We start from the raw sequence: 72,089 nt of genomic DNA, 5'->3' as shown, positions 1-72,089 counted from the left end.
TACCAATCAATGACCCAGCAGGACCAGGCCACCTGAGGCTGGATGGGTGGGGCCGACCCTTGGTTTCTACCTCTCACCACCTCCCTCCACCTAGCTCCTGTGCTCGTTTCCCAGCAAATCCTGCCGGAAGTAGGTTGGGGTGACCTGGAGTGGTCCCATGCATGGCTTATCTCTCCATCTTGAAACCTGGTCTTCCTTCTCTCGAGAACTGCACATGAGGAAAAGTTCTGGTTTGACCAGCAGCCTTTAGGTGCCCCTTGGAGGGATGAGGGAGCACAGTGGAAGGTCCACAAGTTGAGTGGTGCCTGTGGCCCAGACTGCACTCTGCCCTTGCCTGTGTGTCTCCAAGCTGCTCTCTTCCTCCTGGAAACCCATTTCTCCCACCCTTTCACCCCACCTGCACGTCTGGGGTCAGTGTTGTCCTCCCCATGATGGGTGGGGGGGGGGTGGAGGAGGTGGCTGGAGCACCTGCCTGCTGTCTTTCTTGGCTCTCTGCCTGGGTTTGCTGTGTGTTTGGCTCATCACACATGTCCAGTCTGTTGTTTCTGAACCCCACTTTGCCCTGACATGAGAAGATTCAAGTCCCCCCACAATCTGAACTTCTATTAAGCTGCCAATGAACTATCATTGCCTATGAACCAGCTTATATATTTGGCACAGGTTTTCTACTTGCTCAATGAGGTTTATCCTGGCTCCACGGATCCTAAAAATTCCATCTGTCCCATGTAGAGTGGCGCTCCTGACCCTGAGGTGCTCAGAAGCAAGGCTGTGCCTCTGTCCCGTGAGGTGCCCTGTGCACAGGGATGCAGCACGGTGGGGAAGGCTGGGAGAGGGAGATGGAGGGACGGGGAAGTGAAGGAGAAGGGCGCAGGGAGGCAGGGCTAGAGGGAGGGAGGAAGAGAGTTAGGAAAGGAGAGAGGGAAGGAGGGGGGGACAGGGGGAGGGAGGGTCAGAGGGAGGGAGGAAGCGAGGAAATGAGAAGGGAGGGAAGGGAAAAAGAAGGGAGGGAAAGAGGGGAAAAAATGGCAAGATGGATGCCAAGTACTTTCCAAATTTGGACACATGGGGTCAAAGAGCAGGCACATAACAGCGTTTATTAAATCACTGAAAAGAACAAGAAAATAATCCCTGCCTTCTAGTAGTTCCTGTTTGCATACAGTAAATAGCTGTACTGAACAATAACTCCACTATTCACATTCCTTCATTTTTGTCACTCTCAAATATGCCTGTGTACCTGTGGCGTACAGGCCCCGAGTATACGGTGGTGAATAAGGCAGGCAAACATCAGGGGTCCTATGGAATTTTCAATCTAAGGACAGACAAAATAAAAGAGTAAAATGTACCTTCCATTGTTAGGTGATGATAGTGCCAAGGGTTAAAAAAGCAAAGGAGGGGACAAGAAGTGATGGGGTGGTTCCAGTTTTAGGTGAAGTAGCGATCCTGGGTGGCTATCTGGAGCGTGTGGTGGAGGTGTATGTAGTGGAGATGCAGAGTGATGGAGGTGTGTGTGGGCGGATGGTGGAGGAGGTGTGTATAGTAAAGCTGTGTGTGGTGGAGGTATGTGTGATGGAGCTGTGCAGAGTGGAGAGGTGTGGTAGTGGAGGTGTTGTTTGTGGTACTGGGGTGCCCGTGCAACAAGCATCCTTCCTGGTGCCTCTGGTGGTGGTCCCATCCTGAATCAGTGACCTATGGCGCTGCCCATCCAAGCCTGAGATGAACCCGAGGCCGTTTTTCCCACCTTACTGCCTGCTGCTCCAGTGGTCAGTTTTCTCCCCGGGCTCGCCCCAGGCTCGTCCACCTTCAGGACACCTGGCCTGATGGGGTCCGTATTGATTTTAAGCCTTAGGACTGCCAGAGGGATCCTTTCAAATATGTCAGATAAGGGCCCACTCTGCTTGTCTCCTAACCCCATGCCTCTTCATTTTGATCAGCGGAAAAGCCGAGGGCCTACAGAGCCCTCCAAGTGCCCACCAAGCTCTGCCCCTATTACTCTTCAACTTGGTCCATACTCTTTTCCCCTTTTGCCTTCGGCTTCAAGCACACTGGCCTCCTGCAGGTCACTGAATAGCTCAGGCTGGCTCCAGCCTAATCCTTTGAATGAGCTGTTTTCTTTGCCTGGAATGGTCTTCCCTAGGTTTCTCAGTGACCCTCACCTTCTACAGTCTTTGCTTAAATGCTACCTTCCCAGTCATACCTTCTATGACCACACACCTGCCCCACTCTTCACCTGCCTCCTGCTTTATTTTCTCCGTAATACTTATCTTCTAATAGCCTATATATTTATAGTCTCCCTCTACAGAAAATGGAAACTCCACAAGGTCAGGGAATGCCATTTTGGTCACTGCTGTATCCCAGTTCTTGACCCATAGTAAGTGCTCAATAAATATCTGTTGAATGGGGAGCTCTAAATATTCATTAAATTTGAGACAGCAGAGTAGCTTTTTTTTTTTTTCAGAAACTTCAAGACAGAGGGAGCTGAGTTGTGGGGACCTTCCCATTTCTCAAGGACCTTCCCCACCTGGGACTCTCCTCCAGCAGGAGGCGGCACTGCAGTTGCTCCAGTTTGGCCCATCTATCTCTGGCCAGGCTGCTGGTGCCCCCTTGGAATTACCAAAACACAAGGTGTTCAGCATGCAGTGTCCCCCTTTCCCATCACAGGGCCCCCTCCTTGGAGCCCAGGCACTTGAGTATTTCTGGTCCTTAATTAGCAGTTCTGTTTGGCTAGGTGTGGGTGGTGAAGAGAGGGGGCAGTAGGTGGTTATATCTCTCAGGTGAGCAGGGCTAGTATTGTCTCCCCATTGTGTGCTTGAGTGTGGATGTAAGTCTACATTGCTAGAGGCAATTATTGTGTATTTTGTGTTGAATGAAGAGATGGCAGGCTCTGTCTGCGTGATGGTATGTGGAAGTGTATGTGGAGCCACTGTGGAGGTGATTATGTTTGTGGGTGTCTCATGTTTACACCCCGGGGGCCTGTGCCTCCCTTTAATCTCTAAGACTGTATGTGGGTCATGGGACATACACGAGTGCACAAGTATAGGATGCACCCCCCTAAATTCTGCTGTATGAGCCCAGAGTTTTGGAGATTTGTCTTGACCACAGAGAACTCCAGGCAAAGGAGAGTCGCTCCCTCTCCTTCTGTAACAGGGAAGAGACAAATCTGACTACATGTTGTATCTGTTTCTTTTACTAAAGGTTAAAACCTTTGCTTTCTGCTGCTTTTGTTCACTAAAAGGATACTGTCTATACATAATGGCCTGCCTCGGGGAACCCTGTTCCTCTGCCTGAATGTTAAACCAAAGTGCCTTTGTTCAGGGAAACATCCTAACCCCGTCCACCTGTGGATGGCTGCAAGAAAGAAGAAATTAACACATCCCCTCTGAGACTGGCCATTCCAGGGGACATTTGCAAAACTTAATGGCCTTTTTACTTTACTTCCTCATCTCCTCCCCTTCTCTGTTCTATAAAAGAAATTGGTATCCAAACCCCAATAAGATGGTTCTTTTGAGACATTAGTCTGCCATCCTCTCAGTCTGCCAGCTTTCTGAATAAAGTCGTATTCCTTGCCTCAACACCTCGTCTCTGATTTATTGGCCTGTCATGCCTCGAGCAGAGCGAGCTTGGACTCAGTAACAATCCCAACTTGTCTTTCTCTCTTTCTCATCATATAACATGCAGATGTATTCTATTTACAACTAACGTACGAAGATAAAAAGGTGGGAAATTAGCACATTAGGTGATTATTCAGTTTATCAGTTAGTTTATTTATTGTCTCTTGGACAAAGTAATTTAGATCAACACTTGTAAAATATTGCAACACCATTCAGTTTTGAAATCAATTTGAACTGAAGAGTCATAATCTTTTAATGAATGAATGACTGAATGGATTTATTTATTTTTATCTCATCACACTCACAGAAACACACTCACAGACACACTCAGAATGTTTTTTGAAATTGAGGTATAATTGACATATAACATTTTATTCATATCAGGCATACAACGTCATGATTCAATATTTGTATTATTGCAAAATGATCACCACAATAAGTCTAGTCAACATCCATCACCAAACATAGTTACACATTTTTTTTCTTGTGATGAGAACATTTAAGATCTACTCTTTTAGCAACTTTCAAATATACAATGCAGTATTGTTAACTACAGTCACTGTGTAGTGTTGTACATTACATCCTCATGACTTGTTTATCTTATAAGTGGAAGTTTGTACCTTTTGACCACCTTCACCCATTTTACCCACCCCTCACTGCTTGCCTCTGGCTACCACCAATCTGTACTTTGTACCTATGAATTCAGGTTTTTTTTTTTAAATTAATTTTTAAAGATTTTATATATATTCTCAGCTATCTTTTAAATAAAATAAAATGAAGTACAATTGAGTAGAAAATATTAGAGTGACCATCCTTAAAACTAAGTATTTTATATTTTATTTATTTATTTGTGGAACTTTTGTTTCAGTTAAAAATTTGGATGTAGTTGGGTATATAGGTACATCAATGGATAGGTACCTCTTGGGTACTGGGTAAAGATGTAAGTTATATTTCTTCTTTCACTGGGTGATGATAAAAAATTTGAAAGCTAGTGAGGCTATTCTAATATTCCTTAAGTATAATATATCCTAAATACACATATTTATGAAGAATATATATTGTGCCTCCATTAATCACTTTTGGAATTTGCAGTCTATTGGATGGGTCTCCTCTGACTAGTCTGTCTATGATAGGCCTTAGTCCGCTCCCAACTTACCCTGCACCTCCCTTGCCTCACATTTGTCACTTTGCGAGGCTGGTGGTCATCAGAGGCCCCCTTTACCCACCAGACTTCAGTGTTGGGGGATGAAGCAAACCCAGGTTTGGTATTTAGAGAATCTGGTATCAGAACAAGAGCTAAACCGAGATCCAGATAGATTTCATAGTGTCCTACATTTCCCAAAACCCAAAACTAAGCACCAACTGGGAAGTTTTCTCAGGCTAGTTGTTTATTGCTGAAATTGGATTCCAAATTTCTCTTATGACCAAACCTCTGTATGTTTTACTAAAGAATAGCAACACCGTCCCAATTTTATGGGAAGAACCTGACAACATAGCTTTCAAGGCCTTAAAGGAGAGTTTGATGATCTCACCTGTCCCTTAGGCAGCCCAATTATCAGATTCCCTTTTACCTTTTTGTCTTTGAAAAGGAAGGGAATGCCTTTGGAGTATTCATCCAACAATACGGGGACTACCAGCAACCTATAGGGTATTATAAGGCAGCAACTGGACCCAATGGCACAGGGATACCCCCCTTGCCTTAGTGCCATTACAGGTACAGCCATTTTGGTTAAGACCACTGAGAAAATCATTGTGGGATCCCCTTTAACCATTTTTATATCTCACGTAGTAGAAGCTCTCTAGAATCCTCATCACGGTCAACACTTCTCAGTCAGCTGCCTCACCTCCTGTGAAGTCCTTTTGTTAACGCTCTTTACGTAACTCTTTCATGTTCTAATATCCTTACCCATGCTACTCTCCTCCCTCCATCTGATGTCCCTCCTGACTGTTTAATGCTGATGGATCACTTTCTGATTCCTCATGATGATTTGCAGAAAATTTCTTTGAGTAACGCTGACTTCTCACTGTTCACTGATGGTTCCTATTTAAAAGGTGACAATGGTAAATATTGCGCTGGATATACAGTTGCAACTCCTTTTGATGTTGTTGAGGCAGCATCTTTACCATGGCTACTTCAGTCCAACAGGCTGAGTTAGAGGCTCTTACACAGGCTTGTACTTTAGTCAAGGACAAAACCGCCAATGTTATACTGATAGTAGACATGCTTTCTGTGTAGCTCATGATTTTGGAATGTTGTGAAAGCAGTGTGGCTTCCTTTCTTCCAGTGAAGATAAAATTTATAATGGTCCCCATGTTCAGGAATTATTAGATGCAATATTTTAACCTGCCACTTTATTATTAAGATTCTGGGGCATTCTAAACTTGACTTTCTGGAAGCTAAGGGAAATCACCTTGCTGACATTTTGGCAAGGAATGCTGCCCTTAAAGGGACCAACAGCAGCCAAACCTCTGTCATGGGCCAAAGGAATATTTTCCCAAATGATAACTTAGAAAAACTGGCTAGAGAAACTTAACAATTGGCCTCAGGAAGGAAAAAACAAGATTGGAAATTCAACAAAATTGTTGATTTGATAAAAAGAGAAAACTCTGGTTCAGACCACATAATAACCCCTTCCTACCAGATACTCTAAAATTCCCACTCCTCACCACTGTACATGCATTAAACCACTGGTCTACTGACAAAATGATAGCATTCATGAGTCAATGTTGGTGGGGAAAAATGAACAAGGCCACAAAAAAGTGCCTACCACACTGCCCCACTTACATAAAGTACAACCCAGGGAAGCCTATTCATACTGCTCCAGGACATTTTATTTTATTTATTTATTTTAAAAAACTTTTTTGATATGGACCATTTTTAAAGTCTTTATTGAATTTTGTTACAACATTGCTTCTGTTTTATGTTTTTTGGCCACGAGGCATGTGCGATCTTAGCTTCCTGATCAGGGATCAAACCTGCACCCCCTGCACTGGAAGTCGAAGTCTTAACCACTGGACCGCCAGGGAAGTACCTGATCCAGGACATCTTAATTGGCCCAATGGACAATTCAAGGTCTGACAAATGGATTTCATTCAACTTCCTTCATCTCATGGATATAAATATGTTTTAGTCATGGTCTGTGTGTTTTCACACTGGACTGAAGCTTTCTCTTGGAGACGACTGCCTCTTCTGTGGCTAAATTCCATCAGGAAAAAATTATCCTTACCTCGGAAACTCCTTTCAAACTTCATAGTGATTGAGGGGTAAAACCTAATTTGCTGGATAAGTGCTTTAACAAACGGTGCTATTTGGCAGGTTTTACAATTCCACTGTGCTTATTACCCTCAATCCTCTGGTTTAGTTGAATGCACTAATGGCATTATTAAAACTCAATCAGGGACTTCCCTGGTGGCGCAGTGGTTAAGAGTCCGCCTGCCAATGCAGGGGACACACGTTCGATCCCTGGTCCAGGAAGATCCCACGTGCCACGGAGCAACTAAGCCTGTGCGCCACAACTACAGAGCCTGTTCTCCACGAGCCACAGTTACTGAGCCCACATGCCAAAACTACTGAAGCCCATGTGCCTAGAGCCTCTGCTCCGCAACAAGGGAAGCTACTGCAATGAGAGACCCCTGCACCGCAACAAGGAGTGGCCCCTGCTCACCGCAACTAGAGAAAGCACACACGCGGCAACGAAAACCCAATGCAGCCAAAAATAAATAAATAAATAAATATATTTATAAAAAAGAAAAAAACTCAATCAGCAAAAATTCGTAGAGTCCCTCCAAATACCTTTGTCAAAAGCATTACCATTGGTCCTTCTAAATCTCAAGATCACTCTTTTTGTAACCCATAAACTCTCATCCTTTGAGATAGTCACAGGATGCCCCATGCACTTGGCTCCTGTTTCTTTTGACCCACAGATGATAAAAGGAGAGATACTTCAATATTGCAAAGATCTAATTGCTTCTATTAAAAATAACCATTCCTTGGTAGAGCAGTATTTTCACAGTGCGCTCTTGGGAGATGAAGGCCTTAAGCATCATACCTTGCAACCTAGATACTTCATATTGGAAAATTCACCTCCAGAAGAACTCTCTTTAACCTCACTGAAAAGACTCCTATCAGGTACTGCTAACCAACCTTGGGCTGCCAAACTCCAAGGAGTAGACTCTTAGATTCACATGATACAGCTAAAGAAAGTGTCAAACCTTGATTGGACCTGCACATCATCTGGTGACCTTAAAATAAAAATGTCCTTAAATTGAAGCAGATGACATCTGATGAGACAACTTTCCCAAGAATCTGGACCAGGAATGTTGGAAGTTTGTCACCAAACCTTTGATGATACATAACACTTCAGATGATCTTCAATGTCTATGATCTTGAACTTTAGGTAAAAAGTGCCTGAGACGTCTCTCTCCTACCTCTCTTTGTTACTTGAATGTGACCTTAATAGGTCTCCAATCTGTGCACTTTCTCTCCAGTGTGAGACACTATACCCAGGAAAGGTTTTCCTTGACATCGAGACAAAAAGTCGCTGAAACTAGAAAACCTGACTCTTGACCAGTTATGCTTTCAGAGCAAGATCTTGCTTCAAAGGAGGGAATATTAAAAAATTAATCATCAGAAACCTCAGTTAAAGAGAGTTGGGAGAGCAGAAGTGGGAGCTCTCAGACCTTGCAATGATAGCAGAGCCCAACGGGATGAAGAGACTCATTTTCTGGTAAGGACTCAGCCAACAAAAAGCCATGGACTCTTTGTTTACTATAGCCCTCCCAACTTCCTTTTTCCCCTCTATAAAAGCATTCTCCTTCCCTTGCTGTCCAGGAGACTTGCACGTGGTTGCAGACTCCGAATTGTAATTCTCTGCTGATCCCAAATAAACCCATCTTTGCTGGAGAAACATCTGGCAGTCTATTTATTTCAGGTCAACAAAGCTCACATTTGTTGTTGAAGCTCCAGCCCCTAGCCTGGTGTCTGGCTCGGAAGACTCATATGGGAAATGTTGAACTGAATTCCAAATCAAGAAGTGAAGATAGTTCTCCTCTGAGGTCTGCATTGCTAAGGCCTGAGGCATGTGGCAGAGGCTGGGTTTGGAAGGGAAGGTCTGGGGTCTGTTCTGGCCCTGCTGAGTTTTGGGTCCTCAGGACCATCAGTTTCTCCCCGACTTGCAGATGGCCACCTTCTTGCAGTGTCCTCACATGGTGGAGCAAGAGAGGGCTCTGGTTTCTTCCTCTTCTTCTTCTAAGGGCACTATTCCCATCAAGGGGACTCCTCTGTCACGATCTCGTCTAAACTTAACTACATTCTGAAGGGTCCACCTCCAAGCACCATCACATTGGGGGTTAGGGCTTCGACATATGAATTCGGCAGAGACACAAACTTTCAAGTAAATAACACCTCTTGTCTCTCCAGTCATCTTCATGAGTAAGCCCATTGACCCTTCTGTGTTCCGGAGGTCCCGGGGAGCAGAAGATACAGGGAGGGGTGGTGCTGGGCAGTGGAGAAGGGGAAAAATGAGGGCAGGGCCTGGCCTGGCTCAGGGAGAGGCAGAGCTGGCTCACAGCTGTGCAAGAGGCAAGTGAACTGGGTGCCCAAGGCTTTGGCTCCAGTGCGAGTAGTCACAGTGGTTGACCACTCCTTCTGAGCGAGGTTCTGTGCTTTACATACTGTAATTCATTTAACAGTACAGTGCTATTGCTTCCATTTTACAGATGATGAAAGCAAGGCTCAGAGACACCAAGTAACCTGCAAGGCCACACCACACAGCTAGAAACAGTGGAGAGAGCGCAGCCTGGTTCCTGGTCACTCTGTGTGTCATTCTGGCTCCCAGCATCAGTAGGAGTGTGTGAGGGAAGGAGATGACCCACAGTGACTCACAGGTCAGGGGCAGCTAACACTTTAGGGTGAGTTGTTGCCAGTCAAGGAGTCTCTGGGGTCCCCTTGGTTCTGGGGGAAGAAGAGGGTGAGGGAGGAGAGGCACCAGAGAGATGGGAAGGTGGACCAACCTGCTTACTCCTCATGTGGCTCCAGCAACAGCACCCTGAACCGTGGCAATTCTGGCAGCTGTACGCTCCTTGGCTGGGCCGCTTCCTTGATTTCCTGTTTGGTCAGTGTTATTTACCTCCAGACCTCAGACAGGAGAGGGCTGTTTTGCCCACTGTGTGCCCTGTGGGCCCTTCTCAGTGGCACCCAGGGCTTGTGTGGGTCTTCCCTGCTCCTTCTTCCTCACTCCTCCTACCTCTGCTGAAGAATGTTTGGGGCTTATGAGTCCCCAGCAGCACTGAGTCTGGAGATTCTGGGCAAGATGATTGCTAAGGTCCCTTTCCAGCTCTGCACTCTGTGCTCAGTCCTGTCACCCTCACTGCCTTCAATCCAGGGAGAATGATGGCCAGGCCACTCCTGCCCTGCCCAGAGCTTCATCCATGGGCCTTGGGCAACAGGCTTGTTTCTACACTTAGCTGAGAACTACTAAACTGGCATCGAATGTCTCCTATGCTTAATACTTTACCTTGACGTCCTGCTTCCTACTGACTTTTCTACTAATTTTTTCCCTTACTATTTACTTTTTAAATTACTTACTTTTTAAATCTAAATTTTAAAGTGTATTTTATTTTATTTTTTAATTTAAAATAATTTATTTTATTATGTATTAAAATGTCATGTTAAACTGGTGGAAACATAGATATGTCTTTTAAAAGCAATATCTTATTTCAGAGAATTTGATTAATTCAAAGAAGAGAATTTAAAACAATAATTCTACTAACCCTGAGATAACTACTATTAACATTTCAATATATTTTCAATGCTAATGTCTTTTCAGAATATGAGTTGCGTAGTATGTACAATATTGTATGCCCATTTTTCTACCTACCATTGTATTTTATTTTAAATTTTTTTATTGGAGTATGGTTGATTTACAAGGTTGTGTTAGTTTCTGCTGTAGAGCAAAGTGACTCAGTTATACATACACATATATCCACTTTTTTTAGATTCTATTCCCATATAAGTCATTACGGAATATTGAATAGAGTTCCCTGTGCTATTCAGTAGGTTCTTATTAATTATCTATTCTATATATAGTAGTGGGTATATGTCAATCCCAGGCTCCCAATTTATCCCTCCCCACTGGTAACCACAAGTTTGTTTTCTACATCTGTGACTCAACTTCTGTTTTGTAAATAGGTTCATTTGTACCATTTCTTTAAATTCCACATATAAGTGATATCATAAGGTATTTGTCTTTCTCTGTCTGGCTTACTTCACTCAGAATGACAATCTTTAGGTCCATCCATGTTGATGCAAATGGCATTATTTCATTCTTTTTTTATGGTTGAGTAATATTCCATCTATATTTGTACCACATAATCTTTACCCATTCCTCTACTGATGGAAATTTAGGTTGCTTCCATGTCCTGGCTACTGTAATAGTGCTGCAGTGAACATCGGGGTGCATGTATCCTTTTGAATTATGGTTTTCTCTGGATATATGCCCAGGAGTGGGATTGCTGGATCATATGGAAATTCTATTTTTAGTTTTTTGAGGAATCTCCATACTGTTCTCCATAGTGGTTATACCAATTTACATTCCCAACAACAGTGCAGGAGGGTTCCTTTTTCTCCACACCCTCTCCAGGATTTATTGTTTGTCGATTTTTTGATGATGGCCATTCTAACCTGTGTGAGGAGATAACTCATTGTAGTGTAGATTTGCATTTCTCTAATAATTAGTGATGTTGAGCATCTTTTCATGTGCCTCTTGGCCATCTGTATGTCTTCTTTGGAGAAATGTCTATTTAGATCTTCTGCCCATTTTATGATTGGGTTGTTTGTGTTTTTGATATTAAGCTGCATGAGCTGTTTGCATATTTTGGAGATTAATCCCTTGTCGGTTGCTTCATTTGCAAATATTTTCTCCCATTCTGTGAGTTTTCTTTTCGTTTTGTTGATGGTTTCCTTTGCTGTGCAAAAGCTTCTAAGTTTAATTATTTTTGTTTTTATTTTCATTACTCTCAGAGGTGGATCAAAAAAAAGATCTTACTTCAATTCATGTCAGAGAGTGTTCTGCCTATGTTTTCCTCTAAGAGTTTTATAGGGTCTGGCCTTACATTTAGGTCTTTAATCCATTTTGTGTTTATTTTTGTGTGTGGTGTTAGAGAATGTTCTAATTTCATTCTTTTACATGTAGCTGTCCAGTTATCCCAGCACCACTTATTGAAGAGGCTGTCTTTTCTCCATTGTATGTTCTTGCCCCCTTTATCAAAAATAAGGTGACCATATGTTCGTGGGTTTATCTCTAGGCTTTCTATCCTGTTCCATTGATCTATATTTCCCTTTTTGTGCCAGTACCATACTGTCTTGATTATTGTAGCCTTGTAGTATAGTCTGAAGTCCAGGAGCCTGATTCCTCCAGCTTCATTTTTCTTTCTCAAGCTTGCTTTGGTTATTCGGGGTCTTTTGTGTGTCCATACAAATTGTGAAATTTTTTGTTCTATTTTTGTGAAAAATGCCATTGGTAGTTTGATAGGGATTACACTGAATCTGTAGATTACTTTGGGTAGTACAGTCATTTTCACAATGTTGGTTCTTCCCATCCAAGAACATGGTATATCTCTCCATCTGTTTGTATCAACTTTAATTTCTTTCATCAGCGTCTTATAGTTTTCTGCATACAGGTCTTTTGTTTCCTTAGGTAGGTTTATTCCTAGGTATTTTTATTCTTTTTGTTGCAATGGTAAATGGGAGTGTTACCTTAATTTCTCTTTCAGATTGTTCATCATTAATGTATAGGAATGCAAGAGATTTCTGTGCATTAATTTTCTATCCTGCTACCTTACCAAATTCATTGATTAGCTCTAGTAGTTTTCTGGTAGCATCTTTAGGATTCTCTATGTATAGTATCATGTCATCTGCAAACAGTGACAGTTTTACTTCTTCTTTTCCGATTTGGATTCTTATTATTTCTTTTTCTTCTCTGATTGCTGCGGCTAAAACTTCTAAAACTATGTTGAATAATAGTGGTGAGAGAGGGCATCCTTGTATTGTTCCTGATCTTAGAGGAAATGGTTTCTGTTTTTCATCATTGAGAATGATGTTGGCTGTGGGTTTGTCATATATGGCCTTTATTATGTTGAGGTAAGTTCCCTCTATGCCTACATTCTGGAGGGTTTTTATCATAAATGGGTGTTGAATTTCATCAAAAGCTTTTTCTGCATCTATTGAGATGATCATATGGGTTTTCTCCTTCAATATGTTAGTATGGTGTATCACATTGATTGATTTGCGTATATTGAAGAATCCTTGCATTCCTTGGATAAACCCCACTTGATCATGGTGTATGATCCTTTTAATGTGCTGTTGGATTCTGTTTGCTAGTATTTTGTTGAGGATTTTTGCATCTATGTTCATCAGTGATATTGGCCTGTAGTTTTCTTTCTTTGTGACCTCTTTGTCTGGTTTTGGTATCAGGGTGATGGTGGCCTCGTAGAATGAGTTTGGGAGTGTTCCTCCCTCTGCTATATTTTGGAAGAGTTTGAGAAGGATAGGTGTTAACTCTTCTCTAAATGTTTGATAGAGTTTGCCTGTGAAGCCATCTGGCCCTGGGCTTTTGTTTGTTGGAAGATTTTTAACCACAGTTTCAATTTCAGTGCTTGTGATTGGCCTATTTATATTTTCTATTTCTTCCTGGTCTGTCTCAGAAGGTTGTGCTTTTCTAAGAATTTGTTCATTTCTTCCAGGTTGTCCATTTTATTGGCATAGAGTTGCTTGTAGTAATCTCTCATGATTCTTTGTATTTCTGCAGTGTCAGTTGTTACTTCTCCTTTTTCATTTCTAATTCTGTTGATTTGAGTCTTCTCCCTTTTTTTCTTGATGAGTCTGGCTGATGGTTTATTAATTTTGTTTATCTTCTCAAAAAACCAGCTTTTAGTTTTATTGATCTTTGCTATCATTTCCTTCATTTCTTTTTCATTTATTTCTGATGTGATCTTTATGATTTCTTTACTTCTGCTAACTTTGGGGTTTTTTTATTTTCCTTTCTCTAATTGCTTTAGGTGTAAGGTTAGGTTGTTTATTTGAGATGTTTCTTGTTTCTTGAGGTAGGATTGTATTGCTATAAACTTCCCTCTCAGAACTGCTTTTGCTGAATTCCATAAGTTTTGGGTCATCGCGTTTTCATTGTCATTTGTTTCTAGGTATTTTTTGATTTCCTCTATGATTTCTTCAGTGATCTCTTGATTATTTAGTAGTGTATTGTTTAGCCTCCATGTGTTTGTATTTTTTACAGATTTTTTCCTGCAATTGATATCTAGTCTCATAGTGTTGTGGTCGGAAAAGATACTTGATACGATTTCAATTTTCTTAGATTTACAAATGCTTGACTTGTGACCCAAGATATGATCTATCCTGGAGAATGTTCCATGAGCACTTGACAAGAAAGTGTAATCTGATGTTTTTGGATGGAATGTCTTATAAATATCAATTAAGTCCATCTTGTTTAATGTTTCATTTAAAGCTTGTGTTTCCTTATTTATTTTCATGTTAGATTATCTGTCCATTAGTGAGAGTGGGGTGTTAAAGTCCCCTACTATGATTGTGTTACTGTCAATTTCCCCTTTTATGGCTGTTAGCATTTACCTTATGTATTAAGGTGCTCCTATGTTGGGTTCATAAATATTTACAATTGTTATATCTTCTTCTTGGACTGATCCCTTGATCATTATGTAGTGTCCTTCTTTGTCTCTTGTAATAGTCTTTATTTTAAAGTCTATTTTGTGTCATATGAGAATTGTACTCCAGCTTCCTTTTGATTTCCATTTGCATGGAATATCTTTTTCCATCCCCTCACTTTCAGTCTGTACGTGTCCTTAGGTCTGAAGTGGGTCTCTTGTAGACAGCATATGTACAGGTCTTGTTTTTGTGTCCATTCAGCCAGTCTATGTCTTTTGGTTGGAGCATTTAATCCATTTACAATTAAGATAGTTATCGATATGTATGTTCCTATTACCATTTTCTTAATTGTTTTGCATTTGTTATTGTAAGTCTTTTCATTCTCTTGTGTTTCCTGACTACAGAAGTTCCTTTAGCCTTTGTTGTAGAGCTGGTTTGGTGCTTCTGAATTCTCTTAGCTTTTGCTTACCTGTAAAGGTTTTAATTTCGAATCTGAATGATATCCTTGCTGGGTAGAGTAATCTTGGTTGTAGGTTTTTCCCTTTCATCACTTTAAATATGTCCTGCCACTCCGTTCTGGCTTGCAGAGTTTCTGCTGAAAGATCAGCTGTTAACCTTATGGGGATTCCCTTGTGTGTTAATTGTTGCTTTTCCCTTGCTGCTTTTAATATTTTTTCTTTGTATTTAATGTTTGATAGTTTGATTAATATGTGTCTTGGCATGTTTCTCCTTGGATTTATCCTGTATGGGACTCTCTGCGCTTCCTGGACTTGATTGACTATTTCCTTACCCATATTAGGGAAAATTTCAACTATAATCTCTTCAAGTATTTTCTCAGTCCCTTTTTTTGTTTTTTCTCTTCTTCTTCTTGGACCCCTATAATTTGAATGCTGGTGTGTTTAATGTTGTTCCAGAGGTCTCTGAGACTGTCCTCAATTCTTCTCATTCTTTTTTCTTTATTCTGCTCTGTGGTAGTAATTTCCACTATTTTATCTTCCAGGTCATTCATTCGTTCTTCTCCCTCAGTTATTCTGCTATTGATTCCTTGTAGAGAATTTTTAATTTCATATGTTGTGTTGTTCATCATTGTTTGTTTGCGCTTTAGTTCTTCTAGGTCCTTGTTAAACATTTCTTGTATTTTCTCCATTGTATTTCCAAGATTTTGGATCATCTTTACTATCATTACTCTGAATTCTTTTTCAGGTAGACTGCCTATTTCTTCTTCATTTGTTTGGTCTGGTGGGTTTTTACCTCGCTTCTTCATCTGCTGTGTTTTCTTCTGCTTTCTCAGTTTGCTTAACTTACTGTGTTTTGGGTCTCTGTTTCACAGGTTGCAGGTTTGTAGTTCACGTTGTTTTTGGTTTCTGCCCCCAGTGGCTAAGGTTGGTTCAGTGGGTTGTGTAGGCTTCCTGGTGGAGGGGACTGGTGCCTGTGTTCTGATGGATGAGGCTGGATCTTGTCTTTCTGGTAGGCAGGACCACATCCAGTGGTGTGTTTTGGGGTGTCTGTGAACTTCATATGATTTTAGGCAACCTCTCTGCTAATGGGTGGGGTTGTGTTCCTGTCTTGCTAGTTGTTTGGCATAAGGTGTCCAGCACTGTAGCTTGCTGGTTGCTGAGTGGAGCTGGGTCTTAGCGTTGAGATGGAGATCTCTGGGAGAGCTTTTGCTGTTTGATATTACATGGGGCCAGGAAGTCTCTTGTGGACCAATGCCCTGAACTCGGCTCTCCCACCTCAGAGGCCCAGGCCTGACACCTGGCCAGAGCACCATGACACTGTCAGTCACATGGCCATGGCTGGAGATGGGTGGGAGGCATGGACTGTGGGCACTCGGGCCTGCCGGGGATGGGCACAGCCAGTGGCACAAGTTTGCAGGTCTGGCAGGCACATGTGTGGGACGGCGGGCTATGCTGGGCTGTCCTGGTCCACTCTTGACCCCACTGGAATTCCAGCCTGCCACCTTGTTACTGACCCACTCTACCTCTGTCCTCCCTCCTCTCTTTGCCCAGCTTCCAGTCCGGGTTCTACCATTGTAGTCACTCCCCTGGTGCGCACCCTTATGTCCTTGCCCCTCTCCTTGTGTCTTAATCACTTGGCAAGAAACCTTTGCTACTGTCCCTGTAACATTTATGTGGAAATCTGAGGCCAACACTTTCCTGGGCACAACAGCTTGCTGCTTCCCCACACCTCCATCCCAGCCATGCCCGTCTTTTCTATCACCAATTTTCTCCCAACTTGAGAGGTTCTAAACTTGGGATTCCAGTGGGTAGAATTCAGGGGCCCATGAATTTGGACGGGAAACAATTTACATCTTTATCTTCACTAAACTCTAGCTAAAATTGAGCATCTCTTTCCATTAACAATGGAGACAAGCAACTACAGTTGTATTAGCAGGACCTACTGTCACAAGTAAAAATCATAGATATTTTCATACCACGTTATGGTTGTTGCAGATATCTCAGAATGTCATTTATATTTATCACTAACTCAAAATGTTACTATATCTTGTTATTTAATGTGTTAATAAATAAGCACACATATTACTATAGCACAAATTAATTTTAGTATTTTGATAACAATTTCAACATAATTAGTTTCCTTTGTAACTCTATGTATTTTGTCTTATGTATTTAGAAACATTGTGAGGGGTACTTCCCTGGTGGTGTCCTTTTTGCAGGCTGCAGGTTCATTGTTCCCGTTTGTTTTGGTGTTTGTCCCAGTGGCTAAAGTTGGTTCACTGGGTTGTGTAGGCTTCCTGGTGGAGGGGACTGGTGCCTGTGTTCTGGTGGATGAGGCTGGATCTTGTGTTTCTGGTGGGCAGGACTGCTTTCTGTCTTGAGTTTTGGGGTGTCTGTGACCTTATTATGATTTTAGGCAGCCTCTCTGCTAAAGGGGGGGTTTGTGTTCCTGTCTTGCTAGTTGTTTGGCATAGGGTGTCCAGCACTGTAGCTTGCTGGTTGTTGAGTGGAGCTGGGTCTTAGTGTTGAGATGGAAATCACTGGGAGATCTTTTGCTGATTGATATTATGTGGAGCTGGGAGGTCTCTGATGGACCAATGTCCTGAACTTAGCTCTCCCACCTCAGAGGCACAGGCCTGACACCCAGCCAGAGCATGAAGATCCTGTCAGCCACAGGTCTCAGAAGAAAAGGGAGAAAAAAAGAAAGAAAGAAAAAAATAAAATAAAATAAAGTTATTAAAATAAAACATTTAAAAATTTTAAAAATAAAAAAATTGAAAAGTAATAAAAAAAAAGGAGAAAAATAGAAAGATAGAGAGCAACCAAACCAAAAAACAAATCCACCAATGATAATAAGTGCTAAAAACTATACTAAAAAAAAAAAAAAAAGGACAGAGAGAACCCTAGGACAAATGGTAAAAGCAAAGCTATACAGACAAAATCACACAAAGAAGCATTCGCATACACACAAAAAGAGAAAAAGGAAAAAAAATATATATATCTATATATAAAAAAAAGAAGAGAGTAAACTAAATCAATATACAAATCTACCAATGATAATAAACTCTAAATACTATACTCAGATAAACATAAAACCAGAAACAAATTAGATGCAGAAAGGAAACCCCAAGCCTACAGTTGCTCCCAAAGTCCACTGCCTCAAGTTTGGGATGATTCGTTGTCTATTCAGGTATTCCACAGATGCAGGGTACATCAAGTTGATTGTGGAGATTTAGTCCGCTGCTCCTGAGGCTGCTGGGAGAGATTTCCCTTTCTCTTCTTTGTTCGCACAGCTCCTGGGGTTCAGCTTTGGATTTGGCCCTGCCTCTGCCTGTAGGTTCCTGAGGGCGTCTGTTCTTAGCTCAGACAGGATGGGGTTAAAGTAGCAGCTGATTACAGGGCTCTGATTTACTCAGGCCGGGGGGAGGGAGGGGTACAGAATGCAGGGCAAGCCTGTGGCAACAGAGGCCAGCATGACGTTGCAGCAGCTTGAGGCGCGCTGTGTGTTCTCCTGGGAAGTTGTCCCTGGATCACAGGACCCTGGCAGTGGCGGGCTGCACAGGCTCCCGGGAGGGGAGGTGTGGATAGTGACCTGAGCTTGCACACAGGCTTCTTGGTGGCTGCATCGGCAGCCTTAGCATTTCATGTCCATCTCTGGTGTCCGCGCTGATAGCCATGCTTGCGCCCGTCTCTGGAGCTTGTTTAGACGATGCTCTGAATCCCCTCTCCTCGTGCACCCAGAAACGATGGTTTCTTGCCTCTTAGGCAGGCCCAGACTTTTTCCCGGACTCCCTCCCGGCTAGCTATGGCACACTAGCCCCCTTCAGGCTGTGTTCACGCAGCCAACTTCAGTCCTCTCCCTGGGATCTGACCTCCGAAGCTGGAGCCTCAGCTCCCAGCCCCCACCTGCCCCAGCAGGTGAGCAGACAAGACTCTCAGGCTGGTGAGTGCTGGTCGGCACTGATTCTCTGTGCGGAAATCTCTCCACTTTGTCATCTGCACCCCTATTGCTGCACTCTCATCCATAGCTCCGAAGTTTCCACTCCGCCACTCCCCGTCTCCACCAGTGAAGTGGCTTCCTAGTGTGTGGAAATTTTTCCTCCTTCACAGGTCCCTCCCAGAGGTGCAGGTCCTGTCCCTCTTCTTTCGTCTTTCTTTTTTCTTTTGCCCTATCCAAGTATGTGGGGAGTTTTGTGCCTTTTGGGAAGTCTGAGATCTTCTGCCAGCGTTCAGTAGGTTCTCTATAGGAGTTGTTCCACATGTAGATGTATTTCTGATGTATTTGTGGGGAGGAAGGTAATCTCCATGTCTTACTCCTCTGCCATCTTGACGGTCTCCTCCCTTATGATGAGTTTTAATCCGTTGCAGTTATTATTGTTATTGAAGTTCAAATTGTCCCATCCTTGGCTGGTGGGATTCCTTTCAAGTTGACCTTTAAGTACTTTAGTCATAACCCTTGCAGTTCTGCTAGATTCCTGGCTATCTGGTATGACAAGATGTTCTAGGCTTATTTTGTATATTTCTGTGCCAGACCTGGAATCAGTCATTTGTCCAAGTCTCCTTGGTTTCTTCAACAGGTAAATGGTATTTCAAAACCATAATCTGTTCTGGGGGCTAGGAATAGTCAATACTACCAGGTCGGTTATTATTGGGTTGGGCAAAAGCTTCGTTCGTTTTTCTGTAAGATGGCTCTAGTAGCACTTAGTTGTCTTTAACTTCATTTGAAAAATTTTGTTAGATTGTACTGTGACAGCTGTCATATCAGTGTGCATTAAAAAAAAAAAACTTACCAAAATTGGTGAATTTTTGTATAGCCATTTTAATATTGAAGATGGAAGAAAAAAAGCAACATTTTTAGTATATTATACTTTATTATTTCAAGAAAGGTAAAAGCACAACTGAAATGCAAAAAAAGATTTGTGCAGTGTATGGAGAATGTGCTGTGACTGATCGAACGTATCAAAAGTAGTTTGCAACGTTTTGTGCTGGAGATTTCTCACTGGATGATGCTCCATGGTCGGGTAGACTAGTTGAAGTTGATAGCAATCAAATCGAGACATTAATTGAGAACAATTGACATTATACCATGTGGGAGATAGCTGACATACTCAAAATATCCAAATCAAGCATTGAAAATCATTGCACCAGCTTGGTTATGTTAATTGCTTTGATGTTTGGGTTCCACATAAGTTAAGCGAAAAAAACCTTGGCCATATTTCTGCATGAGATTCTCTACTGAAACGTAACAAAAACGTTCTGTTTTTAAAACAAATTGTGATGGGCGATGAAAAGTGGATACTGTACAATAATGTGAAATGGAAGAGATTGTGGGGCAAGAAAAATGAACAATCACCAAGTATACCAAAGGCTGTTCTCTATCCAAAGAAGGTGATGTTGTGTATATGGTGGGATTGGAAGGGAGTCCTCTATTATGGGCTCTTTCCAGAAAACCAAACAATTAATTCCAAGAAGTACTGCTTCCAAGTAGACCAACAGAAAGCAGCACTTGACGAAAAGCGTCTGGAATTAGTCAACAGAAATCGCATAATCTTCCATCAGGATAACACAAGACCGCATTTTTTTGATAACAAGTCAAAAACTGTTACAGCTTGGCTGGGAAGTTCTGATTCGTCTGGCATATTCAGCAGACATTGCACTTTTGGATTTCCATTTATTTCAGTCTTTACAAAATCCTCTTAATGGAAAAAAATTCAATTCCCTGGAAGACTGTAAAAGGCACCTGGAACGGTTCTTTGCTCAAAAAGATAAACAGTTTTGGGAAGACAGAATTATGAAGCTGCCTGGAAAATGGCAGAAGGTAGTGGAACAAAACGGTGAATACGTTGTTCAGTAAAGTTCTTGGTGAAAATGAAAAATTGTCTTTTATTTTTACTTAAAAACCAAAGGAACCTTTTGGCCAACTCAATATCTCTAAGCCTTTTCACTGGACAGAACTGAAACATTAGACACTTCATAAATTCATACTTACAAATTAAATTCAGGTCCACAGATCTTTAAAACTAAATCTCTTCTATATTACATTTTTATATCATTTCTTAAACACTGAGAATCCTGGCTCTCAAGGAAATAGGGAATAATAGAATTATCATATTTTATTATTATTTGTTTGCTTTTCCCCATATCACATACACAGCAGTTTCAGCAAAAGTAATGCTAATAATACCACCAACTTTATAATTACTGAAAATAGATTAACATTTTTTGTTGCACTTGTTCTGTCCATTCTCTCTCCATTTAAAATATGTTTGTACTATATTTGCATGATTGGACCATACAGACAACTGCAAACTATATTCTTTGTCTTTCAACCTTCACTTAGCATTAGTTGTACAAGTAACTGTACATTTAATGCTCACCTCTAGTCTTTATGTCAATTTCTCTTGTCATTTTCTTTGCCTGAAGCCCATTCTCTAGCACAGCAGTCCCCAAACTTTTTGGCAACAGGGACTGGTTTTGTGCAAGATAATTTTTCCACGGACCCGGGGGGAGGGGGGATGGTTCAGGTGGTAATGCGAGCGATGGGGAGTGATGGGGAGTGGCAGATGAAGCTTCACTGCTGATCACCTCCTGCCGTGCAGCTTGGTTCCTAACAGGCCTCTGACTGGTTCTGGTCGGCAGCCTGGGGGTTGGGGACCCCTGCTCTAGCAGATACGTACAAAAGGGCTCATAGGAACAATCTTCTTTGAGCTTTTGCATGGTAATAACAGTTTGTCTATTCCCTTTTGTCACAATATATATCAGTTTTGCTGGTCAGAAAATCATTGACCCACATTTTCTTTCCTTGAGTATCTTAATGTGAACTTTTTTGGCATGAGTATTGCTGTCCAAAAGTTTGATGATAGTCTAATTTGTTTCCCTTTCATTTCACTTGCTTTTTTTACCTACACACCAAGTTGATTTATTTTCTTTTTCTCTCAGGTCCAACAATTTTACTAGTGTGTATCTTGGTATCACTCATTCTAGGCTGATATACTTAGATTTATGCTGTATTCTTTCAAATGTAGGTTCAAATCTTTTTTGCTTCTTTCTTGAAAGTTTCTTGAATTATAGTGTTCAGAATTTGTTCTGTTACTTTGCTTTATTTTTCTTTATCATGTACTCCTATTGTGCATATTGTGGATTTTCCTTACTATGTTAAATTTTTTTAAAAAAACTATTTATTTATTTATTTATTTTTGGCTGTGTTGGGTCTTCGTTTCTGTGTGAGGGCTTTCTCTAGTTGCGGTGAGTGGGGGTCACTCTTCATCGTGGTGCACGGCCTCTCACTATCGCGGCCTCTCTTGTTGCGGAGCACAGGCTCCAGACGCGCAGGCTCAGTAGTTGTGGCTCGTGGGCCTAGTTGCTCTGCGGCATGTGGTATCTTCCCAGACCAGGGCTCGAACCCATGTCCCCTGCATTAGCAGGCAGATTCTCAACCACTGCACCACCAGGGAAGCCCCCTTGAATACTTTCTTAATTTCTTTTAGTTTTTTTTGAACTGTGTCATTGACATGTCTTTCTGGCATGTTTCCATTGTTGTAGAGATTTTATTCCACTCTTATTCTCTTTTTTTTCTTATAATAGCATTGTATGGAATGTTGTAACCAAGCAGGACTCTATGGGGCCTTTCTGGGACAGACGGCCCCGGCCCCCACCCCCACCCTGTCCCCTGCATCTTGTCTGTAGAAAAACTTTAGCCTCCTAGGTCTTCCCTAGTTCCAAAGAACAAATTTTATCAGAGAAGTGAGAAAATGCAGAAACAAAGGAAAACAGTCAAGCAAGACAAAATAATAATAGTTTAGCCATTAAACTAAGGATCTTTATTTCCTTCTCAGGGGCCAAAGATAATATTCTGAGCCATATCCTTGAGCTATTTTGCAGATACTGAAACCCCCACCAGGTGGAAGAAGCTAACTACATGCCGACCACAAGCACATAGACTCCAGACTGCTTTGAACCAGAAGGTTGATGATGTTGACTCCTGATTACCTCACCAGCAACCAATCAGAAAAATGTCTGTGAGCTGATCACACACCCCACAACCCTCTCCCTCACCCTGTCTTTAAAAACACAACCCTCGACCCTCTTCCTCACCCTGTCTTTAAAAACCTTTCCCTGAAAACCATCAGGCAGTTCAGGTCTTTTGAGCATTAGCTGTCCATACTCCTTGCATGGCCTTGCAATAAACGCTGCACTTCCCGTCACCACAAACTGGTGTCAGTAGATTGGCTTTACTGTGAATGGGTGAGTGGACTCAAATTTGGTTTGGTAACAATTTGACCTTGATTTTTTTCTTTTGTTCATTTCCCTGTGAAATTAGGAGATATGGTTCAGTATAGTTTTCAAATTTCATGGAGCTCCCTCTTCTATTGCTTCTGTGAAGTGTTCTAAAAAGTGGTGGCTTGCTCTCTCACATTTCCTGCTCTACTCCTGCTCTTTCAGAGCACAGTCATTATTGGATTGGGCAAAACCCCTTCCAGTTTCATCTGCTGTTCTCAGATTGGCCTGCTGAACTTTCCAGTAATACCTATTGGCAATTTTGTTGTTTTCCTGTTTTCAGGTTGCCAGATATCCTTTTGTTTTCCTTTGCTTCCCCCACACAGACCCCAATAACATGCCAGTGTTGTGACCCAGGATTTTGTCCTCACCCCACTGGTACTTTGGGTTCATAGGGATACCTTGTCACTTAATTTTGTTATAAATAATGTTAATGAGATCTTGCTATCTAGTTGCTCTGGTTGTTTCTATGAGGAGACTTGAGTAGAGTAAAAAGTCTATCATCAATACCAACTTCCCATAATCCTTGACTAAACTTTTAAATGCAAAAAAGGGGAGAGGGAGTTGTAAAAGTATTAGTTAAAAATACAGGTGAAATTATTTCATAATCTTGAGGTGCAGAAGGTCTTTCTAAGCATAGTATTAACCAAACATTAAAGAAACCCAAAAGAAAAAATATGTATTTGACTACATAAAAATTAGGTATCTGTGTACAGAATCCAGCATAAACAAAAGACAAATTTTGGGGGCAAAAACAGGAGCAAATGTGCAGTTCATGACAAAAGAATACTATTCTTAACATGTGTGCACTTACAAATTAATTTTAAAAATTAACTCCCAATTCATAAGAAAGAAGATGAACAAGAAATTACAAAAAACATAAATTAAGGTGACAATCATTTTAAGAGTATGGGATTTGCAAAGTTTTTAAAAAAAGAATTGGCATAACGTTCCTGGAGGGCAATTTGGTAATGTATATGTAAAACCCTTAAAAACACACACACACACACACACACACATGCATTCCCTCCTACCCAGCAATAATACTTTTAAGAATTTATCCTGGGGAAATAATCACTCAAGTGTTGCAAAGATGTGTAAAGGAGGTTAATGGAAGCATTGTATTTATATAAGAAATGTTGAAAAAATCTAAATGTGGTTCATTCATTGAGGGATTTGTTAAACAAATCATTGTTAATTGAAATAATGTGATACTTCTCAGTCATTCCAAAGATGATGTAGGGGTAGATTTATTGACCTTGAGAGGAATCAATGATATACTGAGTGAAAAGCCAAAAAATTTAAAACAGTCATCATAATGTGGTAATACAAAGACATTATTTGTTTAAAATATAAGCATGTGTTAATGTGTAGGAAAATTCTGGTCGGTTACTATCAGAAATGTCCACTGGTTTCCTGGGGCAAGGTGGGCTGCCTACTGGAGGGGTGCCTTGCCTGAATGAATGTGTATTGTACTTACTATCTGAAAAAATATTCCATTGAAAATTTACAAGGCCACCTTCTCTAATTATGGGGCCCGACTTATCCACCCCCTTCCTAAACTCATATTTGTAGCCTACAGTCTCTACCACACAATTTAAGACTTAATTATATGCCTTAGTCATGTGTTATTCACTAATGACTTCATGAATGTTTCTCAAGCCTTGCCTACCTTCAGTGCAAGCTCCTCAAGACTGAAGATTATTTTTCTGCTTTTTTTGCTTTGGAGGCAGTATAATAACTGTTGATGGAAATAAGTAGTCCATTAAAGGACTAGAAAAGAGTTTTATTTGAGCCAAGCTGAGGACAATAGCCTGGGAGATACACATTCAAGAAGCATTTGAATTGTGTTCCACCTGACTACAAAATAGGGGAGGCTTAGGAAGGTAAAATCCACAAAATTTCATAAGCTGTTTGTCAAGAGTTAGGATTGGCGCTGGCAAGAAGTAAGGGTACTTGTTAAGCAAGGATTGGTTGGGGTCCAAAAGGGTTGCAAGGGGAGACCTTGATACCAAGAGTTTGCAGCTGGCAGTGGCTAGAGGATATTATTTTGAGAATGGCTGATGGTACCTTTGGGTCTGATACAGTTCAGAAAATTCAAGTTCTCAGTGATGCAGGAACATATCTGAAACCATATCCACAATGGCTGCCCTGTTCCATTTTGGATGCCTGAACCACAGTTACTCCATTTTGATTTTTAAATACGTTATTTTCTTTAATGGTTAAAGCAGATGTACAATGCATGTTTGACAGGCCATAAGACAGGCTGTTTTAATTAGCATAAAGTTAAAGTTAAATCATGTATAAGCCAGAATGACTTCCTCAAGCCTCAATATGTGAAAATTTCTTCCATCATAATCAAACACCATTTCTGGAAAGGTTAAACACAACTTTACATGTCTACTACAGTCCCTTAAAAATGTGGTCCGAGGGATAGTCAGCTCCTATTTACAGGTGAAAATTTGGAGAGGTCCAGGCCACTTACGCTCACTCTTAGGTACCTGTGATGGGCATAACAATGGTCCCCCCAAAAGTCCATATTCTAATTCCCAGAACCTGTGAATGTTATGTAACATAGTAAAGGAGAATTAAGGTTGCACATGGAGTACATCAAACAGGGTTGCTAATCAACTCACTTTACAATAGAGAGATTATCCTAGATTATCTGGGTGGGCCCAGTGTAATCACAGGGGTCCTTAAATGTGAAGACAGAAGCAGAAGAGCAGCTCAGAGTGAAGTGACATGAAAAGGACTCAGCTCAACATTGATCCTTTGAAGACAGAGGAAGGGGCCATGAGCCAAGGAATGCAGACAGCTTCTAGAAGCTGGAAAAGCAGGGAAACATGTTGCCCCCAGAGTCTCCAAAGGAACACAGTCCTGCCAACACCTTGACTTTAGCCTAGCAAGACCTGTGTCAGACTTCTGATTTTCAGAACAGTAAGACCAAAAAATTGTATTGTTCTAAGCCACTAGATTTGTGTTAATTTGCTACAGCAGCAACAGAAAATGAATACAGCACCCGACAGATTTACCATCATTTGAATTCTCAAACCTAGTCTCAGTTCAGAAACAAACCCCCTTCACATTATTAGACTCGAGACTAATAAAGGGATCCCACCCCATTCCCCCATTTGGGGGTATGTGTGTGGGACTCCCAGAGAACGACAGTGCTTGACAAAGATAATCTCAGGAGTCCTGCTCATTCCCACCTTCACCCCCGTCTTTCTACACTGGAAGCTGATAAAAAGAGAGAAGAGTCAGGGATTGGTTCCCCAACTGCTCCTTTCCTAAATTCTGCATCCAGAGATCTCTCTTACACTCAGTGTGGTAACTGATATCTCTCAGATTGGTGACTCAGTTTATGTATTTATTTATTTTGGCCGCATGGTGTGGCTTGCGGGATCTTAGTTCCCCTACCAGGGATTGAACCTGGACCTGGGCCCACGACAGTGAAATCACTGAGTCCTAACCACTGGACCACCAGGGAACTCCTGGTGACTCAGTTTAAACCGAAGCAGAAAGAGTCCCATTTAAAAAAAAATTATGTTATTATTTATTTTATTTTTGGCTGTGTTGGGTCTTCATTGCTGCACCTGGGCTTTTCTCTAGTTGCGGGGAGCGGGGGCTACTCTTCACTGTGGTGCACGGGCTTGTCATTGAGGCGGCTTCTCTTGTTGTGGAGCATGGGCTCTAGGCGCGTGGGCTTCAGTAGTTGTGGCTTGCAGGCTCTAGAGCGCAGGCTCAGTAGTTGTGGCGCACGGGCTTAATTGCTCTGCAGCATGTGGGATCTTCCCGGACCAGGGCTCGAACCCGTGTCCCCTACATTGGCAGGCGGATTCTTAACCACTGCGTCACCAGGGAAACCCAAGAGTCCCATTTTAATATCCTGCTACACAATCAAATATATAGCAGTTGCTCAATAAACACATGCAGCCCTCGAGACTGGCCTATATATTAAATTTGATGTTAGAACAAAACTTCTTGTACAAAGTCCTTGCTGGGTGAGCGTTTTTCACAAGTTCTTCTTGTCAAGTCCCCATCAAGCTTGTGTTCTTAGCTACCTTGGAAATTGATCTCTTCCCAGCAAGCTTTCCTATCCTGGCATGGGTACATCAAAGTACAATGTGTCCCCTTTAATAATCTGTTTTAAGGTATTTTGTGCAAACAGTGGTTGTCAAAGGCTTTGCTGAGATTATCTCTGGTTTGCATCAACTTGGCCCACGTCCAAACTGGCAAAGTGATGAAGACAGAGCTCTCAGCTCATGTCATATGCCAGGTTTCTACAGGAATGCTTACAGTTTATCGGCATAAAGGTAGAAATTAGAGTTGTCAATAACATGCATGTATGAATTCTTATTATCAATGATATTATTATTATCAATATCATCAGCCTGATACTTGAGTGTATTTCCATTAATAGAAATAGTGTTGTCTATATCAATCCTAATGTGATCACCTAAATGAGCTCTAACCTCTGGGACTAATTACTCTCTTGTGCTGAGAAATGAGGGTGATTGTTGATTTGGTACCAAGGGATTCATTATTTTCAAGGCTCCTCCAGGGATTGTTTCTGCTCCATCTGAAAGTCTGATCTCTTTGAATTAAAATTACACAGACTCAGGTTTTGAACAAACAGTACAACTGAAAAATGTCTTCCCAGGTGTTGGAATGGGAAATGGGGGTTGGAGGATCTGGTTTCCACGTGTGGCTTGGGTCGCACAGCACGTGTGGCCTGAGCCTGGCCTTCTGGGGACAGGGAATGCTGGCGGGGGTCTAGGGATTACCATAATAAGTCCTCCTTAACCAGTGCCACGTGGGTCCTCCCTGGAGTGTTTAATAGGAAACTTTAAAAAAAATGGATGCTTACTTTTCTGTGCTAATGAAAGCAGTCAGCAGGGAACTTACGGTGGAAGAATCATACTTTCTCAAAGAGCAGGCTAATTAGAAAATCTCAAGAGGATAAAACCCTGTGGCTTGCTGGCAGCCAATTACTCAACATGGGTCATATTTATATGTTTATATGCATACATATATATATGTGTATGTGTGTATCCACACATAGACACATTTAGTATTTATTTAGAAAATTTTTGAGACTTACAGAAAAGTTACAAAACTAGTAAAAAGAGTATCCCTTTCACCCAGACTCTCCAATGCTAACCGTAGTACAGTTATCAAAACCAAGAAGTTAACTAAACTATAGGCTTTACTCACATTTCACGAGCTTCTTCACTAATGTCCAAGCAGATTTCGTATTGCATTTGATTGCCTTTGTCCTCTTATTAGTCTCTTTCCATGTCTGTTGGCTCCTCAGTCTTCTCTAACTTTGACACCTGTTAAGAGTACCACTAGGTTATCTTGTTGAATGGCTCTCAGTTTGGGTTTGTTGACTCTTTTCTCATTATTAGATGAGGTCATGCATTTTGGTCAAGAATGCCACAGAAGGGATGTTGTGTCCTTCTCAGAGCATTGTATCAGGGGATACCTGATGTCAGCGTCTGGTTAGTGACGATGTTAACCTTGATTAGCAAACACAAGTTTTGAGTTAAGAGATGGTGGGGGAACACACACCACAACAAGCAGAATGTTCCAGCCTGGGCAAGTGGCCAGCCATTGCTTTGGGAAGTAAGCATGTCCACTCACTGCCCTCAGGGGAACTTAAACCTGAAGAGGACTTCTATCCCTCAGGTCTGGGCTGTGCAAAATCACTATCCCTTCTTCAGGGGTTTAAAAAATGTGGCTGGCTTGATGGAAGGCACTGGCTTTGGCTTTGTCAATCCTATCCTCTAAGTTAGTGTTTCTCAAACACGTTTGACCATGACCTACAGTAATAGCAGTAGTAATAAGAATGATGAAAATTACAAAATAAAGGATACTTACTGAGTCAGACACAGTACTAAATGCTTTACATTTAATTTTTTAAATTCATTTCTTATGATAACCTTGAGGTAGTTACCATTATTTATTCTTAAAGAAATTGAGACCCAGTGAGATCAAGAAATTTGCCCAAGGTCACAAAGCTCCTAAGATGCAGGGCCAGGACTCAAGTCCAGGCCTCCAGGCCCTTGAGTCTGACCCTTCACCACATACCATGCTGCCTTCAACCAGCAAAAGGGCGGTAGGAGTAATACATGTCGTGAAAGGACCCAGCCCACTCATGTACACACACCCTCCCCACACCACACACACATTCTCACACACACTTACACAGTTACACACACAGTTACTCATACTCACACAGTTACATAACCGAAATAGAGGTTGTGCCGAATCTACCCCTACCAGGCTTGATGCCTGAATTTTTGTCTTGTCTTCCATTTTATTTTTAAAAATGCTGGACTTTGCTGATGACATTAATGGTTCTCTGAAGGATGGGGAAACCCTGCCTGCATCCCACTAGCCTGAGAGATGCTCACACTATCCTCTCCTCTATCTGTCAACCCCGGGGCCAGATAGCAGAGGGACCCAGAGGGTGAAGACAGTGTGGACTGGCTGTGACACAGATATTTCTGGGAAAATCTGTAATTATGAGTGTGGAATACGGGTTAAACTTTTTGAGTTTCCTCATGTAAATTTCAAAGATGTTTGGTTCAGTAACCTATCATCACTTTTGCTTAGTAAGAATTATGTGCTTTGATGGAAAGTACAGAGGATGGTCAAAGATACTTTTAAAAAACGTTTTGAAGAAAAGTCCAACCCCTTGTAGCCAAAGTCCTTATAGCCAATTTCTACTTTCCTAGGCAATGACCAACAAAATGAAAACTTCTAAGCCCTTCGTGAGGTCTATGCAGTAAAGAGTTGACTCAGCAGGTCTGAAGCTGCCAAACCCTGCACATTCCAAAGAAGGCTTTGCCTGGCTCATGAGAGGTAACTTATAAGGCCTTGGAATAACTTGTCTGATAAGAGTGTCTTTGTTTACCTGGAGCTTGGGCCACCTCAGATAGTCTATACCAACAACCTGACTTACGTTGGGGGCCTTGGGTCATGCAGTATCAGCTTGACCTCTGAAAGGGCTGGAGACTAAGGTCAGCCAGCAAAACTGACTCCCAGTAACAACCCTGAACACCAAGGCTCGGGTGAGCTTCCCTGGTTGATAATACTCTGTGTCGTCCTCACTGGAGAACTAAGCACTGTCTATACGACTCCACCAGGAGAAAACAACTGGAAGCCTGCTCCCGGCCTTTTCTGGACCCTGTATGTTTTACCCTTGCTGATTTTAATCTGTATCCTTTCACTGGAATAAACCATAACCACGAATGTAACAGCTTTTCTCAGTTCTGTGAGTCCTCCTATCGAAGCTGAGAGTGGTCTTGGGGACCCCCAGCAACAGGCTATTGTTTGGGAACTTAACAAACAGAAAGAAGCCAGAGGGGTGTGACTGTGGCTGGTATCCAGTTTTGCTCTGGCTTCACGGAGACCAGTGCCTCTCCTGCAGTGTTAGTTCTTTTTGGTGGTGAGTGGCCCCCATGCACGTGGAGGCCATGCTGTCAGCCCAGCTGAACACACACTGGGGTGACAAGGGGGTGAGTGTGGGCAGCGAGGGGTCTGCTGCTCAAGGGAGCGAAGCTGTGGCAAGACTGCCTTTGAGGATGTTGTGACTGAAGGACTCTGGCCCCGAGAAGGCAGCTGAGGGAGAGGCAGGAGCATAGGGCTGAGGACGGGGAAAGGCTCCTGTCTGTCTTTGGCGGATCAGGAAAAACAAAGTCAAGACTTGCTTTTTTCAGAACCCTGTTAATCAGTTCCCTAATTTAATTGGAAAAGTGCTTTTCTCATATCCCTCTGGGGGAGAAGGAGTTAAATTATAGGGAAACAAGCAAACTCCGAGATTAGGGAACTGCAGCCTGCGGCGCCTGGCTGCTAGTGGGGAGGTCCAAGTTCAGGGGCCCTGTTCTATTAAAAATGAATGATTGGGGCTTCCCTGGTGGTGCAGTGGTTGAGAGTCTGCCTGCCAATGCAGGGGACACGGGTTCGAGCCCTGGTCTGGGAAGATCCCACATGCCGCGGAGCAACTAGGCCTGTGAGCCACAATTACTGAGCCTGCGCGTCTGGAGCTTGTGCTCCGCAACAAGAGAGGCCGCGATAGTGAGAGGCCCGCGCACCGCGATGAAGAGTGGCCCCCACTTGCTGCAATTAGAGAAAGCCCTTGCACAGAAACGAAGACCCAACACAGCCATAAATAAATAAATAAAACTAAATTAAATTTAAAAAAAAAAAAAATGAATGATTGGAGAGTGACTCAGTGATGGTTGTCATACTGCGAGGAGATCAATGTGTTTCAGGAAGAATTCAACCCGAAGTTTCTGCTTTATCTCCACATAACAGAAACTTGAGTAGAATACAGAACCCTAAGCGCCTTCCCTGAGATTTGTCTGAATTGCCTGGGCTCCCAGGTCAGGTCAGGGAGGCCAGTGCCCTGTCCTCTCCAGCTTGGCAGCTGAGATCTGGCCTGCATGCCCTGGTAGGCATCGTGGCCAACTAAGGGACTGAAGTTTACTCAGCTCAGCCTCCCTGGTGGGGAGGACAGGTGGTCTGGAAGGGGCTCCACTCCCACCCTGCAATCCAATCCACTTACCCTCATGGCTGGTGCTCTCATTCAGGGTTGCAGCTTTCAGTACCATTTATATTCTGATTACCCCAGTGTATCTCTCTAGCTGGGAACACCACATGGGTCTATTGGGGTGTCTAATAGGCGCCTCACGCAGAATAGGTCAAACCGATCTCCTGATCTCTATCCATCTTGGCCCTGACCTCCCTATCTTCCCAGTCTTAACCAGCAGTAACCCCACACTTCTCCAGGGCGTCATTCTGGACTCCTCTCACACTCACATCAGTAAATTCCATCAGCTATACTTTCAACTTCACAGCACCTCCACTGCTCCCATCCTGGTTCCAACCACCATTCCCGGTCTGGATATCTCTGTAGCCTCCCAGCTTCTCTCCTTGCATTTGCTGGGCCCCCTTTTATCTATTGTCAACATGGAAGCTAGAGACCTCCTCTCTCAAGTCTTTACCTGAAGATAAGGGCATCACACACTATGGGTTGTAGGACACCAAATTAAATTAGAATTTTGGATAAAAAATACTTTTTAAAAAAAAGATATATATTTAAAAATCCAAGAAATGAGTTATTTATATTCATTGCAACTCTTTTCATGTGCTTATAGAAGACATGAAAAAGAATAATACACTCCTCTGTATGCCATGTTTCAGTGTCTTTCCTCACTTATATTTCTGTTAATACTATATACGTTTAATTTTGCATAGTATATGCTATATATTATCATACATAAGTATCATGGAATTAATACAATATAATATTAATGTAGCATTAATATAAGCATGTGCATTGCATTCCTGATATTGTATAATACATGTTATGTTTAATTGTGCATATATTTATCATCCCTGTGGATATTCTTTACCAAAAGTAATTCTTAACTTTACATAGGACATTAAATCCTTAATTGTACAGAGTACACCCAATCAATTCAATTGTCGTCAGCATGTATATCATGTTCAGTATCATCTCTTAACAAGCAAGTTCTAAGAAACCAACAACCTCGCGGTTAATGCCACTTTTATTGCCCTGGGCCCGTTAATAGCAGGAGATTGTAGCTTGACACAATATTTGGCATCTGGTTCTTTCTTCAGAGCCAAAACCCTGAAGTTAACTTTAATACTTTTTTCCAAAAATTTTTCTTTAAAACTTAGCCTAGGGCTTCCCTGGTGGCGCAGTGGTTGAGAATCCGCCTGCCAGTGCAGGGGACACGGGTTCGAGCCCTGGTCTGGGAGGATCCCACATGCCGCCGAGCAGCTAGGCCCGTGAGCCACAATTACTGAGCCTGCGCGTCTGGAGCCTGTGCTCCGCAGCAGGAGAGGCTGCGATAGTGAGAGGCCCGTGCACCGCGATGAGGAGTGGTCCCCACTTGCCACAACTGGAGAGAGCCCTCGCACAGAAACGAAGACCCAACACAGCCAAAAAATAAATAAATAAATAAATAATTAATTTAAAAAAAAAAAAAAAACTTAGCCTATTTCTCAATTAAAGACAATTTCAAAATTTGCATTTTTAGAAGAATTCTGCTTTAATGGGCTGATATTTTCCTATTCCTATGATGTAGGGTTTTTTTTCCTCTTTCTCACTCCAAATTTGAATTAAAAAAAAATTCAACTTTAAAAAATTATTAATGTAGCTTATTTTCAAGCAAGGCACTGAAAATGTCTAAATGGGGTCTGCAAACCTCTGTAAACATGTAGACTTGGCCTTGATTTTTTAATTAATTTTTGGTAAAATTACACGTGCTGGCATCCACATTGCAGGGAGAATGCTCTCTAGATTATAAAGAGCTGAAAGGAGCAGGCATGGGGCACACTGTTTATGTATCTCATTATTCCTTGCTCAATTCACCTTCATGGGTCACAGCCATAATAAGAATTAAGCAATAAATGAAAGTTTGAGTTATACTCAGCAGCATATATAAGAGTTGGTAAATTTCATGCTAGTCACTGTGGGCATATGATGAACTCAACAAAATTTGGCATAAAGTGTGTTTAAGAGAAACAAGAAATAGAGTTAAATTTTACCCAAAGCCATAAAAAAGCTCCAGCTGAAATAAAAATAAGCTACAAAACTGACTTTAACATTTTTAAATACATGAAAACTAAGACCCCATTATGCTGAGCCCTAAACCTAAACGACTCATAGAACACATTTTTTTTTTTTCTTTTTGCCATAATACTATGAGCAACAGCTTAAAACACAGAGGTGGGATGATGGATGTCCTTATAGGAGACAGAAAAGCAGAAGACACACAAAGACACATGTGAAGGGACTTCCCTGGGGGGTCCAGTGATTAAGACTCCGTGCTTGCACTGCAGGGGGCACGCAGGTTCAATCCCTGGTTGGGGAACTAACATCTTGCATGCTGTGTGTGTGGCAAAAAAAAAAAAAAAAAAAGAGACACATGTGAAGAAGAGACAGAGATTGGACAGATGCAGCCACAAGCCAAAAAACACCAAGGACATTCATCATTGGATTTAAGGTCCACCTTAATCCATGATGATTTCACTTTACCTTTATTACATCTGCAAAGACTCTTATTCCAAATAAGGTCATATTCTGAGGTTCTGGGTGGACATATCTTTTGAGGGGGCACCATTCAACTCACTACAAGGCTGATTAAAACCTCCAGTACCACAAGTAAAGAAACGGTTTCTTTATTAAAAAAAAAAAAATTCCTTCACTATACTCCAAGAAGGCAGTCCAGTGTGAAAATTAATAAAAGGGAACTTTACTGTATTAGAGTTGAGAGGCCACAAGGGGGAGCTCCACACATGTACCACTGAGTCAATACGAATCTTAGTAGGAAGAGACACATACTTTGCATCTCTGGCTGGAAATGACCCCACTTTACCACTGCCAGCATGAGAAAGAAAGATTTTTCTCCTTGCTTGGCAACAGCACAGCCAATGTGAAGTTGTCACAACTCAGACAATGAAAAACCACCATACTTCAGTGGACATTTTGTTTGTAACAGCCCCTCCCAACTTTCCCTTCTCCTCTATAAAACAGTTTCTTCTCCTTTGCTTTACAGGACTTGCAGGTGGTTCGCCATGATTGCATGTCCCAAATTGCAGTTCTTTGCTGCTCCCAAATAAACCCATTTTGCAGGTAAAATATTTGGCTGTTTTAAGGTAACACCAGTCAAGGAGAGAGCACCTGAGCCACTAGATGGGCTCACCTGGAGGACACTGTCACCCACTACTCCATCACTCTCCTCTTCTCTCTTTTCTCCACCTTCAGTCCATCTTTTCATGACTATCTTTTTCACTGTTTTTGTTCTACACTTATTTCTCCCCATATCTTAGATTCCCCCTTCCCCAAATCTCTATGATCCTAATAGCCCAAAATAGGGACCTGGTATTTCTGGTGGTTTGTATGCTGTTTATTCTGGAAGAGTGTTTGCTTCTTATTCTCAGATTCCTCCATCCTCTATTTGAGGTCATTCATGAATGAAGAGCCACAGTCTTCAGCACACGTATTGCTGTATGAATAGTGAAGTCCTTTCATACACCCTTTCTATTATCTGAGGAGGAAGGAATTGGGGAGCTAGAATGGAGGGGGAAGGCTCAGTGTAATCCCTCCCCAGGTTAAACTCTATGAATCAGCTAGGGGTTGTGAATATTCCCATTATTCATATGGGAGTGAGGAACCTAAATTCTGAGTGGAACAATCCAGTCATCCAAGCAAAATCTCAGATTTTTACTGCGCATTTTCTCCTTGGTCCAAGTCACCAAGGAGAAAATGGCTTAGGTCAGGATCCTAACCATTAATTAAGACAAAGGTGGGTATGAGCTGGATAGGTATTTCTTCATCTAGAAAAGACAAGCCAGTCAGTAACCTCCACTAATTTGCTAAACAAGGTCCCCAAAGAGTGAGGATTCCATATGCATGTAACACCAAACTCCTTACCTCCCACCAAACCTGCTCCTTCTGCCATCTTTCACTTGTCAGTCAATGGCAACGCTATTCTTCTACTTCTGAAGGCCAAAACCCTGAGTCTTCCCTGCCTCCTTTCTCTCATGTTCTACATCCAATCTATGAGCAAGCCCTATTGTGTCTCTACCTTCAAAATATATCCAGGATCCTACTACTTCTCTCTGCCTCCATTATTTGCACCTTGGTCCAAGTCACCATCATATCTGGTCTGAACCACTATAATAGCCTCCTGTCTGGCTCTTTGCTTCACCTCAAAGGGCACTTACAAAGGCTTCATCAGACTGCATTCCTCCTCTGCTAGAGCCCCAAGCACACACAGAGGCTGGCCACATACCTGGCACATGATTTATCACCTCTCCAACTTCATTGTTTTGACTCTCCTTGTTCACTCAGCACCAGCCATGCTGTTCCTCCAAAGTGCTGGGCTTGCTCCCACCTCAGGGCCTTTGAACATGCTGTTCTCCCTGTTTCAAGTATTTTCCTCCTTGAATTCTGCATGGCTTATTCTTCATATCTTTTGGCTTTTCCCTCAAATATAATTTTTTCAGGGAGACCTTCCATGACCACACTATTTAAACATTCCCCTTCCCTGATTTTTTTTTTTTTCTCCATAGAACTTTCCACTGGGCATACCATATATTTCACTTGTTTATTGTCTGTTTCTCTCACTGGAATGTAAGCAGTGACTGTCACAGAGTGGGCATCCAGTAGATGCTTGTTGAATGAATGAATGAATGGGATATAGGTTCTGGGGAACAAAGGAAGGTAGGAAACACTGCATTTATGTTACCTAAAATAGCACCCCACCCTCCCAGAGCTCATCTTCTACCCCCTTAACTTGCTTCATTTTTCTTCACAGCACCTATCACCTTTTGATACTATTTGTTTCTTGAGTGCCTCCTCTATTAAAAAGTGAGTCCCATGAGAACAAGAACTTTTTGTTCTCTGCTGTATCTGGTCTGCATGGCATCAATACGTATTTGTGGAAAAAGGAATGACAAACTTGAGTGTGCCCTTGGCTCCAGACTCTCACAAATGGGCATGATAACTTATTTTTCTGACCCAGGTAGTTTACACTTTACAGTGACCAAAACCCTTATGAGAAGTGCCAGGGTGGAGAAGCAAACACAAAACCTTCACTACGTGGCCGTCTTCTTGAATGTTTAGCACAGTTTGGTCCCAAGGATTTTTGTGTTTAGAAAAACCCTTGGATGCCAAGGCACCCTTTTCTGTAAAGTCACTTCCTATATACTTTATGGAGCAGAGTCTCAAAGTGTGTGTATGGGGAGGCGATGGGAGTGGCCCAGGCTGGAAGGGGGATTCCCCCGCCCCAATTTCGCCCCCCCCCACACCCCCACCCCGGCCGCGCGCAAGATACCTTGTCTGCAGACAATTTTAGTTGTTGTAACTGGTGGAGCAGGGGTGTGGTGTGCTACTGGCATCTAGTGGGTAGAGGCGAGGGATGCTCAAAATCCTAAAATCACGGCTGCCAGCTTTAGCAAATAAAAATACCTGTGGGTAGGGTCGCCAGATGAAATACATAACTCCAAGATTAATTTTAGAGTATATCTTTATCTGAAATTCAAATTTAACTTGGCGCCCTATATTTTATCAGGTGATCCTACCTGCAATACATGGGACAGGGCCCCACAACAAGGAATTATCCAGACCAAAAGTCCAGGGTGTGAGGTTGGTCCGGTAACGCAGATTGTTGGGCCTGGCCTCGGAGTTTCTGATTCGGTAGGTCTGGGGTGGAGCCCCAGGACTTGCATTTCTATCAAGATCCCAAGTGAAGCTGCCATTGGTCTGGAACTACATTGGAGAACCACCGACCTAGAAAGAAAAAAGACTTCGTGCCCTCGTGAGTAATAGCGAGGAAAGTGCCTAGGCTAGCATGTAAGTGAACAGGACGAGAAGGGGCTGCAAAAAGGGGCGGAAGATATTTCTGCCGTCCTGGGCCCTGCCTCAGAGGCACTTCTGCGTCCCCTCTAGGCGCCGCGGAGGCCCCAATGTCTCGATGGTCGCTCGAATCGGGGGCGTGTCCTGGGCAGGGGCGTGTCCTGGGCGGAGAGCAGAAGGCGGGCCGAGGCGAACCGAGCGCTCTCGTGCCGGACGTTGCGCGGCCGCGACGCCCGACGCCGGCGGGGCAGCGGCGCTGTGGGCTCCGCGCTGCCGGTGGTATCTGGCGGGAACCCACGAGGCTCCGGCCCGTTCGGCGCAGGTAGGCGTCGTCCCGCTTGCACCGCCGACTGGGCTCCTCTTGGATGTGGGAGCGGCGCGCCCTGGTGTTGCGTTTTCTCAACGGTGCCCGAGGCGTTGGCCCTCGCTGCCGCGGGCGGACGACGGGTAGGTGGGACCGGGACAGGGACAATGGACCTCCGGGCGCGCAGCTCAGAGGGCCGCACGGGGGCGCTCTCGCTGCGGGACGGGGAGGCTGGGCTGGGACCGGGGCGGACTCAACTGGGGCGGAGCGGGCTTGGGGGCGGGAGACTTTGGGCGAGGCCGGGCTATGGGCGGGACCGGGGCCTGCTAAACACAGGATGTACTAAGGGAGGAGTGGCTAGGACCCTTGGGCGGAATCGGGGGCGGGCCCGGGCTGGAGGCCGGACGGGCTGTGGGCGGAGCTGGGGCTGGGTCAGGCTGACGCGGGGCAGATTGGGGGCGGCGTGGGTGGACATCTGTGGGCGGGGTCGGGCGGGGTGGGTGGGGTGCGGCTCCCACGCCACGCCCCTTAGGGGGAGGGGCGGCTTCGCGCGGGGACGTGCTGGATGCAGGGCCTTTCTGGCATTTATAGTTTCTGCCTGCATCTGGGGTCGCCGACGTTGCATAGGGTCTTTCTTTTCCCCTTTTCCCCCCTTCTTGTTCGGTATTGAGATGGGTAGGAGAAGAAGGAGGAGGGCCCCGTTTCACAAAGGCCATTCCTGAGCTGTGGTACACCTGGCTTAACTTTGAGGCATTTACGTTTATAAAATGTCTTATTAAAAAAAATTTTTTTGAAGTAACTTAAGAATTTGAAAAAAGTTTTAAAACTAGTACAAAGAAGTCCCACATTCTAGTCACCTAGGTTCCCCAAATGTTAACATCTTATTTAACAGAACAATTAGCAAAACCAGGACACCTAACATCTACAGGCCTTATTCAGATTTTTTTTGCTCTTCTTGTCCATTTCCTTTTTGTGGCATAGGATCCAAGTCAGGATTTAGATGCATTTAGTTGTCGTGTCTCATTGGAAAAATTTATATTTTAAACAGTAGAAGCCCCCTTACCTCCAAGATCCTTCAGAGTGGCCCTTAGGACGGGACCACCAGATCTCAGATCAAAGAGGCTTTTCTTCTTGGATGCCAGGGCCAGTTGAGAACGTACAGCTGAGCCTTCGGGCAGCTTTGGCATAGGTGGTCCCCCTCTGTGCCTTGACCCATCTAGCCCTTGGCTGCTCAGCCTCTCCTAGTTCTCCTCCTACCTCTCAAGTCAACCTCCTCCCTCAGATCTCTGCAGATGCCCTCCTTGGCCAGCTTCTCTTTCAGTGTGGGCTTCCTCCCTTGCATGATCTCTTGTGGCTTCAAGGATTCTTGTGGCTTTGAGCATTCCATAAATCCTCAGAAAACTCACTTGTTTATCACTTCGGCCCAGGGCGTTTCTCTGTCTCAGACCCACAGGGATTGTGGCCTATCGCTACCTTTCTGGGTTATCTCAAAAGCATTTCCATCCCAATGTGCGCAAAACACAGCTCCAAGTCACCCACATCTAGTCCACCGTATCAATTGGGTCTCCACTGATAGACATTTCCTATGCAGAGTTTCAGAGAATCTTTGGGAGTGCATTTTGGTTAGGGTCAATCAAATATTAAGAGTTCCTAGTACTTTTTTAAATAGCTGTCTTAAAGCCAGAAAGTGAAGATGAAGATGAAGGCCTGCTACAGGATGAGGAGGATGCCCTGCAGTATGGCCATTTTCTTAGCAGCACAAGTTGTTCAGTTCAGCAAGTATTTATTGGGTGCCTGTTGCATGCCAGGAGCTGTGTTGGCTTCTGGGGATAGAGAGGTGAATAAATTCTGCACCTGCCCTGCCATCAGAGGGTATGTGGTGGGGTCATGTATTGTAATTGAGGTGAAATCTGTGATAGAGGAAGCCTCAACTTGGAAGAAGGAGGTTGCAGGATGTGAGTTGGCCTGAGCCTAGGTGGGAGAAGGCTGGGGACCCACCTGTTAGGGGCCTTGACCTATTTCCAGGGCTTGTGGGATTGTGACCTCGGGAAGTTCTCCCTAGGCTATGAAGATGGGCTGGTGTGGGAATGACTGGTTGGGGGCTGTCACTGAATGTTGGTGAGTGGATAAGGGTCAGCCTAGGGTACAGCAGAGGAAAAGGTGATGAGATGAGCTGCTGGGAGTGGTGTGACTGAAATGGTAACACAGGTCATACTCTCTGACCCAAAGCCAACCAGACATGGGGAAAAGTCAGAATGTTTGAATTTTATCAAAGTCACACTGAAGCACTCCTTAATCAAACATAGGATTTCTGTAGCAATATCTATCAATATCTATAGTAAGTAATAGAAATAGGTATTATAAAGAGCCTCAGATATTTTCAGGTTTTGCTGCCAGGCAGTTTGTTGCCCAAATTTTGAAATAATGTTCAGTTTTCACAACATTTTTGACTTTTGAGAATTGCAGGTGAAGTGTTGTGGATCTGAAAAAATAGCTACCACTTGTAGAGCCAGGCCTGTTGTGTGTGCTTCACAGGCATTGACTCTCATCCTCATAACACCCTACAAGGGTTGGTACCATGCAGATCCCGTTTTGTGGGTGAGGAGATGAGGGCATAGAGAAGGTAAGTGATTTGCCCACGGTCACACAGCTCGCCCCTGTTGGCTCCATAGTCCATATTCTTACCAGACTGCATACGTGTGAATGGGAGGTTGGGGAGTTGCAGGACCAAAGTCTTTCTCCCATACCTCAGACACCTGGCATCTGCAGCCAGGCTGTGTGAGTGCCAAGGAAGGTCAGAAGAGAAGGGAGGCAGGAGCCCTGGAGAGGTTGTGGTTACATACACAGATTCATTGAATGCCTGTGGGGACTCACTTCCTTGATGCCTGGAGCTTGTGGTCTGGTTGGGCAGTGAGCTCTTCTCACAAGCTGTAGAGGAAGTTAAGTGCACTGTCGGGTGGACCAGAGGAGGACATGGGTGATCAGAGGCACTGGGTTGACAAGCTGGGATGCAGACTAGCTGGGCTTTGAGAAAATTTAGGTAAATGATTTTATGAGGATTCTATAAGGAGATTCTTCATGAGAGACACAGACTGTTGAGTGTGGAGATGACTGTATTCTAATTTTCTTCCTCTAAGTGCAAAACATATATGTGCTCTGGAACACCACAGACATATGCCTTCTGCCTGCCACTTCCGTGTCACTGCAGACAGTGGTCTTCTCAAAGGACATTGAGTGGGTCAGCTTGATCATATTTGCTCAGGTGTGTGGGAGTGTCCCTGCGCCTTTGTGAGTGCATGTATAAGTGTGCAAAATTTGCATTCAAAAACATATAAGATGCATAGCAACAGTTTAAAGAGTCATGAAAGAACTTTGAACACTCCACTCAGTTTAAGAAATACAACCTTGTCGAAACCTTAGAAACCCCCTGTATGTCTGCCCCAATTGCATCTTTTCTCTTCAGAGGTAACTAGTATTCTGAAGTTCCTCTTAATCATTTCCTTGCTTTTCTTTATAGTTTTACGATGTGTATGTGTCTCCAGATAATATTTTAGTTTGGTTTAACTTTTTGATCCTTATAAAATGAAATCATGTAGCAAGTTTTCTTTTTCTTTTTTTTTTTTTTTTTTTTGTCTTTTATTTGAGATCCATTCAGTCGTGTGTGTGGCTAAAGTTCTTCACTCACTTTTCCTGTGGTATTGCACTGCATCCATTCTGTTGATGGCCGTTTGGGCTGTCTCTAGTTTTTGCTACTCTAAATAAACAATGCTGCAGTGGACATTCTTGTCCTGGTCTCCTGGCGCACAGATGAAGTAGTTCTCAAACAGGGGTGAGGGAGACGAGGTGAGATAGGGGTAAGGGAAGAAAGGGAGACACTTTTGGTTGTTATAACTGGGAGGTGGTGTGCTCCTGTCTCTAGTGGGTAGAGGCCAGGCACACTGCTAAACATACTACAATGCACAGGACAGCCTTCCCATCTCCTCCTGCTCTCCCACACACCAAAGAGTTGTCCGACCCCTAATGCGAGTGTCGAGGCTGAGAACCCCTGCTCTAGGGTAAATACCTGGGGTGGACTGCTGGGTGGGTGGATTTGTGCATGTTCAACTTTAGTAGATACTAGCATACCGTTTACACTCCTTTCAGCAGTATGTGGCCTCTTGCATTACTCATTGTCCTTTTCAACACTTGATAATCTCTGCCTTTAAAATTTTTGCCAACTTGGTGTCTGTGAAATGATATCTGATTGTGGTTTTAATTTCATTTCCTGAACAGTAATGAGATTGAGCATCTTTTCACGTCTGTCTTCTTTTTGTATTTCCTTTGAGAAGTGCCTCCTGATATCATTTTACCCATTTTCCTGTTGAGTTATTTGTGTTTTTCTTAATTGTGTCTGGGATTTCTTTATATATCCTAGATTATTCTTACCTCCTAGATGCTAATCCCTTATATTTGTTGCAGATAACTTCTCCCATTTTTGAGTTTGTTCTGATGGACTGAAAAGTTCTTAATTTAAATGTAGTAGAATTTATCAATCATTTTCTTTATGGTTAAATGCTTTTTGCTGGTTGGTTGGTTCCTGCCAGATCCCCAGGTGGGCAGGACTGCCTCTAGGACCACACTGGAGCAGTGCTGAAACCAAGTCTCAGTGCCACTTCAGGACCCACAGCTGGCACTAAGGTTGGCAGGCCTGCTGCCAGGGGCACAGATGGGTGTTGCTGGATCCCTGGGTGAGCAGGACTGAGAGCGGGGCTAGAGTCAGGTCACAGGGCTGCTTCAGGATCTGTAGTCTGGTCCAAGGATGGTAGGCCTGTTACCAGGGGTATATGGATGCATGATTCCTCCTGGGTCCCTTGTCAGATGGTTACAGGACCGTGACCAGGCAGGCCTGGATTTGAGTCTGTAGGGAGTTGGGGCTGCTTTCAGTTTGCTGGCAGAACCATGTGAGCTTGCCACCAGGTTGTGGGCCTGCCTTTTTAGAGCAGCTATCCTTGGTCTTGGGGTTCACTGGGGTTTTGCAACCTCCTATCTGGATCCCAAGGCTTTCACAAAGGCACTTTTGTCTGTGGTTGCCTGCCAAATCATTGTTTGTTTAGGGAGATGCATTCCTATTCCACCACCTTGCTAATGTCATTCCCTGTCTCCGTTTACGTAGGATAGGTCAAACATGTCAGTTCTGTTGTTCAAGTCTCAGTAATTTTGTCTGCTTGACCATCAGTTACTGAAAGAGGTGTGTTGAAATCTCTTACTGTTACGATAGATTTGTCAATTTCTATAATTCTATTAATTTTTACTGTATTTTGAAGTTATATTGTTAGATGCATAAAGTTTAAAATTATTATATCTTTCTGATGAGTCCCACCTTTTTTCCCTGTAAAGTTACCCTCATTTTCTCTGATAACGCTTGCTTTAAATTTTATTTGTTATTTTTAATTGTAAAAAACACATGAAATAAAATTTACCATCTTAACCACTTTTAAGTGTACATTTCAGTAGTGTTAAGTATATTCACATTGTTGTGCAGCTAATCTCCAGGACATTTTTATCTAACAAAACTGAGACTATACCCATTAAACATCAACTTCCCATTTTCCCCTCCACCCACTCCTGGTAACCACCATCCTCCTTTCTGTTTCTATGAATTTATATACTTTAGATACCTCATGTAAGTGGAATCATACAGTATTTGTCTTTTTGTGAGTGGATTATTTCACTTAGCATAATGTTCTCGTTACATCCATGTTGTAACATGTGACAAGATTTCCTTCCTTTTAAGGCTGAATAATGTTCTATTGTAGATACATACCACATCTTCTTTATCCATTCATCTGTAGGTGGACATGTGAGTTGCTTTCACCTCTTGGCTATTGTGAATAGTGCTGCTATGAACCTGGGTGTCTCTTTGAGACCCTGCTTTCAATTCTTTTGGTTAAATGCTCAGAAGTGGTATTGCTGGATCATATGGTAGTTCTGTTTTTAATTTTTTGAGGTACCAGCATACTGTTTTACATAGTGGCTGCACCATTTTATGTTCCCATTAGCAGTGCACAAGGGTTCCAATTTCTCCACATCCTTACCAACATTGGTTATTTTCTGTTTTTTTTTTTTTTTGATAGTGGTCATCCTAATGGGTATGAGGTGATAAATCATTATGGTATTGGTTTGCATTTCCCTAGTGATTAGTGATGTTGAGCATCTTTTTATATGCTTATTGGCCATTTGTATATCTTTAGAGAAATGACTGTTCATGTTTTTTGTCCACTTTTTAGTTCGTTTACTTTTTTTGTTGTTATTAAGATATAGGAGTTCTTTATATATTCTAGATATTAACTCCTTGTAAGATATAATTTGCAAATATTTTCTCCCATTCCATGTATTGCCTCTCTACTTTGTTGATTATATCCTTTGATGAAGTTTTAAGTTTGATGTAGTCCCATTTGTCTGTATTAGCTTTTGTTGCCTCTGCTTTTGGTGTCATATTCAAGAAATCATTGCCAAATCCAATGTCATGAATCTCTTCCCCTATGTTTTTTTCTAAGCGTTTTATTATTTTACCTCTTACATTTAGGTCTTTGGTATGTTTTGAGTTAATTTTTGTATATGATGCAAGGTAAGTGTTCAACTTTATCCTTGTGCACGATATCCAGTTTTTCCAACACCATTTGTTAGGGACTGTCCTTTCCCTACTGAGTGGTCTTAGCACCCTTTTTGAAAATTACCTGGCTGTATACATGACGGTTTATTTCTGGCTCTCTATTCTGATTCATTGATCTATATGTCTGTCTTTAATGCCAGTACCATACTGTTTTGATTTCTGTAGCTTTGTAATATGTATTGAAATGAGGAAGTGTAAGTCTTCCAACTTTGTTCTTTTTCAAAATTGTTTTGGCCATTGGAGTTCCTTGATATAACATGTGAATTTTTAGGTGGCTCTTTCTATTTGTGCCAAAAATGCCATTGGGATTTTGATAGAGATTGCACTGAATCTGTATATTACTTTGGGTAGTATTGACATACTGTCAACATTAAGTCTTCCAGTCTATGAACCTGAGATGTCTTTACATTTTTTGGTGTTTTTTAAAAGTGCTTTCATTAATTTTTTTTGTCAGTTTACAACTCTTTCACCTTTTTGGTTAGGATTGTTCCTAAATATTTTATTCTTTTCAATGCTGTGGTAAATGCAATTGTTTACTTAATTTCCACTTCATATTGTTCATTGTTAGTGTATAGAAATGCAACTAAAATGAATAGATTTTAGTGTGTTGATTTTGATTCCTACAACTTTGCTGAACTTGTTTATTAGTTCTAACAGGTTTTTTAAAAATCTTTAGGGATTTCTACATATAAGATCATGTCATCTGCAAACAGGTAATGCTATTTCTTCATTTCCAATTTGGATGCCTTTTATTTATTTATTTATTTTTCTTACCCAAAGGTTCTGGCTAGGACTTCTGGTATTATGTTGAGTAGAATGGCCAGAGTGGGCATTCTTATCTCGATCCTGTTGGTAGAGGAAACGTTTTCAGTATTTTACTATTTCATATGATGTTAGTTGTGATATTTTTTCATATATAGCCTTTGTTATGTTGAGATGGTTTCCTTCTATTCCTAGTTTATTAAGTGTTTTTATCATGAAACAGTGTTGAATCTTGTTAAATGCATTTTCTGCATCAATTAATATGAACATGTTTTATTTTACATGATTTTTACATGTTGAACTATTCTTGCATTCCAGAAATCCTACTTTGTTGTGTATAATCCTTTCAATGTGCTTTTGAATTCAGTTTGCTAGTATTTTATTGAGGATTTTTGTGTTCATATTTATCAAGGCTATTGGTCTTTAATTTTCTTCTAGTGTTTTTGTCTGGCTCTAGTATCAGGGTAAGGTTGGCTCAGTTATTATATTTTTCAGTTCTAGAATTCTGTTTGGTTCTTTTTTATAGTTTCTATCTCTTTGTTGATATTCTCATTTTGTTCATGCATTTCCTGATTTTGTTTAGTTGTATATCTGTGTTTTCTTATAGCTAATTGAATATCTTTAAGAAGTAGTTTTGAATTTTTCATTAAGAAATTCAGCAATCTGTTTTTCTTTAGGGTCCAGTCTGGAGTTTTATTTTGTTCCTTTGATTGGGCCATGTTTCCTTGTTTCTTTGTATACTTTGTAATCTGTTGCTGAGATTTGGCCATTTGACAAAACAATTTCCTGTCCCAGTCTTAATGGACTGGCTTCGTTTAGCAGAATACCTTCACCAATCAGCCCACCTGGAAGTTTGGGACCTCCCCATCCTTTTCTAGTGATGTATCTTCTCTGGACTTGTGTATGTACTTTTGAACTGTCTCAATTTCTCTACACTGCTTGTCCTTATTTCTTCTCAGGAGCTTGTAATTTCTTGCTCTCCCAGACATCTGCCTGCTGAACTGCAGAATCTCTGCAGCTACTGTGCTGTGGCACCTGCCTACATTTTCAGTGTCTTCCAAACTATGCCAACATACCTGTCAGTGCTCCAAGTCTGGTGAGACAGAAATTTGTCCCTCAGGCAGACCCCAGGCAAACCAGAACTAGGTTTTCTCCTGGTTGCACCTAACTACACTGAGGTGGGGGAGAAGCATGTGTGTGCAAAATGCCATGAACTTTTCGTACTCTTTTCAATGGAATCCCTTCTTGGTTTTCTGTTGGCTTTGGTTTTCCATTGGTCTCTGACCCCCGTTCCTGGGACAAGAGAACAAGAAAAATCAGGGGAAAGAATCAAGAGACTGGTCTTAGCAGGGTGGAAATTTTTATATGGTTATTAAGGAATAAGGTGAATTAAGCAAATATTGATGGGGTGAAAGAAAGGTGAAACAGAAAGGGGAGAGTCACAGGACTTGTCTCAGCAGGGTGGAAATCTTTAGATGGTTGTTCAGAAGTGGGATGAAGACCACCTAGAGGAGTGGGATAGGGAGGGTGGGAGGGAGGGAGACGCAAGAGGGAAGAGATATGGGGATATGTGTATATGTATAGCTGATTCACTTTGTTATAAAGCAGAAACTAACACACCATTGTAAAGCAATTATACTCCAATAAAGATGTTAATTAAAAAAAACAAAAACAAGTGGGATGAATAAAATGGACATTGATGGGGTTAAAACAAAGGTTTTAATACAGCAATACCAAAGACTGGGTGTTAGCCAAAGGGATCTCCTGCTGGTCCCCCAGCATGTAGGGGTCCCAGACAAGTCTGCTCTATTTATCCCAGTTTGGAGAAGTAAAAAGCCAGAAGGCAGAGACTACAATGAGAAACCTCGCCAGCAGTCACTTGGGGCAATGGTTAGGCAGATTAATCAAGTTGACAGTTGACAAAAGGGCCAGGGTACCTTGGCTCAACCCTTACTAGGGACCCAAAGCCTTTTGCACGTGAGTGGGTAAAATGGTCAGGGGGTTGATACAGGAGTCCTACGAACTGTGGTACCAAGACCTATTGGTGAAGCCCTGACACAGGCTACAGTTAGATTTAGAGAGTATAAAAGTGTGAGTTGTGAATTCCCTGGCAGTCAAGTGGTTAGGACATTGTGCTTTCACTGCCAAGGGCCTGGGTTCAGTCCCTGGTCAGGGAACTACGATCCCCACAAGCCGCGTGGCACAGCCAAAAAAAAAAGTGTAAGAGTTAATAAGATTGTGAAAGTTGAAATGTTTAAACAAGTTTTATGTAAAGAAGTTGTGTCTTCTTTACCTGAATGTTTTATGGGAATCAATATCGTGTTTGGCTGGGGAACACTTCCCCTACTTAATATTGTAAGACAAAACCTGTTGATGTGATCCTAATGGAGGCCACAGTTAGGGTTGATAGAATTAAGATTGAAGTTTGTAGAATTGTTGTTTGAACAGGCTTTATGTGAAGTGGTTGCGTCTCTTCTTTCTGATTGTATTATGGGGATGGACGTTGTATCTGGGGGATGTTTCCCCTACCTAATATTGTAAACAGAAGGCATGTAACTCTACCCTTTGAGCAATATTAATCGGACATGATAAGTTGGAACCAGTAAGGAGCATGGAATAGAAGTTGGATTGCTGGTAGGGACAAATTCTCTGTGTGATAGCCCGTGTGGAGCCTAGACTGCGGTTTATGACAAAGGCCTGTGAGTGCCTCCCAGCGATCACTACTGGGAATTTATACTAGACAATTTCCATTTGAGCGGCATTTACTATCTTGCCATTTGACATTATTAATTGAAGCTACCCCTATGACTGAAGGACATAAAATTATCTTAAAACCTGAAATACTCAATGTGTAGGATGATGTCAGAGAATCACTCTAATGGGGATGGCAGTGCCTGGAAGGATTTCATAATAAAATAGAAACAGTTTATACAGGATGATGCTGCCTGGGGAGTGCAAGGAGATACTCACGAGTAGGGGGCTTCTTTTTCTCTAGGACTGACTCTATAACTGTGTGAGGAGTTGCTGGATTCTTTTGTCACTTGGACAGTGCCCTATAAAGAACTCTCAACTGACCAACAAAGAGTTGCTTGGTTTGTGGATGGCATTTAGAAGGTGAATGGACAACATCCTATTTGGAAGGCCACCACTCTGATTGAAGAAGGTAAAACAAATCAGCTTGGTGGGCTGACGTGCATGCTGTTTTCCTAACAGTGATGGAAGAAGTGAACAATGGTGTAAGCCCCTATGTTTGGGTTTTGATTGATTCATGGATGCTGGCCAATAGACTGGCCATATGGTCAGGCAGGAGGACAATGGAAACCTGGCCTATTAAAGGGATGCCCTTGTGGGGCACAGGCTTGTGGAAATTTGAGGGGTGCATTAAAGTAGGACATGTCAGTGCCCATCAGGAGAACTCTTTTCCAGGTTTAGTAAGTGATTGGAATTAGCAAGCAGATACTCCTGTGTGCTCCCTTGAGATGGCCACCTGGGTCCATGAAATGTATGGACATAGGGGTCACTGCAGTAAAGTAAAGATGGGTTGAATTTCCTCATAGTCTTCTTGTACTCTCATGCACAAAATGCCAGTAAGAGAAGTTCTCTCTGTCAACGAGAGAGACAGAGATTGCACATGGCTATATGGTAGATTCCCTGGTGGGAAGGCTCTGATCATGGCTGGCATGTGAGACAATGCTGGTAGCCATGGGGGGCTACAAATGGGTCCTGACACTGGGAATAGACACTGACTCCGGACAGGGCTATGCCTGCCCAATGGTAGATGAAAATGCTCAGAATACTGTGAAAGAACTGGAACAGAAGATACTGCACCAATTTGGGTTGCTGACTGTCATTTCTTTACACCAAGGAACACATTTTACAATCGGTAGTGTCCAACAATGGGCACAGAAATATTCTCCTCTGACTACTAGTTTGATAGAGAATTGGAATGGGCATTTGAAGCATTGGTTGTCTAAAATGGAGGAAAATAAAGGCATGAAGGGCTGGCTTTACACACCTTCATGAGTGTCTACTCATAAAAAACGTGAGTGGGACTAGAAGAGTGTCCCCACTGGATAGATTCCTCTATTTTTCTGGTGGATCTAGGGAAGTAGGGGTGACAAAGGATGCTGATATGACTTACCTTCTTGCCAAAGGAGAAGGATGTTGGTATAATAACTATAGTTTTTTTTTCTCTCTCTTTTTTTTTCTTTTTCTTCCTCACATCACCTCAACTTTTTGTTTTTCTTACCTGATGGCAGTGGTCATGTGACCAGGGCTGCAAATACAAGTGCCCCAAAACAAGAATGATTCCTAGGCAAGAAACTATAACTATATTTTTAATTCCTAAGGGCCTGATGGGGCAGAATGTGCCTTCATCCCATCTGACAAGACTGAATGTAGCTATATTGCTTGGTGGTAAAGATAGCCCACTAGTTCTGTACCTGCATAACCTCACCCTCTCTAAATGGGAGTGGACTGAGGGAAGGCACTTGCTAGGCTAATACTGCTTTCTGCAACCTAGACCAGCACAATGGTTGAATCTAATGAACCTTCCAAAAATGGAAGAGTTTGGGTATAAGTGAAGAGAAGGAGGAATAGTAGCTAAGGGTAAGTAGTGAATAAATGTGTTATGTAAAAAGGTAAATTCAGTATTACATTAGTACCTCAAAAGAGCTCAGAGCAAGAGATGACATTGTTTCTTAGCTCAATTATGTCAGATGTCTGAAAGAGTGAAGCCATCTGTTTGCTGAAACCACTCCTTTTGGAACCTGATTTGATCGAATGAAAGACTGCAAACAGGAGTGGCCTAACCCTGGGAGACATCCTCATACAACAAAATGATGAACTGGAATGATTATTAATGATTGCATGGGGTTCTAGTAACGTGCCAGTATCTTTTGACTTGGGTATCATTTTGCTGTAAGGGGTCTGTGGCCAGAGCCCAGGGGGTGGGCCATGAGATAATAGAAAATATATATTGATCTCTGCCCCAGTTCCTGGAACAGAGCTCCTGAAATCCTTGTAATTTCCTATGTGATAAGAGCACTAGGAGCATCTTTTGTCCTAATATTTGGTTTTTGACCTGGGTTCCTGGCACAGGGCTTCTGAAACCCTTGTAATTTCCTGCGTGGTAGGAGTGTCCTTTGTTCTAATGAGGTGACTCTGGTTGGGTGCCTGGATGGCTCCTGGATGAGGGCTGGTCACCAGAAAGACCAAGCCATGATTGGAAGCTTGGAATTTTCAGCCCCACCCACTCCCCATTCTCTTGAGAAGGGAGAGAGTTGAAAACGGGATTAATGATAAATCATGCCTACATGATGAAGCCCCGATAAAAATCTCAAAAGTACGGGATTCAGAGAGCTTCCAGATTGGTGAACACATGGAGGTGCTGTGAGAGTGGCATGCCTGAAGAGGGCATGGAAGCTCTGCACCCTTTCCCCATACCTTGGCCTGTGCATCTCTTCATCTGGCTGTTCATCTATATCCTTTATCATATCCTTTAATAAACTGGTAAACATAAAGCATTTCCCTGAGTTCTGTGAGCTGCTCTAGCAAATTCATTGAACCCAAGGAAGGGATCATGGGAACCCCTGATTTGTAGCCAAGTCAAACAGAAGTTGTGGGTAACCTGGGGACCTACTACTTGTAATTGGCATCTGATGTGGGGAGCAGTTTTGTGGTACTGAGCCCTTAACCTGTGGGATCTGACACTGTCTCCAGTAGTTAGTGTCAGAATTGTTGGACACCCAGCTGGTGTTTCAGAGAGTTACTTGTGCGGACCCCCCCACCCCGAATTTGGTCACTAGAAGTGTCAGAAGTGAAATGTTCTGTGCGAGTGGTAAAGAAGACACACAAGAGAGAAACAAAGGAGGGAAAGACTGGGTTTTTTCCTACCCAGGAGGAGGAAAACTGGGTTTTTCCAATTTGGTAGTATTCTCATAAAGGTATTCTGGCCCATATATTGATGTTAACTTGCATTTCTGTGGGGAATGAGGACCTAGAGCTTCCTAGTCCATCATCTGTTGATATCACCTCCCCCATATCTGCCTTTTGATTAGATAGTTTAATCTATTTACTTTAAAAATAATTACTGAAAAAGGGAGACTTATTTTGTCACATTGCTATTTGTTTTGTGTCTGTCTATCTATCTATCTTATAGCTCTTTTGTCTCTCATTTTCCTCCATTACTGCCTACCTTTTTTGTGTTTAGTTGATTTTTTGCAGTGACATGTTTTGATTTCCTTTTAATCTCCTTTCATGCATATTCTTTAGATTTTCTTTTTGCAGTTACCATGGGATTATATAGAATATCCTAATGTAACTAATTTCAGTTGATAGCAACTTTGCTTCAGTTGCATACATAAACTTCTCCCTTACAAAGTTCTTCCCCCCTTATATTACTGATGTCAAAAATTACATCTTTAATTTATAATTGTTTTTTTAAAAAATATTTATTTATTTATTTATTTAGGCTGTGTTGAGTCTTCGTTTCTGTGCGAGGGCTTTCTCTAGTTGCGGCAAGTGGGGACCACTCTTCATCGCGGTGCGCGGGCCTCTCACTATCGTGGCCTCTCTTGTTGCGGAGCCCAGGCTCCAGACGCACAGGCTCAGTAGTTGTGGCTCACGGGCCTAGTTGCTCCGCGGCATGTGGGATCCTCCCAGACCAGGGCTCGAACCCGTGTCCCCTGCATTAGCAGGCAGATTCTCAACCACTGCGCCACCAGGGAAGCCCTAGCATTTTTTTTAAAGCAGGTCTTGTGGTATGAACACCCTCAGCTTTTGTTTGCTTGTTAAAGTCTTTATGTCTTCTTCAGTTTTGAAGGACAGCTTGCTGGGAATACCATTCTTAGTTGATAGTTTTTTCTTTCTACATTTTCAATATATCATCCCATTCTCTCCTGGTCTGAAAAGTTTCTGTTGAAAAATCTGCTACTAGTCTTATAGGGATCCCCCTGTATGTAATTTCTCTTTCTCTTGCTGCTTTCCAAATTCTTCCTTTGTCTCAGACTTTTGACAATTTAATTATGATGTGTCTTGGTATAGCCCTATTTGAGTTCAACCTATTTGGGGTCCTTTGGGCTTTCTGCCTACTACAGATTTGTTGGAAGTTTGATGTAGTTAAAATTATCCACCCTCCTTTAAGTTTCTATGTTTTCTATAAGAAAGGTTTTCCTCTGTGATCATTAATGTACTTTAAAAGTTTTGCTTTTTTGCAGTTAATACTTAATGCATCTAGGACTTCACTATCTAATATAGTAGCCACTATCCACATGTGACTAGTTAAATTTGAATTACTTAAAATTACATAAAATTAAAAATTCAATTTCTCAGTCACACTAGCCATATATCCAGTGCTTAATACCCATATGTGGCTCATGGCGACCATATTGGACAACACTGATATAAAACACATCTATCATTGTGGCAAGTTCTATTGGCAGTGCTGATGTAGGACAGTAGTCTTCAACCAGGGGAGATTTTACCTCCTACTCTCCCCGCCAGAGGACATTTGTCTAGAAACCTTTTTGTTTTTCACAACTAGTGGGGTAGTTGTTCTATTGGTATCTAGTAGATGGAGGCCTGGGATGCTGTTAAACATCACATAATACATAGGACAGCCCCCCACAAGAAACAAAATGCCAATAGTTCTGACTATGGGAAACCCTGCTCTAGAATGTATTTTGTTGTGAGGTGTGAGATGGGGGAGCTTGTTCTTTTTCCCTCTGACTAGCCAGTCAACTACACATCATTTCCTGTGTGTACTTGATCCGTTTCCCTCTGGTTGATAGTGAATCTTGAGATTTTTTTCCCTTAAATGGTAGAGAAGTTCCTATTCCTTTGCTAATTAAGATATGATTTCTTAAAACTGACTTCTGTTGTCTTACAGATTCTTAGACTCTGCAAGTAAAGACAACCTCATGTTCACAGTATATCATGGCTTCATCATCAAGGTAGGAGTAATGTTTGATGAAAGGCTTTTTGCAGGTACAGTTGACTCTTGAATACATGGGGATTAGGGTTGCTGACTCTGCGCATTTGAAAATCTGTGTATAACTTTATAATCAGGCCCTCTGCACTGGCGGTTCCAACCAAATGAGGATCATGTAGTACTCCAGGACGTATTTACCGAAAAAAATCTATGTATAAGTGGACTCACATAGTTCAAACCCATGTTATTCAAGGCTAACTGTATTTACTTCTCTGCTTTTGAAAGACCAAGTCTATAACATTTTCAGTTCTCAGTCCTGCTGGCCACCCTAAGCACTTGGTGTCTATGAAGCACCAAGGAGGGAGAGGAGAGAGGAAGATTGGAGAAGAGACAAGGCAGACAAAGGAGTGTGTGTGGTACAGTACGGGTGCAGCTGTGTAGCTCTAGTTCTGCACTTGATCTAAAAATGTGATTTACTTTCCTCATCTTTCAAGACACAAGATGGTTGTCTGTGGGGCTGCCTCAGCTCCTGCAGGCTTTCTCACTCCAAGGGCTTGAACAGGTATGCACAGAGGTGTTTGAGGGCCTGTGGGTGAGCAGCAGTTTGAGTGGTGAGACTAGCAGAGATTGTGGCTGGGCAGGCTTGGATCTGCTTCTGTAGACCAGGGGAGGTCAGGGGAGGCATGAAGATGGCTGTTACCCTTTGAGAACGTGTCTTAGTTCAAGGTCCATGGAAAGGAAGAGCTTCAGGTTTCCTCTCCCTTTCTGGCTGGCCATGGAGAGCTTGAGGCATACCTCATCTCCCCAGAGGTCAGACCTCTTGTGCTCTAGCCTCCAGCAGGGGTGGCTGGTGGAGTCAGTGTCCTGGAAGTGAGGTTGGTGTGAATCTCTAATGCAGCTTAAACTCCAAAGCCTAAGAGCAGGCAGAGAAATAGCCTTTGTGGTAAAGCCTGCATCCTCCCTCTGGTGCACGGCTTTTCTCATGCAGAGGCCAAGGCATAGGGCAGCAGCAGTGCCCACCTTCCCAAGTCCAGTCTATTCTCATAGCCAGAGTAATGTATTTGACCCCTCACTGTCCTGCTCCATCCCCTCAGGGGCTTCCTGTGATAACTGAATACAACTGGAAGTCCTGATCAGGACCTCTGGAACCCTCTGGGGCCTTGGCCCTGGACCCAGCCACCTCTGCTCTACTCTACTCTCCTCCCCGCACTACATCTGCAGTGTCACTAACCTCCTTGCTGTTCATAGATATCAAGTCCCTTCAACCACAGGGCCTTGCACCTGTACCTACAGTTCTTTCTCTCCCTCTGGGACACCCAGTCTCCAGCTGTCTGCAAGGCTCACTCCTTCACCTCTCCAGGCCATCTGCCCTGTGAGCCTTCCCTCATCATATGTCTAAAGTAGCACCCCCAGCCCTATTCCTTTGCTGCACTCTCTGTCCCTTATTCAGGATGGCCCTCATCGCTAACTGATGCCGTCCTGCATAGCTGTGTGTTTGTTGATGTGTCATCTGTCTCCTCCATTTGGAAACAAGTGCTGTGCAGGTCAGGGAGTGGAGTGTGCCCACTCCCAGCCCCTGGGCAGCACCTGCTCGTGGTTGGTGCCCACTAAATACAAATGTCTCTTGTATTTGGTTCCTACATGCACAGGGAGAGTTAGAATAGCAGGGGTTTCCATGTTTCTAAATCTATTTAGCAGTCAGTATGCAGTAGGATATCAGATGTTGAGGGAGCTTTGTGAAAATCTGTCTGAATCTGTTTAGGTCCTGAATTTGGGTAGTGAGAGTTCAAGTAGGGAGAGTTTGAGAAGTTGGGAAGTGAGGAAACTTATATATGCCAAGTGAATAAGAAAAAGGGAAGAGACAGATAAGGCGGAAGCATGAAAGCAGAGCTGCTAGGGCCACTGAGTCAGGAGACATCGGTGGATGTCACTTCAGCAGCCGAGCCTTCCCGTTGACGGTTACTGTTAACCAGATGATAACAGTGGCACCTGGATTCATCACTAGAGGGGATCCTCTATTCAGACACTTTATTTAGGAAGGAAAGGAAGTATGGAATACCTCTTTAGAATGCCTCCCTTCATTAAAATACTTCTGCACTTAGATGAGTAATTTGTGTTTGTCTGGAAAATTCACTTATCTGGCACTGTGCCTTATGGTGTTAGGTCCAGGATGCTGTTGAAGTGGGAGTGCCCTCCTCTTGAGCAGTGCTTTAGTGGAGTTTTCTGCTGAAGCACTGGCTTTCCTGCATGGCCTCTCTTCATTCTGTTTCCTGTCATCGCAGCAGCCTCACTACCGGGAGAAGAACCGGCTCAAAGCTGAAGTCCATGAAGTTGCTTGAGGTTCTGAATGCTCTGGAGGAGGAGGAATCTGGCCAGAGTAGGGAGGAGATCTTCATTGCACCGCCCAACAATGCTTCAGGGGACTTCACTGATGAGGACTCGGGTGATGAAGATGGCCGGCGAGGAACCCACCTGCCCGGCAATGTGCTGCATGCCTTTGTTGTGCCTGAGGACTCTGGCTCCGGGGAGGATGAGGATGAGCTGCAGCTGCAGCCAGCCATGAAGAAGCAAAAGGCAGTAGTGGAACCTCCACATGTCTGGACCAAAAGAGATATCCGCCCGGACTTCACCAGTTGGACAGCATCAGATCCTCATATGGAGGATCTCAAAAGCCAGGAACTGAGTCCTGTAGGCCTCTTTGAATTGTTTTTTGATGAAGGAACAATTAATTTTATTGTTAATGAAACCAATCGTTATGCTTGGCAGAAGAATGTCAACCTGGGTCTCACAGCCCAGGAATTGAAGTGTGTTTTGGGCATTTTGATTTTAAGTGGGTATATCTCCTATCCAAGGAGAAGGATGTTTTGGGAAACATCCCCTGATTCACATCATCATCTTGTGGCTGATGCAATTAGAAGGGACAGATTTGAACTGATCTTCTCATACCTGCATTTTGCAGATAACAATGAGCTTGATGAAAGTGATAGGTTTGCCAAGGTGAGGCCTCTCATTGTCCGCATGAACTACAATTTCCAGAAGCATGCACCCTTGGAAGAGTTCTACAGCTTTGGCGAGTCTATGTGTGAGTACTTTGGACACCGGGGGTCCAAGCATCTGCCTGCGGGGAAACCTGTGCGGCTGGGCTACAAGATCTGGTGTGGGACGACTAGCAGGGGCTATTTGGTGTGGTTCGAGCCCTCACAGGGCACACTGTTCACTAAGCCAGACAGGGGCCTGGACCTAGGAGGCAGTATGGTGGTGAAATTTGTGGATGCACTTCAGACACGTGGGTGTCTGCCATACCACATATTTTTTGACAAGGTTTTTACAAGTGTCAAATTGATGTCCATTTTAAGGAAGAAAGGAGTGAAGGCCACAGGAACTGTTCGTGAGTACAGAACTGAACGATGTCCCCTTAAAGATCCCAAAGAACTGAAGAGAATGAAGAGGGGTTCGTTTGATTACAAAGTTGATGAGAGTGAGGAGATCATCGTGTGCCGCTGGCATGATAGCAGTGTGGTCAACATCTGCTCCAACGCTGTGGGCATAGAGCCAGCAGGGCTGACCAACCATCACTCGGGAGCAGCCAAGACACAGGCCCAGGTTCATCAGCCATCACTGCTGAGGCTGTACCAGGAGAAGGTCGGGGGTGTCGGCCGCATGGACCAGAACATCGCCAAGTACAAGGTGAAGATCCGGGGTATGAAGTGGTACTCGAGTTTCATTGGCTATGTTATTGACGCTGCTCTTAACAATGCATGGCAGCTGCACAGGATGTGCTGCCATGATGCCCAGGTGGACCTTCTGGCCTTCCGGAGGTATGTGGCCTGCGTGTACCTAGAGAGCAACGCGGATACGTCATCCCAAGGGAGGCGAAGCAGGCGGCTGGAAACCGAGAGCCGCTTTGACATGATTGGGCACTGGATCATCCACCAGGACAAGAGGACCCGGTGTGCCCTGTGCCACTCACAGACCAACACCCGCTGCGAGAAGTGCCAGAAGGGCGTCCATGCCAAGTGCTTCAGGGCGTACCACATCCGGTAATGCATCCTGGGCAGAGGGAGCCCCCTGGATGTTTGGTTTGTTATGAGATGTTTACAGCTAATTACATATAGCATTTGGGGCATCTGTGTGTTGTGTTGACAAAAAGAGACCTGAATCCCTGATTTGGTTTTGTATTTTTCCTCGTCTTCATTACAGTTATCTTTTTATCATCTTCTATTATGCCTACATGTAATATAAATTAATATTTATGTTAGTAAGCATAAATGTTTGTAAATATATATTTTATACTGTTATTTATTTCAACTTATGGGCCCCTTTTTATTCAAATAAAAATCTTGCTTTGGGGTATAGCTGTCCTGATAAGGAGACTTGAACGTAACCAAAATCTTTAGAGAAACTTTCGTGAACAGTAAAAAGATTTTATAGTGTATGCTCTCAGTTATAATCTAAGATATAGGCAATATTGTATCAATATGATGAAGGATATCTTAATCCTATCTATTTCACTTTAATCTAATGCTAGCAAACTGTCCAGGGATAGATAATCTTCCATGTATTTATCCAGCTGACTAGATTTGTAGAGTTTGTATTTTCTTAATAAAAAATATTTTTCTAATACACATATCCATGTGGAATCCATTTTTATAAATAGTGTGAAGTAGGGAGTTTTTTCCCCCAAATGGATGGATAGCATCATATTAAAACTTGTGTATATATATTTCCGCAGTGATTTAAATTCTACCTTTAAAAATTCCTGAACTTTGGGGGAAAATACTGAAACAAAGAAAAAAGTTTTTGTTGGAAAGCCTAGGGGAATATAATCCAGAAGAATGAAAGAAATACATATAAAAATTTGGACTTAATCAAAAATCTAAGAGAACATGTTGAGTATCTTTATCTGGTAAAGAACTTTGTACAACAGCACAAAACACATCAATATATTTGACCGTATAAAACTGTAAAATTGACATTCATTAGTAAAGGTAAAATGCAAAGAAATTGAGAAAATATGTTACAGATTATTCCATTTGTAATAATATCCTCAGTGCAAAAAGATCTCATAAACACATAGGTGACAAGGGTAAAATGTGCAATGTTATATAAAATAACAAATGATGGAAGATGAAAAACAAATGAACAGTGAAGATACATAAGAGGCAATAAACTGCAAAGGTAAGTAATTACTAGATATCCTTTTTTAAAACAAATGAATTTATTTGTACATAATTACTGTTGGTATGGGTATAGAAAGGTGACAGACTCATGTAGTACCTGAGGGAGTGTAAATCTGTACACTCTTTCTGAAGGCAATTTATCACGTCCATCCAAAATCTTAAAAATTGTTCATACCCATAGAAAAGGAAATGTGTGGTCCATTGTGATGTGAATACATAAATAAAAGGGGCAGATCCTCCCTTCAGTGGCATCCCAATTATAAATGTAGAAGGAAGGATGGACATAAATTACTGCTATTTGGCAAACACCACAGCAGTAATTTTGCAGGCAAGAACTGTCAGTGGATACTAAACTTAGGAGGGCAAAGCATTTCCTCACAAGATATCCAGGGGGAATAAACAGAAACTGCTTAGTGGAGAAGTCAGGCACACCACCAAACCAAGCAGTCAAAGTTAATACCACCAGTATTGAGATAGAGACATCATGTGTCCTACCCCACTCTCCCCAAGTATGGTAGGTACACTGTGATATTCCTGCCCAGAATGTACAGCCTGAATTCTAAATCATGGGAAAACATTAGACAAACACAAACTGAGGGACATTCCACAAAACAGTTGGTGAATACCTTTTGAAAGTGTTGAGGCTGTAAAAGACAAAGAAAATGAGGATCTGTCCACGATTAGATGAGACCAAAGAAGTATAACAAATGTGATGTGTGATACTGGCCAGGTTCCGCAAAACTTTCAAAAAGAACATTAGTGGGACAATTGGTGAAACTTGAATAAGATCCGTAGTTATACTGTTTTACAAATATTAATTTCCTGGCTTTGACAACTGTACTGTGGTTATGCAAGATGTCAGCATCTGGGGAAGATCGGGAAAAGGGAACTATCTGTACCCCTGGAACTGTTTTGTAGGTTTGAAATACTTTCAGAGTGAACGTTTAAAAATGTTTATACCTTTGGTGCATTATTTCCATCTTTAGAAATCTAGCCTGGACACTTCAAAACATTTGTCTAAAGGAGAAGTTTGTTCATCAAATTCTACTTTTCAGTTTTCATCTCTTGCATCATGATGATGCTGAAATATTAACCAGGTGTTTTTTACCTTACTGATGGTCCAAATCAATTAATTGAATGGTTGTGAAAACAGTTTGTGAAGCTTCCAGAAGCTACAGAATGGCCAATTGTGATTCCTCTCTTAAGAGGTAAAGGAAATATTTACACTTACATGTTTGGTCTCAGGTTGTAATTGACGTAGGATTGATGTAGGAGCATGTGTAATTGATGTAGGAGCATGTGCAGTCTATCCCAGGCCACTAAATGATGCCAAAAACTAACACAGTAGAAGACTGTGTAGACAATATCAAGTATCACAACTGGCAGTCAAGGCCAGATGACATTCCTTGTTGGCATATTCCCAAAGGAAGACTTTAAGGTACAAAATGAAACTATGGTCTGTCACCAATCCCACAATTGGGGAAGCACTTGAACAGATTGTCTGCCTTGTCTACTCTAGTACTGCAGAACCCTTCATGAATCTTTTAACTAGAAAGGATATGAAAGTTGTCCTGGTTATTCTGGATGACATTTCAAAATTCTTCTAGTTGTTGAGAAACTAGACAAAATTAAAAACAAAACAAAACAAAACTTAGTACACCAAACTGTGGAAGCATGCACAACATTGAAACTTCTCAAATGAACCATGAAAATGACTTTGTCTACAAGACTTCATTGATTGCCAGGCTATTATGTCGTTTTAAAGAAAAAGTGGTAAAACACATAACATAAAATTTATCATCTTCACCATTTTTAAGTGTATATAGTTCAGTAGTGTTAATTATGTTCACATTGTTGTGCAAAAGAATTTCTCATCTTGCAAAAGTGAAACTCTACCAATTGAACAATAACTCATTTTCCATCTTCCTTCAGGACGTGTGTAACCAAGAAGTCTCCTAGTCGTTGTGGTGGGCCTCAGTTTGTGTGTTGGGACTTGCCTTCAGCATTCAGTCAGGCAGCGTACAGTTTCATTTCAGCCTTCATTTCTAGCTTGTGTTGAGCCTCCACGTTAACCAGAAGTGAGTGCTTAGGGCTTCTCAGGTCGTTCCTGAGCAAGCACACATCTCTGGGAGTATGCACAATCCTATGAAAGCACATGGCCTTCAAGAATCCCAGAAGTATGTGAGAGCTTTTCAGTGTCTGCTATAGACATCTCATTCCCCATGTTTTCTTTTTATGCTTTTTGGTTAGCCAGTTTTTACCCAATTATTATGTGTTGCTTTTGGCAGTCGTGATGTTCCAACAATTGCCTTTGATTGTTTTTACCAAATGCCCCTGGGGCCTATTTGTACTGAATGAGTGCTGAGTCAGATCAAATATATATGGTCTTGCTAGTGGGGTCTTCCAGGGAATCAACAAACAGCTTACATGATAATTCCCTGGGGATTGGTCTTTGAAGGCGATCCAGTGCTGTCCCACCCCTCTAGTTACTGCCCTGTTCCTGTTTTTCACCACTGCAGGTGTTGGTTTTCAAGGTTATAGCAAAACAGGAGAAGGGACAGTAAGAAATGACAAGTTAACAGGCCATAAAACTCACTGATTTAGTAAGATTCATTTTTTTTTTCTTGAGTAAATGCTCCCCAGATTGCCTTTGTTTGATTTTCAGAATTCTGAAAAAGTTGATTCTGGAAAAATGTCCAGTGTTTTCATTGCTTTTATGGATATAAAATTTATTTTCAGAAGTCCTTACTCTGCCATTTTTGCTAACATTATTTTTGAAAAGGTGTTTTTGCTGCATATAGAACTCTAGGTTGACAAGTTTTTCTTTCTATACTCTAAAGATATCTGTCTATTGTCTCCTGGCTTGCATTGTTTTTTGATGTCTCTTGTAATTCTTATTCTCTTGGTTCTGTACAAAATGTGTCTTTTTCTCTCCAGGTGCTTTAAGACTGTCTCTTTATCACTGATTATCAGCAATTTTATTATGCTGTACCTTGTAGTTTTCTTCATATTTCTTCCTGTTGCTTGGGATTATTTGAGCTTCTTGGTTATGTAGGTTCATAGTTTTCATCAAATGTTTTGTTTAAACGTCGTGGTACTCTTCAGAACTGTCCTTGTTTCTTGAATGATAGATGAGGGGTGTTGGTGTGGGGGTGAATATAGCATCAAAGGGAAAAGGATGTTGTTTTTCTCTCTGTAGATGGGTGGCCTCTGAGATTTAACAGTGACTGGACAAGAGTAGGGGCTCAGCACTTGGGGGGAGTACTTGTGAGGACTAGGGAGGGTAAGTTATAAAAGAAACACAAAACCTGAAATCCAAAAACTTTCTAGTAGGGTATCTTCAGAAGTGAATTTTAGGAGGGCAGTGATTTCACAGAAGAAATGAAGAAATCTCCTTCAAGGCATAGGTAGAGAGAGTGATGTGTTGGTAAATTAGCTCTCCAAAAAAAAAAAAAGAAAAATTCCAAGACAAAACACACAAAAAGCCTTTGTTGGTAGTGTTTATCAGTTCCTGTGGTCTAAATACTTCCACCATGGACATTTGTAAGTTACCAATGGTTTAACAACCAACTTGCAAAATTATTTAAAATTTAAGAGCTCTTGTGAGTCAGTATAAGCCAGCTCCAGAACACTGGTAGTGGAATATATGGCACAAACCATAAGTTTTAGGAAAAACAAGCCACTTCTAACATAGCACTCAGCAGGTATTTCACCCAGACCCTTGGAAGGGTGATAGCCATAGATCAGTCAGAAGACACAGAAGTCAAGAGGAAACATTTAGCAAATAAGACGTCATTGAACAACAAAAGCCCTTTCGTGAGTGCTTCATATTCTTTAGAAGCTGGGGGCAGTTTGGAGGATGGCGGTGGATGACGCTAGGACAGGGAAGAAGGTGCAGATTGCATGAAGGAGAATCAGGACTGTGTTTCCAGTGACAGAAGCGACGTGTAAAGAAGGTGAGTGGAAGTGAGTTAGCAAAGAAGTCCTTAGAGAACAGTTCTGGAAAAGGAAGTCCTGTGTTAACTTTTATTCCCTTTCCTCATGTGTTAGCCTCAATTGATTTCACCTGAAAAATTACGGGAAGGAAAACCAGAGTGTGAGTTTCTATAAATTTTTGCAAAACTTTTCTATTTTGTTAATACAGACTTTTAACTTCTGACTCTACTTATTAGGTATGTGCAGACGTGGCAACATTTTGAATGTGTGGAAGATTCCAATTCATTTATTGGTACTAAATAGCTACTTGGTTTGGTGAGCACAGAAACCTAGGATTGAGAGACTGTATTCTTGCCTGGATTACCCTAAGAATGTAATATTCTTGCACAATGCCTGGTTCACCCCAAGAACATAATAACATCTTTGATCTTAGTGAGAATGGTCCAGAAATGACCCAGGAGTGTCAGGTGCTCTGATAAGCAAACATAGAGATGAACTGAGTTGACAGTGCAGAAAACAGTCTACATTTGGGTTCATCCTTGGTGGGTGACTGTGCAGAATTACCAGCTATGACAGCAACTTGGCGGCTCTGTCACTGTAATTCAAGTGGCTTTGGTTTGCACTCTTGTTGCTGGTGTCAGATGGATTAAATCTGAGAAATTACAGTGTCAAATCTTTAGAATAAAGTCATCTAGACATTAAATTAGTGGAAATATATCTGCAACCTCCCTACTTTCCTTCTTTCAGTGTCTCTCTGTTTTCTTCATTCTGAATCTTTGGCATTCGTTCTAGTTTTAAATTAATTCTTTGGTTCAAATTCTCTCTCACATTGATGGGTTTGGTTTCCCCATCTAAAATTTGTGTCATTGCATCTCTAGCATTGTATGAAAACTGCAAAATAAAGGATGCTGCAAGAAAAATTGGGGAGAACATAATGGTCACTCACAGAAAGGTCCTGTCCACAGTGGGGGAGGATGCTGTTTATCCTCCTTCCCTGAGATGATTCTGTATGTGGTTCACCACTGGGCAGCTGTAGCTGGAGTCATTGAGGCTTGGAGCACCATATATATATATATGCAGCATTAGAAAGTTAGCTCTTAGCATTTATGTTGCTTAGAACAAAGGGGGAGGGAGGATAGTTAAATCATAATCAAAATGGCTAATGAGGTAGAATCTAAATCATGAAGAGGAAAAAAAGATTCAAATAAGGGAACTGAGATTGTTGTGCTAGATCAATTGTTTAGAATTTAAGAATGACTTTACTATATTCAGTGATTCAATTTGGTTTGATAGTGAGGATGCTGGTCATCTAATTGTTCATTTCAGAGGAAAAGGGCAATAAGGGACCAGTGGCAATTTCAGTCATCTACAAAGAGTAATGTTTGTTTCAGTGAGGATTAAGTTTATTTTAGAAACTGTTAATACTTTCCCCTCCAAAGAAATTTCAATCTAAGAAAAGAGAAAAGTTGGTGTCCCATTCTGCCTTACCCCTATTCTGTCACAGGTCTTTTCTGAGTCTTTTTTTATCTTTTGAGGTATCTCATTCCTTTTCAGAACTTTATGGAATGAGACAACGATATCTCACTAGATAACCATCTTCCCTCTTCAGACATTTCTAGACAAAGGTTTCCAATTAGATCAGAAAGAAGTGATTCCTAATATGTATAAAATAGATAACTAATGAGAACCTGCTGTATAGCACAGGGAACTCTAATTCGCTGTATAGTAGGAACTAACACAACATTGTAAAACAACTATACCCCAATTAAAAAAAAAAAAAGTGGTTTCTGCCACATGGCTTTGTTCTCCATGGAGAGAGATTTTGATAGGGCAGTGGACTTTTCAGGGGCACTGGGGCTGCTTTGTCTTTTTCCTAACTGGTTTGGTTATGCATCCCATTTATCAGAAGCCTGCTGATAAGGGGTGTGACATTGGCAATAGTGAGCAAATGGATGAGAGCTTTGCCTAGGGATTTTCTTTTCCCAGTCTTCCTCTTTTATTATCTTAAAAACAATATACTAAAACTTCATTTTGTTCTTGCATGGACGAAGAGGGTACTTATAGAACTTTGTGTGGACATTTATAAACCACTCCCTCTCGTGTCACTTAGTGTAATAATATAATGGTTATATCATAAAGACAACTAAAGTGCACCTTTATTGTCAGAAGTAGATAGGCTCAAACATGACAACTGATACCTGAATAAATGCTTATGGGCTGAAGCACGTGTCCTTGCTCAATCACTGTCAAAAATTTCTGGTTTATACCTTTCCCCTAACCCTCCCTGCTCTACATATTGATTGGTGCATACATTTCTTCTTGTGCAGATAATTTATGTTAATCACTTATATGAAGAATGTCCTAAAACTTTGTTACGTATCCATTTTGTAGATCAAAACTTTTCTTCCATATAATCCTCAACATATTTTGTATTTAAAAATAAATCATCTTTTTTTCCCAGAGATTTAGGGATAATTTATGGATACACCTTCTAATTCCTAGACCTTGGTTTTTTTCGTAGTCCAGGTAGGTTTCTTATTTCTCACTTTTCCTTCTGTATTTTAAATGACTTGTGTCTATAAATAGTTTTCCATTATGCTAATTCAGTCACCCAACCAAGTCAATTAAAATGTGATGGATTGTACTAGTAAATTATTAAATCCATTAGGTTCAACTGCACTCCATTTATATTCATACTGTCAGATGTTAGGACAGTAATATTTCCACATTTATAGATTCAGCTACGTTTGCTCTATTTTCCCCTCTGCTGAAATGTGGATGTTTATTCCTATTACATTACATGGCAGAAAGTCACTAGAAAGGTAAAAAATTCAAATTCATTTTATGATATAAATTTGTAGATAACTGTCCATTATGTATTCTTAAAAATAAAGTCTTAATATAGATTCTTTTTGCTAATGGGGAAAACTTCATGAAATATTTAAAATGTTATGTAGAAGAAAAGTAGAGTAATTAAATTTATTTTATTTTATTTTATTTATTTTTATTGAACTATAGTTGATTTACAATATTGTGTTAGTTTCAGGTTTAGAGCAAAGTGATTCACTATATTTTTTTTTTTCAAAAAATATATATTTTTCAGATTCTTTTCCATTATAGGTTTTTTTTTTTTTTAAAGCCAGAGACAAGGCTTTTTTTTTTTTTTTTTTTTTTTTAATTTATTTTTGGCTGTGTTGGGTCTTCGTTTTCTGTGCGAGGGCTTTCTCTAGCTGTGGCAAGCGGGGGCCACTCTTCATCGCGGTGTGCGGGCCTCTCATTATCGCGGCCTCTCTTGTTGCGGAGCACAGGCTCCAAACGCGCAGGCTCAGTAGTTGTGTCTCACGGGCCTAGCCGCTCCGCGGCATGTGGGATCTTCCCGGACCGGGGCACGAACCCGTGTCCCCTGCATTGGCAGGCGGATTGCCAACCACTGCGCCGCCAGGGAAGCCCTCCATTATAGGTTATTACAAGATTAAAATAGAGTAATTTTTTTTTCACTTAGCAATTCTTCTATGAATTTATTCTCCAGATATAGCTGCACATTTTCAAAATGATACATGTACAGGTTATTCAAGCAGCATTCTTTGTAATAGTAAAAGCTTGGAAACAACCTAAATGTCCATTAATAGAGGATTGGTGAAATAAATTATGAACATCTACACAGTGGAATACTATACAGCCACAAAAAAGGAATGAGGAAGATCATTTACATGAATAAGGCAGGTGTAGAAAAATATATATAGTATAATACCATTTGTATAAAAGGGGGAATATAGACATTAGGTGAATAGGGGTGTTTAGGCTTTTCCTATTCCTAGTAAAATAGAGTAATTTAATTGGATTTTTGTTTGGGTCTATAATTTAGTCCTTTCATTTTAAAGATTTGACACCAAGAACTCAACTCAGTTTTTTTTTTTTTTAATTAATTAATTTATTTATTTTTGACTGTGTTGGGTCTTCGTTTCTGCGCGAGGGCTTTCTCTAGTTGCGGCAAGCGGGGGCCACTCTTCATCGCGGTGCGCGGGCCTCTCACTGTCGCGGCCTCTCTTGTTGCGGAGCACAGGCTCCAGACGCGCAGGCTCAGTAGTTGTGGCTCACGGGCCCAGTTGCTCTGCGGCATGTGGGATCTTCCCAGACCAGGGCTCGAGCCCATGTCCCCTGCATTGGCAGGCGGATTCTCAACCACTGCACCACCAGGGAAGCCCTCAACTCAGTTTTTATCTTCACTTAAGGGTCTTTTGGAAGCTGGAGCATTTCTGGACTTTCAGTCATGGTTGGCCTCTTTCAAAGACTGAAATAGATTCACATTTCCTTTGTAGTTGAATAAAGCTTCATTGATTCAGTTCTCTTGGTGAAACTTCATCATCATTACCATCACTACCTCTACCACTTCAGCTACCACCACTCCAATTACACCATTTACTACCACCGTCATCACCACTGTCACCACTACCAACACCAACACCACCCTTATCACCACCACAATCACTGCCACCACTACCACCATCATCATCATCAGTCCTGGAGTACCTAACACCTGGAGATTCACAATTTGAGAATGTGGGCCTGAAATTCTCAAGGAAGCATGAAGAAGATAAACACATTTCACCAATTTTATGTATATATGAACTGAAACCATGGAGTCAGTGGTCCCTTTGCAATTTCAAGTATGAAAAGACTAGCGCTGAAATGGAATCTAAGCAATGCTGTTTTAGAGTGAAATAGAGCTAGCAATTAATGTCCATCATATATTTGTATCTAATTTGAGGTTAGGCAGCGTCCCAACACCTTTTTCAAAGCACACACCACCTCCTTGTTCCTCAGACTGTATATGAGGGGGTTCATCATAGGGGTGAGGATGGCACCAAGCATAAAAAGAACCTCATCCAGCTTGGGACTGTGGTAAGAACTAGGCCTCATGTAAACCAGCATGGCTGGACCAAAGTAGAGAATCACTACAGTCAGGTGGGAGGAACAGGTGGCCAGGGCTTTGTTCCTACCCTCAGGGGAGTTCATGCGGAGGACAGCAAGGAAGATGAGAGCATAAGAGGACAAGATGAAGGACAAGGGGATGAAGAGCACCATGATGGTTGTCGTCACCACAGCCTTCTCATAGGCAGAGACGTCTTCACAGGCCAATTTTAGAATGGCCATGACCTCACAGAGGAAATGGGAAATCTCTCTGGAACCACAGATGGGGAAATGCATGGTGTAGGCCGTGTGTGCAAGTGATGTAAGGGTGCCCCCAACCCAGGAGATGGTAGCCATCTGCAGACAGACCTTCTGGCTCATGATGAGGGCGTATCTCAGAGGGTTGCAGATGGCCACATACCGGTCATAGGACATGAGGGTGATGAGGATGCTCTCAGCAATTCCTAGAGTCAGGAAGAAGAAGATCTGAGTCCCACAGGCCACTCGTGATATGTTTCTCCTCCCGGAGAAGAAGTCAGTTGCCATCTTGGGTACTGTGCTAGAGATTAACATCATGTCCATGAGAGCCAGTTGGCTGAGCAGGAAGTACATGGGTGTGTGGAGGTGAGAATCCACCCAGATCAGGAGAATAAGGATGGAGTTTGTGGTGAGAGCCACAGTGTAGATCAGGAGGATGGCAGAAACAAGGAAGTTGACATGTTTCATACCAGGGAAGAGGCCCAAGAGGATGAAATCTGTATTTGGAGACTCATTCCTTTTATCCATGTCTCTGCCTTGTTAGAATTAATCAACCCTGGGAAAAAGCCAGAGGTGTAGAACTCATGAAGATTTATTGGATTCTGTTCCTAAGCTCTTTCCTTTTTAATCCTTATTAAAGTGTCAGCAGACTATGATACTTATGCAAATGACAGCATTTTAGCCAATTTCTTGGTTAAGTAGGCTCTCTTAAGTCCCCACCTATCTCCTTTACTCACAGAGCAAATTGCCACCACCGGGAACAGTTAACGTTCAGCCTACATCTAGTACATAGTAGTAGCTCAGACCCAATACTACCATCTCCCCTCCTTCCCACCTCATTGCTCAGTGACTCCTTTCCCCCCTCCTCTTTATGCAGTCTCACTCCCCTACTTGAACCTTTGAAAAGTTTATGACATTTGTTCCACCCTCACTCAATCACACGTTTTTCCATCCTACTCTGTGCCAGACACCATGCTAAGTCTCAGAGAGACAAAGATGAATAAAGTATAATTTCTGATGCCAAAGACCTTTAGCCTTATTGAAGGTGACCAGTGAAAAGTACATACGAAAAATATATGAAAGATATGATCAGTATAATGGAAGAATATACATGATACATTGTACAATGGAGATGCAAACTATTCTTCATTTTCAAAAGCTAGAGGAATTACATGATGGCAAAGTCTAACCTCACACAACCTTTAACCTGAACCATCAAATTTAAGACTTAGCATCGTGGAATTGTAGGCATTTAGAAAGGAAGGGTGTTTCAGAGATTATCTAGCCCAGAAAAATGGCTTGTCCAAGGTCACATCATTACTTAACGTTGAAGAGAAATGACTAAAACTCATGCCCTGGCTTTTTTTTTTTTAAATCACAGGCTGCTTTCAAATCCTCATAAAGTATATTAATGGTAGCACTTTTATTACATATAGCCTTGTATTGTTCTGTGGTACGTTTAATAGGATACGTCTAGCTCCCAGAACAGATAATCTTCCAAATCTCTGTGGCTTAAGGTAATAGACATGTATTTCTCATAAGATGAAGTCCAAAATAGGCATCATTGTTAGGCAGATGGCTCTCCTCTGAGTGACATTTCTGGGACCCAGACTCCTGCCGTTTTGTTGTTTACCATCTTCAACACGGACTTCTAAGGTCATTCTGTTCCTCTGTACCAAGCAGGCAGCGCGCAAGATGTGGAAGTGTTAATGGGCCGAGCTAAAAGTGCTGCATGAGCCCTCTCCTAATATTTGGATCTAGTCACATAGCCATACCTCACTTTAGGACAGGCTGGGAAGTGTTTCTAGCTTGATTAACAGAGAGAACAGAAATAGGTTTGGTAAACAGCTGCCAGTCCCTGTCACTTCTAAATTACTTTGTGTTTGCACAAGGCCTATAAGCTGGTTCATAGTGGGAATAGTGTTTTGCATTCCTTTACCACTTTACTTCACCATAATGATGGTGCTATCAGTACTCATTGGATTGAATGGAGCATAACTTTCTAGTCACTCAGGAGAGAAGTTCTCCATTCCCCTTCCATGGTCCCAATGCTTGGCCCTTTCAAAATAGTTGTGATCTTTCTTTGGAGCCTGAATTAGTTATCTATTGCTGCATAATAATTATCCCAAGATAGAACAACACACGTTTATTACCTTACAGCTCTTCCAATAGCAATCTGAGTGAGGCTCAGCTGGTGCCCCTGCCTAAAGATCTCTGACAAGATTATAATCAAAGTGCTGGCTGGTGCTACAGTTTCATCTGAATTCTCAACTGCGGGGAAGATCTGCTTCCAAGCTCACTCAGGTGTTGTTGTCAGGGTTCATTTCAGCCCCCCTGGGCTTTTGGACTGAGGGGCCTCAATTCCTTGCTGTCTGTTGTCTGGGAGCCTCCCTCAGTTCCTTGCCTTTCCGTGGGGCAGCTCACACCATGGTAGCTTCCTTTAAGAAAGAGGGGAGGGAGAGGGAAGAGGGAGAGAGAGAGAGAGTGAGAGCAAGATGGAACTCACAGTCCTTTTGTAACCTAGTATCAGAAGTAATAAGGTCCAGCCCTTCGTCAAGGGCAGAATACAGAATACGGTATGAATATTGGTAGGCAAGGATCATTGGGGTTGTGGTTGCCTATAGCAAAGATTCTTTAAGATTATTGTATATTTGTAGAACCTTTGAATTTTAGAGTTAGAAGGTACCTTAGCAAAATCTACTTCAGTCTTATCCCCAGTCATTTTTATCTCCCTGTTATTTTGGTGATGAAGAATTTACAGTTCAGAAAAGTTAAATGGTTAGTCCCATATCACCCAGCTAGTTAACAAGGAAGGAACTATACCCAGGTCTACTATTATCTTGACTTTCCTGACTAGCAGGACTTTACTATAAATTATTTCTTATTTTCTACTTATTTACATTAGTTATTTTACTTCTAGAACCCTTAAGGAACAACCAAAGATGCTCTACATCAGTGTAAAATTCACTCTCATGGGTAAGAATGGTGAAAAAGTGTTTAGAAAGCTGTGAAAAAAACAAATTTTAACTTCCAAATTATTAGTTCATTATAGTTTATATGTGGATTTTTATCATCTAGTACACACCCTAAATATCAATGTATTTCAATTTTTATATTTATATTCAACTATATTTATTCAATTTTTATTTATTTATATTCAATTTCAATATTTATAAATTTCATTTATGCATAAAACTTTTTAAATGCCTACCTATTTAAAAGATACTCATATTTAGCCCTTAAGTCTTGAATGAAGATCTGTAAATAGATGTGCCAATATATTCTGGGTTATTTTCATACCTTGACAGATTGAGTGTTCTGATAACTGTCTTATTTATAACTGTTAGGTAAATGAATCATTTCAGTTGGACTGCAAAGTGATGTGACCAGCAGAACCAGATTAGAAGAATCAGTCATGGTTGTTGCATTTTATGGTAGATTCCACTACTTTATATAAACCCAAGTTATTAAGCATAATAGCCTGCTCTGCAACTTTTCTTTTTCTGGGTCTTAACCCTTGTATTGTCACATGTGTAGACTCATACCTTTGCTTCCCACAGCTTGCAGCCCTGAACAAAGTAGTAAAACAAGTTAATTTCTCAGAGTGGAATGTGCTCACCCTTAGCATCTCTGGTGAGTTCACGTGCCAGTGAATTCTTTGGTTGATGATATGACAGGGGACATTCATCCCGAGATCTGTCCCATTTTCAACATTGCATTGTTGTGAATTACTTTCTTTTTATCCTGGAAGGACTTATGCCCCCTTACTCTGACACCCTTTCTCTGATTAAATATCTCTAGCAAAAGATCTGGTAAATGCATGCCCTATGATATAACAGCCTGTCCTCTGTGAGGATGCACTGAGTTCCACAGGAGATACATTCAGGAGTCAAAGACACGGACCCTTGAAGGAGTCATTCTGGCCTCAGGAACCAACTGGCAGAGATGCAGAGAGTGGGGACATTCCTGGCACACTTTCACGCATGCATGCAGCAAAATCAGTATCTCTTCTCTCATCTATTGATTCTCCTTTATCCACACACCTATTGACTTCAAGTCCACATGCCACTTAAAGTCACACGTGTAGTCTCCAAAGAGCATCTCAATCTTCCTTTCTCTCATTTAAAATTTTACCCTTCCACTCACTATTCCTCTCTACTTCCTTTTCTCAGTTAACTGCCAACCCTGTTAATTCTTTTTTTCTATGCTTCTCTACAGAACTACCCCAGGACCACACACTGTTTCTTCCCTTTCACCTTCCCTTTAAGAGGGAAATCAAACTCTAACTACTCTGATGGTTGCCAAAGGAGAGGAAAATATATTTTAACAGAAAATATGTCAGTGGTGTACAGAGATGGGCTTTGTTATTTCCTTATTAGTTATTGACTAAACAATCATGATGGTTGGAACATTCTTTCCTTTACAGAACATTACATGGTTAGAGGAACCCATAATTCACAGTCATTTCTGAGAGGTTTTTTTTAAGTAAGTATTCTAAATATTATCACTCTGAAATTTCTTCGATATCACTTTCAAGTCAATTAATCACTAGGAAAAAGAAGACACAGTTTTCTTCTTTTTTCTGGTTTAAAGGCAGTGTTTTTAACAGGCAACTCACAATGATACAAAAACATTTTGTAGATTCTAATCTGAAACTTCGGATTTGTTTGTGAAACATTTTTTATCTTAGTCAAAAGAATAGATTTCTGAAGCGAGATGAAACTGCTTATGACATGTTAAATA

General features: G+C 41.9%; 2 protein-coding genes across 4 annotated transcripts; one reads left to right on the top strand and one right to left on the bottom strand.

The window, feature by feature from the left end:
• Positions 1-37,544: 37,544 nt before the first annotated feature.
• On the top strand, positions 37,545-57,453 carry PGBD2 (piggyBac transposable element derived 2). Of its 3 annotated transcripts, XM_036845534.1 has the most exons (5): positions 45,828-46,032; positions 46,117-46,227; positions 48,127-48,294; positions 53,020-53,083; positions 55,344-57,453. In XM_036845534.1, the coding sequence occupies exons 4-5, from the start codon at positions 53,067-53,069 to the stop codon at positions 57,103-57,105; spliced, it is 1,779 nt and encodes a 592-aa protein (XP_036701429.1). In that variant the 5' UTR covers positions 45,828-46,032; positions 46,117-46,227; positions 48,127-48,294; positions 53,020-53,066; the 3' UTR covers positions 57,106-57,453. The 3 variants fall into 3 exon arrangements, with proteins under 3 accessions (XP_036701430.1, XP_036701431.1, XP_036701429.1); XM_036845535.1 differs by lacking the exons at positions 45,828-46,032; positions 46,117-46,227 and adding an exon at positions 37,545-37,860; XM_036845536.1 differs by lacking the exons at positions 45,828-46,032; positions 46,117-46,227; positions 48,127-48,294 and adding an exon at positions 37,545-37,860.
• A 9,482-nt stretch (positions 57,454-66,935) lies between these two features.
• On the bottom strand, positions 66,936-68,562 carry LOC118892575 (olfactory receptor 2T27-like). Its single transcript, XM_036847324.1, has 2 exons — positions 68,547-68,562; positions 66,936-67,876 (listed from the first exon to the last, which is right to left on the bottom strand). The coding sequence occupies exons 1-2, from the start codon at positions 68,560-68,562 to the stop codon at positions 66,936-66,938; spliced, it is 957 nt and encodes a 318-aa protein (XP_036703219.1).
• Between the last annotated feature and the right edge of the window lie 3,527 nt (positions 68,563-72,089).

This window comes from Balaenoptera musculus, chromosome 3 (assembly GCF_009873245.2).
Source record: "Balaenoptera musculus isolate JJ_BM4_2016_0621 chromosome 3, mBalMus1.pri.v3, whole genome shotgun sequence".
NCBI lineage: Eukaryota > Metazoa > Chordata > Mammalia > Artiodactyla > Balaenopteridae > Balaenoptera > Balaenoptera musculus.
The sequence above is the reverse complement of the archived record's forward strand: the minus strand, read 5'-3'. Positions and strand labels throughout refer to the sequence as shown.